At 39.3% G+C, this 69,728-nt stretch overlaps 6 protein-coding genes across 10 annotated transcripts in view; 5 read left to right on the top strand and 1 right to left on the bottom strand.

The window, feature by feature from the left end:
• Nucleotides 1–296: 296 nt before the first annotated feature.
• vps11 (VPS11 core subunit of CORVET and HOPS complexes) lies at nucleotides 297–8,482 on the top strand. Of its 2 annotated transcripts, none has more exons than XM_028031928.1 (16): nucleotides 297–507; nucleotides 1,363–1,511; nucleotides 1,712–1,847; nucleotides 1,930–2,093; nucleotides 2,196–2,443; nucleotides 3,067–3,268; nucleotides 3,357–3,508; nucleotides 3,629–3,815; nucleotides 3,947–4,090; nucleotides 4,378–4,581; nucleotides 4,686–4,847; nucleotides 5,242–5,375; nucleotides 6,723–6,925; nucleotides 7,173–7,344; nucleotides 7,427–7,649; nucleotides 7,812–8,482. In XM_028031928.1, exons 1-16 carry the CDS (start codon nucleotides 366–368, stop codon nucleotides 7,974–7,976), a joined length of 2,787 nt encoding a protein of 928 aa, XP_027887729.1. In that variant the 5' UTR covers nucleotides 297–365; the 3' UTR covers nucleotides 7,977–8,482. The 2 variants fall into 2 exon arrangements, with proteins under 2 accessions (XP_027887729.1, XP_027887731.1); XM_028031930.1 differs by having other exon boundaries at nucleotides 298–507; nucleotides 4,378–4,575.
• A 1,228-nt stretch (nucleotides 8,483–9,710) lies between these two features.
• On the top strand, nucleotides 9,711–22,288 carry hyou1 (hypoxia up-regulated 1). 3 transcript variants are annotated; one of them, XM_028031173.1, is made up of 25 exons: nucleotides 9,711–9,933; nucleotides 10,470–10,525; nucleotides 11,252–11,327; nucleotides 11,485–11,578; nucleotides 11,700–11,778; nucleotides 11,866–12,020; nucleotides 13,223–13,299; nucleotides 13,388–13,569; nucleotides 13,651–13,766; nucleotides 13,849–14,035; nucleotides 14,129–14,263; nucleotides 14,443–14,525; nucleotides 14,612–14,744; nucleotides 14,845–15,032; nucleotides 15,185–15,323; nucleotides 15,531–15,588; nucleotides 16,497–16,573; nucleotides 16,665–16,820; nucleotides 16,926–17,080; nucleotides 17,159–17,246; nucleotides 17,333–17,589; nucleotides 18,122–18,206; nucleotides 18,479–18,734; nucleotides 18,815–18,925; nucleotides 20,499–22,288. In XM_028031173.1, the coding sequence occupies exons 3-25, from the start codon at nucleotides 11,258–11,260 to the stop codon at nucleotides 20,546–20,548; spliced, it is 2,931 nt and encodes a 976-aa protein (XP_027886974.1). In that variant the 5' UTR covers nucleotides 9,711–9,933; nucleotides 10,470–10,525; nucleotides 11,252–11,257; the 3' UTR covers nucleotides 20,549–22,288. The 3 variants fall into 3 exon arrangements, with proteins under 3 accessions (XP_027886974.1, XP_027886976.1, XP_027886975.1); XM_028031175.1 differs by having other exon boundaries at nucleotides 18,818–18,925; XM_028031174.1 differs by lacking the exon at nucleotides 10,470–10,525.
• A 1,276-nt stretch (nucleotides 22,289–23,564) lies between these two features.
• On the top strand, nucleotides 23,565–24,346 carry h2ax1 (H2A.X variant histone family member 1). Its single transcript, XM_028031178.1, has one exon. It carries the CDS (start codon nucleotides 23,722–23,724, stop codon nucleotides 24,106–24,108), a length of 387 nt encoding a protein of 128 aa, XP_027886979.1. The 5' UTR covers nucleotides 23,565–23,721; the 3' UTR covers nucleotides 24,109–24,346.
• A 7,409-nt stretch (nucleotides 24,347–31,755) lies between these two features.
• Nucleotides 31,756–39,118, top strand: crtam (cytotoxic and regulatory T cell molecule). Of its 2 annotated transcripts, none has more exons than XM_028031177.1 (11): nucleotides 31,756–31,816; nucleotides 33,575–33,727; nucleotides 33,819–33,971; nucleotides 34,102–34,221; nucleotides 34,524–34,679; nucleotides 35,079–35,348; nucleotides 36,565–36,648; nucleotides 36,938–36,991; nucleotides 37,081–37,218; nucleotides 37,373–37,459; nucleotides 37,898–39,118. In XM_028031177.1, the coding sequence occupies exons 1-11, from the start codon at nucleotides 31,777–31,779 to the stop codon at nucleotides 38,065–38,067; spliced, it is 1,425 nt and encodes a 474-aa protein (XP_027886978.1). In that variant the 5' UTR covers nucleotides 31,756–31,776; the 3' UTR covers nucleotides 38,068–39,118. The 2 variants fall into 2 exon arrangements, with proteins under 2 accessions (XP_027886978.1, XP_027886977.1); XM_028031176.1 differs by having other exon boundaries at nucleotides 33,575–33,718; nucleotides 37,358–37,459.
• A 109-nt stretch (nucleotides 39,119–39,227) lies between these two features.
• On the top strand, nucleotides 39,228–42,693 carry hspa8 (heat shock protein 8). Its single transcript, XM_028031179.1, has 9 exons — nucleotides 39,228–39,381; nucleotides 39,838–40,047; nucleotides 40,247–40,452; nucleotides 40,534–40,686; nucleotides 40,775–41,330; nucleotides 41,415–41,617; nucleotides 41,717–41,915; nucleotides 41,978–42,210; nucleotides 42,286–42,693. The coding sequence occupies exons 2-9, from the start codon at nucleotides 39,843–39,845 to the stop codon at nucleotides 42,469–42,471; spliced, it is 1,941 nt and encodes a 646-aa protein (XP_027886980.1). The 5' UTR covers nucleotides 39,228–39,381; nucleotides 39,838–39,842; the 3' UTR covers nucleotides 42,472–42,693.
• Nucleotides 42,694–67,582: 24,889 nt separating this feature from the next.
• Nucleotides 67,583–69,728, bottom strand: part of bsx (brain-specific homeobox) — a 2,500-nt gene continuing 354 nt past the window's right edge. Inside the window, exons 2-3 of the mRNA XM_028031914.1 lie at nucleotides 68,935–69,125; nucleotides 67,583–68,213 (exon numbers count right to left, since the gene is read on the bottom strand). Of these exons, the coding sequence (XP_027887715.1) occupies nucleotides 67,959–68,213; nucleotides 68,935–69,125 (446 nt within the window). The 3' untranslated portion in view covers nucleotides 67,583–67,958. The remainder of the gene's footprint in view (nucleotides 68,214–68,934; nucleotides 69,126–69,728) is intronic.

Genomic DNA, 69,728 nt, shown 5'->3' on the forward strand with positions numbered 1-69,728 from the left:
TGATGTTAGTAGGTGTATTTGTGAATGTGTGCTTGATATAGATGGATTGAATACAAAGTTATGTATAAGTATGTAGGGGTGTGTGTTGGTGTGTGTGCGTAGATAGATAGATAGATAGATAGATAGATAGATAGATAGATAGATAGATAGATAGATAGATAGATAGATAGATAGATAGATAGATAGATAGATAGATAGATAGATAGATCACGAACCATACTCCTTACCAGTAAGTGGCGGTAATGCTACTTACAGTTTGTTGCCAACCGCCAGTAAAACCAAGAAGAAGAAGAAGAAAAGTCATGTCACGTGACTGCCATCACATGATGAAGTTCTGCGGTCACTAGCTGGCTAACCTTCTGATAATGGCAGTATTTCTACAGTGGAGAAAATTTGTCTTCTTTGATAAGGACACGGTGAAGGATCCTGCAGATAGCGGAAAAACCTTTATTCTTCCTAAAGGAATCTCGGCGAGTGACTCCGGCCGGGGACATGTTGTTCTGGGAGATATCCTTGCTTAGCCAGACGATGTTACTCCGGTGTTAAGTTTGTTGGTTAAAGGCAGACCTTAGAAATACATTAACATCAGTCACAGAAATCGGTTGTAGTTAATTTAACAGGAAGTCGGGGCTATAATTCTCTGTCTGAATGGTGCAGGCTAACAACGGAGCAGTCCGGCCGGCCAATAGGAGCCAGTCTGCTGATGTGTATTGTTGCTACAGGGAGAATGAGTGAATTGGTTTGTGAGGCAGTCTTTCTTTCCACACGATGCTCCCCAGCGAGCTGTAAAATTCTTCTTTCGGGTAAAAAATATACTTGGCGTGGTGATGAGTGAACAAAACTTACTTTACTTGGATTAAATCCCAGAACTGAATGTCAATTTCAATGAACGTTTATAATACTTGGCATTGGACAACAATTCTTTAGTTTTTTGAGGTCACAAAAATAGGAAAATACTGCTGGAGACTGGCTACCTTGAATGGAGGGTCCGCACTTTCTCCAGACTTGAATCTTATACAATTGCTCTGGGATCAGCAGAGTCACAGTGTTAGGGCTCATAACTCTGAACCCCACAGTTTCAATGACCTGAGGGCAGAGGGATGCTACACACCAGCAGACTTTAAGTCGACTTGTGAACAGCATGAGGCATTATTATCTAGTTCAACTGAAAGCTAAATATGCCTAACGTTTTGTGAGTAGTGTAGGAATACGCCAGGAGGATGTAGGTCACCTCTTACTAAAAGGTTTAGAAAGAGTTCTGAAAGACTGGAATGTTAGCCACTATTAAAGATGTCTAAATAAATTAGATCAGCTCTCTCCTAACATATATTGGCATAAAAATTCTTAACTCTATAATATCACATATGGAAGGACAGATCTGGCTGATGACACGTTCCCTGCAGTTGACGTCGTTCCAGGCGTACAAGCTGCGGGTGACTCACTTGTTCCAGCTGAAACAGCACAGTATCCTGGTATCAGTGGGACAGGATGAACATGGCATTAATCCTCTGGTAGGTGTGACCTTTTACAATCATAACAATAACTTGGATGGTTTCTCAGTTACAATATACAGTAATTGACAAACTATATTGTAACTGTTCTACACTTCTTTACCAGTATACAAAAATGAGCTAGTATATAGTGGACCCACAGACGTGTAGTGTAGGTACAGAATGAGAGCCCACCAGACTAATAATGTCTTATTTTTCAGGTGAAGGTCTGGAACCTTGACAAGAGAGACAGTGGGAATCCACTCTGCACCAGAATCTTTCCTGCAGTTCCCGGCAATAAACCAGCTGAAGTGTCTTGTCTCAGTGTACACGAGAACCTGAACTTCATGGCTATAGGTGAGACAGCTCTCCCTCTGCCTTTAACTTGTGGAAGTCACATGTTCCACTCTCTCTGCTGAGTAACAGCGTTTCTTGGCAGGCTTCACAGATGGCAGCGTGGTTTTAACCAAAGGGGACATCACCAGAGACCGTCACAGTAAAACTCTGACTCTGCATGAGGGGAGCTGCCCCGTCACAGGCCTGGCCTTCCGCCAAATGGCAAAAGTTACACATTTGTTTGTTGCCACTCTGGAAAAAGTATTTGTAAGTCGGCATTTCCCTAAAGCATTGCAGACACTATGTATCTGCCAGTTGATCCAACAAGTTCTGAACAAGTCGGTTGTGTTCCTGTTTTCTGTTGCTTAGTGCTACACTCTGTCTAACAAGGAGTATCCGAAAGTAGAGCTGGATACCCATGGCTGCGCCCTGTGCTGCTCGTCCCTGGCAGATCCATCCCAGGATTCCCAGTTTATTGTGGCTGGGGATGAATGTGTTTACCTGCACCAGCCTGATGAACGAGGGCCCTGCTTTGCTTTCGATGGCCACAAGCTGTTGACCCATTGGCACCGGGGATACTTGTTCCTGCTGATCAAAGATGTGAAGTCTCCCAACAAGTAAGAACCAAAATCTGACTGATTTGTCCAATGTAATGGTACCCTTGATGCATTCAAAGATTTTTATGATAGAATTTATTCATTTTTAGGTTTCTAAAAGCTCAGAGGGGGTAGTAGGGCGCTCTGGAGCCTAGCTCCAGCAGTCATTTTGAGAGAGGCAGGGCAGGGTCTACCCTGCACAGGTTGCATTCATTTATCAATTTATCAGCAAAGACGTTTGCCAAAAACATATGACAAGCAACCAGACACACACTCATATCGGAGGGTTAGAGTTAGATTAGGGTGTGAAGTTTGGATGCAAAAACTCAGTAAGAAATTGCCCAAGTTGGGATTTGAACCCAGGAGATTCTATAAAACAACTGTGTTGTCAAGTTTTTACCAGCTACAAGATTGTTAGGCGGATGTTTCAACTAGTAACACACTCCAAAAGAGACGGTTCAATGTGCTTTGCCAGGATTTATTTTATTGATTTATTTTTACTCAAATGTAAGACTGCATAAATGTCTACAATATTTGGTGTAAGATATTTAAAAGTGTTAGAAGAGATGGTTTAACGTCAGACTTCCATGATTAATAAGCAGTGCACACGAAGGAAGCTGCTGACTGTCTGTTTATATCCCCAGATCAGGGTTTGGCAGCGGCGAGAACTCGCTGTCAGAAAAGCAAGTTTTAACAATCTATGACCTGGACAACAAATTCATCGCCTACAGCGCCTCATTCGATGATGTCATTGATGTGTTGGCAGAATGGGGATCCTTCTACATTCTGACCCGAAACGGGAAAATGTTTGTTCTGCAAGAGAAGGACACGCAGACAAAACTGGAGGTCATTAATTGCTGATCATTAACTTCCTTCGAGAAGTTCAATAAGCTCCTCAAACTTTTTTAACACTAATCATGTCTCGTCTGTCAAGATGCTGTTCAAGAAGAACTTGTTTGTCATGGCCATAAACTTGGCTAAAAGCCAGCATCTGGACAGTGACGGTCTGTCAGAGATCTTTCGACAGTATGGCGATCATCTGTACCTGAAGGGAGATCATGATGGTGCCATCCAGCAGTATATTCGGTAGTTTATCATTGATCTATTTCCAGAGCAAAATCATATATTGCTTTTTGTTGGTGTTTGATGTTTCTTTCAGTCAAGACCTAACTGTCTATCTTCTTGGTTTGCCATGTTTCCAATCAGCACCACTGGGAAGCTGGAGCCTTCGTATGTCATTAGGAAATTCCTGGATGCCCAAAGGATCCACAACCTGACGGCATACCTGCAGGCCCTTCACCGCCAGTCTCTGGCCAATGCGGACCACACTACACTGCTCCTCAACTGCTATACTAAACTCAAAGACAGCTCCAAGCTGGAAGAGTTCATCAAGGTGAGAATTTAATGTCAATAGTGAAAAACAAAGGAAAGAGAGCTCTGACTTGTGTTATTGTTGCTTTATTGTGACTTTTGTGGTAAACAGATTAGTCTTTGAGTAATGTTTGTGTGTCTGCATTTTCACAGAGCAGCGAGAATGAGGTCCACTTTGATGTTGAGATTGCCATCAAGGTTCTTCGCCAAGCTGGATACCACAGTCATGCTGTGTTCCTGGCTGAACGCCACCAGCATCATGAGTGGTACCTGAAGATCCAGCTGGAGGACCTGAAGGTGACGTGTGTGTTTCAGGTTGACCTAATCTTCTGGGGAACATACAGTATGTGTGGTTATGAATTGATTCAAAAGAATCTGCAAAGGTAGCTTCCTAATGTGGGAAAGTTTTTTTCCTCTGATTTTTTTATCAGTTGCTGTTTCTTTAGGAGCATGTTAAACGTGTATGTCACGGTTGCTTTTATAGCAGCTCAGTCTATGCCTATGATTTTCCACTGTTAAAATATAGTCAGTTTCTTGCTCGCTCATAACACTAACTCAATCATCTCTTTCTGTTCCCATTGCAGAACTATCAGGAAGGCTTGCGGTACATTGGCCGTCTGCCTTTTGAACAAACTGAAAGCAACATGAAGCGCTATGGCAAGACGCTCATGCACCATGTTCCTGAAGGCACCACATTGCTCCTGAAGCGCTTATGCACCAACTATCATCCGAATGAAAACTCTATGGAAAAAGTCAGCCTAGACAGTAGTCTGCTTAACAAGGTCTGGGTGTGTTATTTTATTTTTTTTGTTTCCACTGTGAACCAGTCTGGCTAGTCGGCAACATTTATCAGTAATACTCTCATGTGTGACTTTTGTCATTTTAATTCAAGGCAAATTCTGAAGAATTCATCCCAATTTTTGCCAATAACCCTCGTGAGCTGAAAGCCTTCCTGGAGCATATGATTGAGGTGGACCCTCGTTCATCCCAGGGTGTGTACGACACACTGCTGGAGCTCCGACTGCAAGACTGGGCACACGAACAAGATCCTGAGGTTAGTGCCAAACCAACACATGTTCAGGTTTATTTTTTAAAAATAGGACAATATGTATTAATGGACATTTACATGTCAATACCTGAGATTATAGCCAAGTTGCTAATTACCATCTCTAGTCCCATTGGCAGGTTGATGTTAAAGCACAATAATATATACAGGGATAAAAAATTAAAAAAACCCTGCAGAAACACTTTGGAATAAGAAAAGTATAAAACCACCTTAAAATCTATATATCTTTACTCAATGTTGACATTTTTGACTTTCCTAGAGCCAGTTTTTAAGATGTTCTTAAATGAAAACACTGTTCCTTAACATCGATATTTGTATTTTTAAACATTTTGTTAGCTTTGCTATTGCTAATTAGGTTTTCTAATCCACGCATATTTGACAGAAAAAAAAGGTTTGCCAGGGAGAAGCCCTTTCGCTGCTCAGAAGTGACAACACTGTGTTTGATAAGGCCTTGGTCCTTTGCCAGATGCACAACTTTAAAGAAGGTGTCCTCTACCTGTATGAGAAAGGCAAACTGTAAGTAGTTTACTGCAAGTCTTTCTAGAGAGCAGGGCTCATCAATCAGCCATGTGTGCTCAAACCAAAACAGACAGGCAGAATTTTTATTTAAATATTACAAATAACTCAACTTTTTGTTTTAGGAATGCATGTGTACAGTATATCTGGTATACAATAAAAATGATAATAATTTGGCCTGCAGTAGAGATCTGCAGTCTACCCGCCAACCACGGTAATGCTTGTTGATGACGTAATCAGACAGCATCAAAACAGAGAAAGTGCGAAGCAGCATGACTGAACGTGCAAGGGAAAGAGCCTGTTTAAAAGGAAAATGCAAAAACGGAAATAATCTGGACCTGGTTCGGGTTTTACCTCTTGCGTTCTTAGTGTGACGCTCAAGAGGAGCACGGCAGATGTAATGGCCAGACAGTAGGGAAGGGGTAAAAGTGCTCATTTGGATGAACGTGTGATTTTTAGAATTTTTTATTGTAAAAGTTTGAAGGCCAGATGAAGTATTTTTCACATTTTTGTAAATAAGCCTCCCACCCATCAACCAACCATGACGGTATTAAGGTTATGAGGTAAGGCCTATGTAGTGCACAGCTTGGCGAAAATCTGATCAGCAGTTTTTGGGTAACAAATTTTGCAATTTTACAGTGCCACCTACATTGCAGTTATGCAAAAAAAAAAAAAGTCCAAAATCTGGTTTTATTGGCTCAGAGTTGATTGTTTTGGCTAATGCAATTTTCATGGCTCTCTGGGAAATAATATGCTAGTCCAACAACTTTTGCACAGTGGCTAGCACGATAATATGTTGGAGAATCTTTCTAAGAAACTTTGCCCACATGATTTTTTGCTAATGTGACTTGTAGTTGTGGAGTTATAAGCTGAGGCCATATTTTCTAACATAGCACCACCTAGAGGTGAATGTATCAGAGTAGATGTCCATTGGAACACAATGGACTTCTGCAGCATTACCACTTGGCTGTGGGGTGTGAAAGCAGTAATGCCTATGTGAAGCCAACATTCCCTAATACTACACAAATTAGCTATAGCCTTCCTTTGCTGGGTGGCACCATTTCCTAAATATTTTGTACTTGCCCTGCCTTATCAAATTTTCAAGGTCTTTCACACCCTGAATATGGCTGCTGATTAGTGTAATGAGTGAAAGTGACCCTTCACTTGTTACTTGCTCTTCATTGTACAGTGGCTGAGGAAGAGAAATGTAATCTTGTCATTTATAAAATCCATTACTGTCTAATAACCTACGGAATGAACAGTGGTCTGAGTGAGCAGGTGTTTATTACAAAGAACATCTTGATTGTGTTTTCATTTCATAACTTAATGATATATGTGTATGTGCAGTTACCAGCAAATCATGCATTACCACATGCAGAATGAGGAGTATGGTAAAGTTGTAGATGCCTGCAAACGATATGGAGACCAGGAGGGCTGCCTTTGGGAGCAAGCTCTCGGATACTTTGCCAGAAAAGAGGAGGACTGTAAGGCCTATATCAGTGAGGTCCTACATCACATTGACCAGAAGAACCTCATGCCTCCATTACTTGGTGAGCTGCTTAAAGTATTGTTTCATAACACAATGTGCTCTGAAATTGTAATGCGTAACTTGTTGTTGGTTTGGTTTAATGATACGTTGTGTTTAAGATAGGCTAAAAGATTTTGGACTTTGTTTGTGCTTCAGAACCTTACTGTCTCTGTCTGATTTTGTTGCCATGGTAAATTTATGCGGGACGTGGCTTTTTTTTCTCTGAGGGTCGATGCTCAGCAGCGAATAACTAGTTATTGTCTAATCAGTCGTGCAGACACTGGCACACAACTCAACGGCCACTCTGTCGGTTATCAAAGACTACCTCATCAATAAGCTGCAGCGAGAGAGCCAGCAGATAGAAGATGACGAGCGTAAAATTTGCCAGTACCGTGAGGAAACGTCTCATCTCCGCTCTGAAATCCAGGAGCTGAAGGCAAGGTGAGTCAAGTAAAAGTAAAAAACTCATCCCTGCAGCTCTCGTGGGGCCTTTAACAAAAACTCCTGACACGTTTCCACACAGTGCCAAGATATTCCAGAAGACTAAGTGCAACATGTGTAACAGCCCCTTGGAGCTTCCATCTGTACACTTCCTGTGTAGCCACTCCTTTCACCAACACTGCTTTGAAAGTTATGCAGAGAGCGATGCAGAGTGTCCAACATGCACTCCAGAAAACCGCAAAGTCATGGATCTGCTGCGCGCTCAAGACCAGAAACGGGATCTCCATGACCATTTCAGTCGACAGGTAACAAGAAGGAAAACATATTCTAATCACTTATTTCTCTGATGACATGTTTGACCTTTTTTTTGCCTTTAACTTTTTTATAAAGGTACCTTCCTCAGACTTTGAATATTTAATATTCTACGTTGTCTTCTGCACATGTTCTAAAAACTTTTTTTTTTAAAGCTCCGAAGCTCCAATGATGGTTTCTCGGTGGTGGCTGATTATTTTGGTCGAGGAGTGTTTAACAAACTGACGCTGATCACTGACCCTCCAGGGAGCAAAACTGTTGGAAGTCTAGAAGTCAACCTGCAGCGAGACCTGCTAATCCACACCAAGAGAAACTGCTAGACATCTCAGTCTTTAATTGTGTTCTCAATGCTCAGACCAACCACTCAGCCTTACGGCCGCATTGGATGGTCACTCATTTATCAGCCAAGACGCATGCCTGCTTATGAAAACTGCTCTATGAATGCATTATCCTTCAATAAATACATTTCCTGAATCACATTTGGAAAATGCTTCATATGTACTTTGTGCTTGCTTGTAATTCTTTCAAAAGTGATTTAACACTTTCATCAATATGATGCTCTTCATAAACTGTATAGTTAATATTGTGAAAGTCATTAGGTTTTGTGTGTGTGTGTGTTTTTTTGTCTTTGTCATTTCATACAAATTTGTCTAGTAAAATTATCCATGATACTCTTAATCTCTAATATGGAATTAGTTGTAAAGGTAATTGACCTTTATGTCACAATGCTTTATTGCATAGGTTGATCAGAGATTTGTATTTCAATTGGACACGGTTTCTGTTACTTCACAAATAAACCTAACTTGTTTATTTATTTCTTTACATAGCCAATATGGTTTTTCCTTGTTTTTTTTCTTTCTTTTTTTTGGTTTTGGAGGGATTGGAGAGACTTTTTATGAAAACATTGTGTTGCTTTTAAGAATGATGGCAATAGGGCGACACACAGTGTAGAGGAGGCATCACATGTACATGTTCCATGTGTTTAGTTTGCACTGCAGATGGTTTTCTTTCTTGAACTGAGTAATGGGGCAGTTGCTGTGGTTGCTAGATGTTTTCTCCTTCCCCCTCTGCCCATATTATTCTGAAACACTGTAAATGCACTACAAACTGCTAGACCTAAAAATTGACTATTGAACCATAGTTGGTCTACACTACAGGTAAGCCCAACGTTGTTCCTAACCCTGGTTGATTTGATATATACAGTGTATATACAGTATAATTTAATTCCCTTCTCACCCACCGCGGGTGGTTCTTATCCTCTGAGCTCGGGTCCTCTACCAGAGGCCTGGGAGCTTGAGGGTCCTGCGCAGTATCTTGGCTGTGCCAAGGACTGCACATTTCTGGACTGAGATGTCATGTATATATATATATATTAAAAATTGTAAACATGTTTACACTGACAGAAAGTGATATTTGCATTTTGGAGTGGGCCATCTTGAATCCAGACTCCACACTGACAGAAATTAGGGTGATGGCATATGGACATACTTTTCAACGTTACATGTTTTTGTAATTTTTATTAGATGTGATTTTTTTTTCAAAAGTGATTTTTCTTTTATATTTTAATTCTACAAGGGGAGTAATATTAGATTCATCTGTCTCTACTGTATGACATTAATTCATGAGGGAACATTCGGTTTGTCAAATTGTTACCTGGAAATCTCGTCACTTGAACGTGGACCAATAGGGTTTAGCTATATTCTTTTTTTTTCTTTTTTATTTAGCTTCGCTCACGTTTCGTGGACCAATCATTCAACAGTGCGTGGAATAAAGTGGGCGGGACTAGACCTGCCGGTTACGGCAAAACTTCAGAATTTACGAACCGGAAATATAGACTTCTCCTTACACAATAAGGGTACAGTATTTATTTTTGTCATTAGAATAAAGCACTGTGGTATTCATTTACAAAGTCACCACGCTTCTCAACAGAGATTACAGTTGCTACCATCTTAAAAACGACTCCAGGTAAATATACCACAGAGTCATCCTACTCTCTCTTGAGTACTTTAGGGCGAGCCGGAAACGGCGCGTCTGAATCTTATTGGCATGACAGCAGTTGTTCACCGGCTACATCTTCGGTAGATCCAATGAGGTAACGCCGCGTTCTGGGCCCGACTGCAACCAGTAAACCGGTGATAAGGGAAACTAAAACTCCCAAGTGGGACAGCAGAGAGACTGCAAATCAAGGCAATACGTAGTGAACTAGTGTTAGAATCTCCCGCTGAAAGTGCACTGTGTGGAAGCTCCTGTACAGCTTCATCTGATCACCCGAAGAACGTAAGTTCCTGCTCAGCTTCGAGTAGCTAGCTGCTCGTGCGCCTTTACTTTGCTCCTTGTTTCCGCTTCATACCGTTACTGTTTTACTTGTGGAGAATGAGTTTATGTTCATACATTTAGTAGGAACCTAAAGGTTACTTGTTCTCTGCTTCAAAGCTAAACCTGACCGGTACGGTTAAACTTAACTCCACCATTAACTTGCCTTTATTTCAGCAGCACATGCCTCTTTGGCTTTTCGAAAGCCAAACAGCCTGCATGATAAAGTCAAGTGACCATTTCTAAGAGGATGGCTTAAAAGCGTCACTCTTCTCCTCATCTGTAACGTCGTCGTCGTGTTTGATCAGAAGTTATGTGTAGGCTGTTAATTCGGATATGAAACTGAATCTCTCTGGTAAAGGGGGCACTGACATTCTCCTACCTCCCTCTCCTGACATTTGACCTTATACTCGTAGTGCGTTCATTGTTTATTGCTGAAATCCGAGGTTCAGCCAGAACACATCCTGGTGGTGTTTGTAATGCCACGTGTTTTTTTGCAGCTGTGCACAGCTGGGTGGATGCAAGTGGACTGAGACAAGTGCCTGATGTGATAAAGGTGATGTCATCTTACTAACGCCATATTAGTAATATTCAAATAACTGGACTAAAGGTGATTCGAGATCTAAAACCAGAACAGCAGTGTCTGTTTCTCTGAAATAAACCCGTGCATCTGTAACGCTGGGTGATAACAGTTTTAATTGACAAGCTGATCTGAGACTCAGTTGTTGCCATGGTGTTCTTATTTTTTATGTAACAAGACACTGAGCGTCTCCTCATGTTTACAGAAGCATGGATGCATGCAGTCGGAAAATGAATGTTTTATCATGTTCAGTAGGAGGCCCATTTGTTAGTTGTGGGTCTCTTCCTCATTCTATAATTTATCAAGGAAGTGAAATACTACAGTTTCCATGCCATCAGCATTTTCCATCATACTCTCCCTTCAGTTTGCAGACTTTAAATTGACACATCTGTTTCTGCACACTGCCAGTCAGCTGGATGAAACGAGGCTCCCGTAGTTGCTCTCCCTTACAAATAATTTATTCTGGACCATCAGCAGTCAAACTCTAATTATATATATTTCTCTTAACTTGCTGCCTTAAAGTTAAAATAAAACTAAACATTACATGATTATATGTTATGCCATATTATAATTATAATATATGCAATATAATTCCAACTAATTCATATATTTTAGCAGAAAAAAAAGAGTTTTATGTTCCAAATGCAAACTAATGAAATTGTGTTATGCATTTTTAGCTGGAATCTTTTTGTGTCTCCACAGCTCATCATGGGAGTAAGGATCCAGATGTTGGTTGCTCTCACCTCTCTTCTTCTTGCCCTGTTCCCTTCTCTCACAGGTAAGAATCCCTCAGCATGAAAAGAAAAAGAAAATCACTTTTTGATGAGGAGTAATCACAAAATGTTTGATTTGTCATAGACGGAATAATTTGACTAAACTGTTTGACTGATTAAAGCCCTCCCAGCTGAATGTAAGGCTACTCTTTGTGTTTCCAGTGACTGTAGCTGTGATGTCAGTTGACCTTGGGAGTGAGTGGGTGAAGATGGCAATAGTAAAACCTGGTGTGCCAATGGAGATTGTTCTCAACAGGTAAGTAGGAACTAATTGATTGATTTTATTTCATTATGATCAGATGACCCTGGTGAAACATTTAGAAATGTTTTGCAGTCTTTAAACATGTACTTAGCAATATGAAATCCTTCTTCCTCAGGGAGTCGAGAAGGAAAACGCCCACAGTGGTCTGCCTAAAGGAAAATGAGAGATTGTTTGGAGACAGTGCATTAGCAGTGGTATGATGTTCCTTCGGGTTTCAGACAGATTCAGGCCATCATCTTAATTACATCACTATTGTATGCTGTCCTTTGTTTGTTTTTCAGTCTGTGAAAAATCCCAAAACAGTTTATAGACATCTGCAAAGCCTTCTGGGTAAAAAGCATGACAACCTGCAGGTGAAGGTCTATCAGAGATGTTTCCCTGAGCATCAGCTGCAGGGTGACCCAGTGAGAGGAACAGTTTACTTCAACAGCTCCCTGTGAGTTTTCACTTCTCTGTTCTTTTCAGTATCCACATTTATCTATTCCTGCTTCTATTTAATCTTGAAAATAGCAGCTTTATCAGAAGAGTTGATGGAGACCAGCAAGAGAAATAAATGTTGAGTTCCCATTCCAAGGTTTCCATGCATGCTTCAAACCTTGAAATAAAGTGTTGTAAAAGACTTAAAAGTGGTTTAATTTTGAATAAAACTAAACATTACATGATTATATGTTATGTATAATCATTTCAAGAAGTTTTGTTTCATCTGGACCTGCTTATATGTACTTACTTTAATAAGCAGACTCATAGTTTGACATTGGTACATTAGGTTCTCTGAAGTACAAAGATTGACATGCTGAGTCGGTGCAATTTGAACTTTGTAACTTGCGTTTTATTTGGGGCACATTTCTGTGTTAAGTCTTTTTATTGTTGGTGTGATGTAATATTCTAATCTTAAATGTTGTCTTTTGGTCAGCTTTAAGGAGAAAATGATCATAAGTAATCAAAATGCTGTATAGTTATAAAATTGCCACAGAGCTCGTTTCCTTAAACTACTGAAATATATTCACTTTTTAAAACATTAATATAAAACAGTCTTGGTTCATTTAATAAACATGACTGAGGCATCATGTCAGGACATTATCAACAACTTTACTCTCTTACTATATTTGAAGCACTGGCCTGATTGATTTTTTTTTTCATAAATGTTTGGCCTGTCTCCATATTCATTCTAAACTTGAACCTGAATTAATTTATAGTAAAATAATTCTCTCATAACCTTTGTCTTATTACACTTACACTTATAACTATGAGACTGTTGATGAGGAGAAAAATGTAGCCATGGCAAATTTCTGTCATTGTTCAAATGTTCTTTTTGTGGGTCAGAAGGACTCCCTCTGGTGGTTCTGTTGAAGAACTGAAAATGATAGTTTGTGATTGATTAAATGGTCTTTTTTCACTAAGATAAATTAAAAACACATTATTTTCATGTTTAAAAAATATGTCCTTATGTGTTAAGATGCAGCAGGGTGTATGTTTCACAGGGCCTGCCTGAGTTATTACTTTGATTCTCTTGTCAGCTTAATGTCATAAAAACAGACTCAGGACGCTGTTGTAGTTGCCAAGGAGATATCAGATATGATTTTTGTTTTTTAGTAGGGTGTTACTAATTTCTGTCTGTCCTGTCTCTTTCACTGGCAGAGAAATTCATTACTCACCTGAGGAGCTGCTGGGGATGATGTTGAATTATTCACGTGGGTTGGCTCAGGACTTTGCAGGTCAGTTTGCTTGAGAAAGTTGATTGGTTGTTGTCTAACACATGAGAGTAGATCAAGGACACTCTTCCTCTTTCTGTGAAATTCACAGAACAGCCAATCAAAGATGCAGTCATCACCGTACCAGCTTTTTTTAACCAGGCAGAGCGAAGGGCAGTCTTGCATGCTGCACAGATGGCAGGTTTAAAGGTTCTTCAGCTCATCAATGACAATACAGCCGTGGCCTTGAATTATGGTGTTTTCAGAAGGAAAGACATAGACGGCACAGCCCAGGTGACCCCAGCAGTATCTGTTGGTTTATGCCATCTGTATGGCTCAGAGTGGAGTAGTAATGCTTTACCTGTTTCATTACAGAACGTCATGTTTTATGATATGGGCTCAGGCAGCACGACGGCCACCATAGTCTCATACCAGACGGTGAAAACCAAAGAGTCTGGTACCCAGCCACAGCTACAGATCCAGGGAGTTGGGTGAGTGCAGTGATCCCCGATGAATGTGGCTGCTGATGGCTTCACTACTAGACCAAGCTATGCTTCATGTCATTGACTGTAGGTTTGATCGAAGTCTGGGGGGCTTTGAGATGGACCTGCGGCTGCAGGACCACCTGGCCAAGCTGTTCAACGACCAGAAGAAGAGTCCGAAGGACGTGAGACAGAACCACCGAGCCATGGCCAAGCTCCTTAAAGAGGCACAGAGGCTGAAGACGGTGCTGAGTGCAAATGTTGACTTCATGGCCCAGGTGAGTCCTGATGGCTGGGTGAACCCGTATTGCAAATGTTGTAACTCTGCTGACCCAAGTTTAACTGGTTGCCATGGTCCCCTCATCCTACAGGTGGAAGGCTTGATGGATGATATCGATTTCAAAGCGAAAGTGACCAGAGTGGAGTTTGAAGAACTGTGTTCTGATCTGTTTGAAAGGGTCCCTGGGCCGGTGCAGGAGGCCCTCACAGCAGCAGACATGAAGCTGGTCAGTATGTCCTTTGCTGCTTTCTTTATTTACATCACACTCAACTGCTGCTACAGGCACCTTGTTCTGTCCTGTCAGCACCAGTAGACAGGACAGTTGTTTTCTAAATTGTAAATGGTAGATACACAGTGGTTACCTTTTGTTACAGCTGTGACTGTAAGGTGTCTTTCTGTCAACAGGAAGATATTGAGCAAGTGATTTTAGTAGGGGGTGCCACTCGTGTCCCCAAGGTTCAGGAAGTGCTGCTCAAAGCTGTGGGGAAGTAAGTATAACAAAGTCTCCATAATTTCCTGAAGTTCACTGCTTCCGTGGAGGTTTCATTAGAAGGACTGAGTATGTCTGTTACAGAATGGAGCTGGGGAAAAACATCAATGCAGACGAGGCGGCGGCAATGGGAGCTGTATACCAGGCAGCTGCTCTCAGTAAAGCCTTCAAGGTCAAACCCTTCTTGATCCGAGACGCAGCCATCTTCCCCATTCAGGTCAGAGCTGCTCTGGCAGGGGTTCGACCTCCGCTTAGAGACTGGATATTCAGACAGCAGACTTTATCAAAATAGTCCCTGTATACTTTTACTGCTTCAGGTGGAGTTCAACCGGGAGGTGGAGGAAGAGGAGGGAATCAAAACCCTGAAACACAACAAGCGCATCCTGTTCCAGAGGATGGCGCCCTACCCCCAGCGGAAAGTCATCACCTTCAATCGCTACACTGATGACTTCGCCTTCAATATCAACTATGGAGACCTCAGCTTTCTAAGTCAGGAGGACCTCAGGTTTGTTTCAACACCTTCTGCGCTTGGAACCTCCAAAACTTCCAAATATTTTTGTTTTTCTCATCATGAACATGTTTGACATATGTTGATTCTTCTGCTTTATTCCTTTGGGGGTAATATTAGCTATTTCCCGTCATGGTTGTGTTTGGCAGTGTGTTCGGCTCTCTGAACCTGACAACGGTCAAGCTGTCTGGAGTGGGTCACAGCTTCCAGAAGCACGCTGATGCTGAGTCCAAGGGGATCAAAGCTCATTTCAACATGGATGAAAGTGGAGTTCTGCTGCTGGACCGGGTGAGGTCCTCCACAGTCACCAGTCTAAGTTCCAATTGGAAGCATCCTTTAAGTCAACTTTGTGTTTTTACAGGCAAAAATTCTGTAGGGCTTTTCAACTTCCTGGTTGGAAGCAGTGTGTTTTCTTCTCATTGATCTTCATTTGTGAAAGGTGAAGAAAAGGTCTCATTCAATTCATTAAAATAAATTTTAATATTCCTTCTGCAGGTGGAGTCGGTCTTTGAGACAATTGTGGAAGAAAAGGAAGAGGAATCTACTTTAACTAGTAAGCAGTGCAGCTGCAGCAGCAATAGACATGAAGCACTGGAACGGCATCAGAAACACACAACGCTGTGAAGTCACAAACATGCAAATGTTGGACGTTTACTGATTGACGTTATCTGTTCCTCTCAACAGAAACGCATGATGATTATAAAAGTTACTTTAACCAATAATCTGTCGGTTTAGCCAATAATCTGTCCTCCACCCACGTTTTTTTGACAGAGAAAACATCAAGACAATCCAGCCTTGCACTAGATGTCAATCTTTGAACTAGGGCTGAACGATATGACTGAAAAATGTATCATGATATAAGCGTTTCATATCGGTGTACATCAGTAATTGTCGATATCAATAACTATCGATGTTTTCTTCTTTAAATATCTGAAATACTGCCAAACCGGTGGCGTGACCTGCCTGTTTTATCCACAGTTTCCTCTTGTGCTGGTTTTTAAAAAAATTATTATTTAAACTGTTATGAGGCACGGTGGCAAAACCTGAAACTGCTGCTGCTGCTCGAGTTACTAGTAGGTTGTTGTTAGGATAACCAAAAGTGAGTGAGCTAGTTGATGCCACCTGCCTTAGCCGGGGCCGTGAGAGCAGCTAAAGCCTTTTCTCTGTCTACATTCCCCAGAATCCTGTATTATTCTGGATTGGAGTTCAGTGAATAATCTATTTATTGAATATTCTACCAGATGTATTATCTATTAAGATTGATCCCATGTCTATCACGATATATATTATCAATAACAATATCCAGCCCTACTGTGAACGTTATAAGAATTGTTCCAGTGAGCTAAAGGCCTACTGTTGGGTTCATTTATCAACTAAATCACATGTACAAACTGAACTGCGTTTAAACTATCGTGATGACAAATGACTTCTAATTAAAACTAAAGTTTTGCTTTTTGTCAGAACTGGGCAATACCATTTCCACGCTGTTTGGAGGAGGGTCCTCTGAGCCAACTCCAAATGTAACCGAACCCGTCCAGGTAAGTGTCCCTCAGTGATTTGGTCCACCCAAGGCGACAAACATCATAATGTGAGGCCTGGGGGTGAACATGAGTATCTGTCTCTAACCAGGAGGAAGAGGAAGTTCCTCCTGAGTCTGGGAAGGAAAGCAACGGGGCCCAGAAAAATGAGAAGGACAATGAGACTAAAAACGATTCAGGGAAAAGTTCAACAGAAGAGAAAAACGAGGAGAAACCAGAGGACACAGCCAGTAAAACAGAGACTCCGGTAAAATGAGTCACTCTCCACAGTTTTAACCAATTATCTGTAACTCTCATATTGTTGTTTGGATGTCTGCAACAGCTGTTATAAAAACTTTCTGTCGTCATTCAGCAGGAAAAAGGTGACCAGAAATTAGAAAATGCCGAGATGGAAAAAAAGACAAAAACTCAGAAAAGAACCAAGATATCCGAAGATGTCCCCATGGAACTTCTCATCAATGACATTATGGACCCCACCGCTGAGGACCTCATTTCCTCAAAAAAGAAGTAAGTGTTAAACTTCTTATTCCTACATTGCAATATTGTTGGTGCAATCAGAAAAAGCAACGCTTTGGCTCTCTCCAGGCTGCAGGACTTGACAGACAGAGATCTAGCAAAGCAGGAAAGGGAGAAGATCCTGAACAGTCTGGAAGCATTTATCTTTGAGACTCAGGTTAGTGACTGCAGCTCGATGCTGGCCGTTGCTGAAGCTTTTCTCCTGTTTGAATCAGAGCTGCATGTGCCGCCTGATGTCTGCAGGACAAGCTGTACCAGGAGGACCACCAGCAGGTGGCAACGGAGGAAGAGCAGGAGCAGATCTTGAGCAAGCTGAAGGAGGCTTCTGACTGGTTGGACGAGGAGGGCTATGGTGCCACCACCAGGCAGCTGAAGGAGAAGCTGTCTCAGCTCAAAGGGTTGTGTAAGGACGTGTTCTTCAGGGTGGCGGAGCGAAGGAAGTGGCCGGAGCTGCTGACTGACCTTGACAACACACTCAACACATCCAACTTCTTCCTCAGGTCAGTCCAACACCACTAACCTTGCCAGTCACTGTGGGTGCAATGTAACCCATAGCAACTGTAGAAGATAGAAAAGCTATTTGAAGCCGGTTTAGCAGAGACCCAAAACGCTTGAGTTCAGTTCAATGTGACTATCCACTTTATGATGTTGATGTCACAGACAAACATAAACCTCATGGAGTGAAATCCCCAGACCTCAAACTAGTAGAGAACTTATCTCTGAAGGCAAAGCCCAGAAGTGTTGAGAAATTGTAGAAAGTACTTTGATCATCCTTTGCTGGAATACTTGTTAGGGGTGGTGGTGCTTATACACTTGAACAATCACAGGAAACTAAATATTCAAGCATTTTTCACTTCTCTCAGTAAAGACTAGAGCTTGTCAATTTTGACATGACTGTTTTCCTCACATGTGCCTTGTTCTCAATGCATCCGTCTCCACAGAAATAAGAGCTGTACTTAAAGCACTATTTTGAACTCAGCTGTGTGAAAACATTTCTGTGCGGTTTTTGATTGAGCTCTCTTTGTTTCACAGGGGTGCCAAACTGATTCCAGGGGATGACCAAATATTTACAGAAGTTGAGCTAAATATGTTGGAAAAAGTTATCAATGAAACTATGGTAGGTGGTTCATGTCAATCTGTGTTGTTATTGTGACAGATTGAAGGCGTTGTGCTTCAGATCATCAGGAATTCTCATTCCTGCAGTTTTCTCTGCTGGTTTATTTCTGGAAAAGGCTGCATCAATATGAACTGTCTTGCCCCACTGTGGGTTTTGTCTCTTTTTTTGTTCAATGTATTCTATTATTGTCTTAGTTGCAAAGCTAAAACATGTGTATTCCTCTATTTAGTTCTGGTAAACTGGCCTTCATGTTTGGTATTTTTGTGCTGCAGGTTTGGAAAAACGAAACGGTGGCAGAGCAGGAGAAGCGATCTCCGCATGAGCGGCCAGTCCTGCTGTCCAGAGACATCGAGTCTAAGCTGCTCCTGCTGCAGCGGGAAATGAATTACCTGCTGAACAAAGCCAAGTTTGCAAAGCCTAAACCTAAAGCCAAGAATGAGACGAGCACCGATGCAGGCAACAAAGTCAATGCCACAACAGAAGAAAAGGTTATTCCTCCCACAGAGGAAAGCAAGAACCTAAAGACTGGTGGGTTATTAGCAGAGCAGGTCCCACTATTAGTTGTACTTGTTGTGTGTTAGACTTTATAGAGTGATTTTGTCTCACAGCAGAAAGCTTAGAAGAACAGGGGCCAGATGAATCCCCGCCCACTGAAGAGAGCACTCCACATACAGCTACTGACAGCCAATCACAACCCACAGAAGAGACCCTGAGCAAAGGTTAGTCTGTCACAATACTGGAGAGAAATCCACAATAACCAAGGTAACATGGAAAGCAAAGTAATATTCACAGGATCACAAAATAACAGAAACTTTCTGTGTATTGAATGTTTTTCTGAGCATGTGGCTGTATGTACTGTTTAGGTGTTACTCAACTTCTAAGGAAACGCATAAAGAATTCTGAAACATGACATTTCCAAGACTAGGACATGGGTCTGCAACTGTTAGAAAGAGACACTTTTGTCCAGTTTAAAACAGTTTAGAGGCACAAATGCTATGACTTTTTGAAAAACAGACGACTTAATTTCAAAAAATATCAGAATATAGAAAATGTATTTTTGAACAGCTACAAATGTTTTATTATTGTTGTCATTATTTTGAGGTTTTAAAATAAAGATTAGGGAAAAAAGATTTTTAAAAATTGCAAAAAGAGAATGGAAACATTTTTCCTATGGGATGCTGATATTTGAGGAAAATTATTTAAACAAAGCACATAGTTTCCAAACTGGCAAGAAAAATATTACTTTAATACCATTCTTTTGTGAAAACCCATTGTTGTAATTCTGTGGAAAGAAACTGCTAACACCTGCATTTGATATTATCTATATATTTAGTAACATTTGTTGATTCTTGATTATTTTTAGCTGAAGCTATTAGGAGCCATTGTGGAAGGTCCAAAGAGTCACTTAAGGCTCCGGAGCTACAGGTTGCAGACCCTTGTACTAGGACATCGATGAAGGGTAGAATGTAGCTGTTGTAGTAAAATGTTGCATATTATCAAATGGATTAGTTCCAAAAACAGAAAAAATTGCAAACAAAAGTAAATTGATAAGAGTCTATTAAAAGACTTATGAAGCAAAGAGTTCAAACTTTATAGCAAATGAACCACTAACTATAACAGGGGTGGGCAATCCTGGTTCTGGAGGGCCGGTGTCCTGCAACTCTTAGACGTCTCCCTGGTCCAACACACTTGAATCCAACAGCTGAATCTCCTCCTAAGTGCAGTCAAGTTCTCCAGAGCTCATTATTTGACTCAGGTGTGTTGAAGTAGAGACACATCTAAAGGTTGCAGGAGACTGGCCCTCCAGGCCTGGAGTTGCCCCCCCGAACTATAATAAAGTTTACAAAATCAGATCTGAGAAATTGTAAAACCAGATTTTTATGTCACAGTGATCACTGAAACAGAAAGGAGGCATTTGCAATGTAGAATACATTTAACAACATAGCTAAACCTTTAGGATTGCATGAAAAAAACCACTCATCCCCCTGGACTTAATATTTTGTAGAAAACTAAAACAGTTGTGATACAACTTGTGACAGCAGGGGGCACATTTGAGTAGGTTCTTGATTAAAGCCAAGCATTTGCCACTGGATTGTGTGCAGCAGTACTTTCTCCAGTCAGCAACAGCAGTAAGTAGTTGGTCTTGAGGGGCCTCTAAAACCAGAATTGGCATCTGACCAGCTGAGATAACTGACTGCTCTGAGTGAAAATAAGTAAATATACAACAGCAGAGTTCCTCTAAAGCTTAGTAAATCCAGGCCTAACTCTCTCCTCCTGTTTGTTCCTGTTTAGAGTCTGCAGAGAGTGCTGCACATGGAAACCATGTAGAAGATGAATTATAACAACTGGACCTGAGGCGGGAAACAAAAATCACTATTTATTATCACATTTTCAACTTTGTTTGCCTTTTTTTAATTTTTCTTTTTTTATTGCCCTGTTCAGTTCCTGGGCTGATTCTGGTTAAAGACTGGAGGATATTCCTTCCACCTCTTCTCTCCCTACCACTTTGTCCCTTCATATCTTCTGATCTCTTTGGACTTTGTGAGCATTGGACATTTTGAAGAAGTAGGTTATGAATAACTACAGCCTGAGAGACCATTGGTGCCCTGAAATACAATACAAAATATGTCAAGTTTAAAATCTAAGTCTCTGTTTTTCAAAACGGTTAAATATGTAAATCATTTTGAAATGTTTGAATGATTTAACCTTGGCTCACCAGTTGGTCTGGAATGGTTTGAAATTCCTCGGGCATCACCCACAGCAGCTACGGTTCCAATGGAGACACTGGCACTTAATAAAATAACCTTTTAATTTTGTTTTATTTGGCACAAAATTGAAAATTTTAAATCTCTAGAGTAATATTTGCAAAACAAAAAACAATAAACAGAGATGAAGCAAACTTTATATTTTAGTATATCAGCAGTAATTACCATGTTTGTTCTAAATCTGACATTTGCCGAGACCAGCTTGAATGAACAGGCCAAGTTTAAATGCATCAACAAACTGGAATAGTTGAAGCAGCGTCTCCAGACGTCTGGCAGCATTTTCACTGAATCATATGAATATTGGAGACATCGATGCCTAGTGGACTCCACATTAGCGGAGCTCAATCGGTATGCTAGCATCCGTTTTTTTGGTTCAAATTACCAGCGTAGATACGATTGAGCTTTATTAAAAGAAAAAATACTTGACCAGGTGTGGTCTGTTATGTAGCTATGAAGCTGTAAGTATTGCAAATGATTGGTCCAGTCATTTAGGTCTGCTCATCAGTCAGTCTTTCTCTTACTTAAATGTGTGAATGGTAAATATATCTGTGAAGAAGTGTCATTGGTTTTCACTGTTAAACACCCAGAGTGGGTTTTTGGTTGTTTTTATTTCTCTTTAAACTGGTTCTTGTGCTAAATCTGAGCTGTTACCAGTTGTTGTCTCATGAAATGAAAAGACCAATCTCAGCACTGTAAAACTGGTTCTGTCTCAGTCTGGTCAGAGGCAGGAGAGATGCTCATATAGAACCCACTAGAAAATAAAATTTGAGTTCTACGTTTAAAACTCCGGAGTTAGTTTCAGTTATAGACTAATCAAAACACTGACGTAACATCAGGCCCCTCCTGTAATGTTGGGAATTTAGACCGATGTGTCACATTGAGCTTCTACAGTCCCATTTTTCACTTCATGTCTGTAGTGTGTGGGTGTGTGTGTGTTCACATGGACTCACTGTTGGTGCATAATAGAAATAATGGGATCTGTTAAGATAAAGTGTCTCTCTATGAGAAGTGAAAAATTATGATCTAAAGTAGGTTGAAACAGATGTTAGAAATGATGATGTGGCAAACTAAGTAATTCAACTTGATGGTTTTATAGAACCAGTTCAGAACCTGGTTAGTGTCGGTCCTTCTTTACCACTTTAGTTCAAGAAACGCATATGTGATGCACATTGTTACCACATTGGCTTCACCAGAACAGCCTTGGAAGAGAGGGGCCTTTAGGTTTAATTTGTGGTTCTTTGGAGGGAATAAATAAAGGCAGCAAAAAGAGATGAAATGTTTGTTTCTAAAAAATAAAGTTTTTTCTTTTTAAATTATTATATTTTTTTGAGTATGAACCCATGTTTGATTTTACTTTGGAGTAACTGAAAAAGTTGACAATGTCCCTGAGTCCATAGCAACATCTGATTAGATTCAGTTCTAAGATATTTTTAAAAGCCTAGCAACTTTCTAATGCCATCTGTGGTGCAGGTGGTCAACACAGCTGTATCTGTGCTATATTTTGGGTGGAAACATATCAGACCTATTGCATATTGAATTACTTCCTTAGACCAACTCATAACTTGGTTGGGAATCCCTTTGGATATTTTTTAAGTGTACCTTTTAAACATCAGAACATTTTTGATCAGGGCAACCATATGGAAGAGTGTTCTGTTTATTGGCACATACACACCCACCTCCATCACTGTTGTTTTTTTTCCAACTGGAATAAATCCGTCATTTATTTATGAAAAAATAAATGATAGATTTAAAGGGAAAGTGGTATGAATTGCTTGAAAGTTTTCCTGAAGCTAAATGTTTTTAAACATGTAGTTCTGCTTATGGTATTTTATAGAAGAGTAGGTTAACATCCAAATCACTCAGCAAAAGGCTTGAGATCAGGAGCAGAACTCAGCACAGCCACGTGGGAACCTACCCGCCATCATGATCTCATGAGACATTTTAACTTTTAAACAAGTGGTCTACCTAGTTCCAAAATAAGTGACATAAATTCCATTCACAAGCAAATAAATGGAATTCAGACATTCTGATGGTAGTATTTTGCAGGTTGAAAGGTTTTTTGGATATTTCTAATTCTTGGATGATCAGCAAAGACTGTGGAGCTGGGAGTTTAGTAATAGTGCTGAAAATCCAGATAAAGTTATTCATGTAATGAACAACAGATGGGACCTTCCAGTTCACATCTGTCTGCAAGTCACTAAAAAATATTTACACTTCATGGTTGCCATGGCACAGTAAGACCAGATTCAGTGCAGTCTGCTATTAGCACAGATGGAGCTGTCTGAGAATCCAGCTAAAATCGTTTGATCATTCAATTCTAGGTTCCTGGAGCTGGGCTCCAGCAGAGGACACTTTTAAATATTTCAATTCAAATGTAGAACTGAAGAAAAAAGCTGTTTTAGTCTTGGTAGCTACTGTGATCTACTGGTTATAACCGTAGAGTGAATCGATACTGTAGACTCGATCAGATTTATCTTTAAAACATCTTGGTAAGACTCACTTCATTTTTAGGGTTAGTTTAGAAGAAGTAAACCATGTGAAAACTGCAGCTCCTCGCTCACAAGACCGCCCTGTGTTCCTCTCCCAATATGGCGGAGGGGTTAACGTATTGCTGCAACGAATTTACAGTCGTGCGTCGCACTGATACGTAAGGACACCGGGACAGGAGCTAGCATCAGTCACCAAGCTACGCCACATAAAGGTTGAGGCGTTGCCCCGCACCGCTCTGGGATAAACCGCCATCTGTAGCCATGTCTGGCAGAGGGAAGACCGGAGGCAAAGCCAGGGCCAAGGCCAAGTCTCGGTCCTCTCGAGCCGGGCTCCAGTTCCCGGTTGGTCGAGTCCACAGGCTGCTCCGCAAAGGGAACTACGCGGAGCGCGTCGGCGCCGGAGCCCCGGTGTATCTGGCGGCAGTGCTGGAGTATTTGACCGCCGAGATCCTGGAGCTGGCAGGCAACGCGGCGAGGGACAACAAGAAGACCCGGATCATCCCCCGCCACCTGCAACTTGCCGTGCGCAACGACGAGGAGCTTAACAAGCTGCTGGGAGGCGTGACCATCGCTCAAGGGGGGGTCCTGCCCAACATCCAGGCTGTCCTCCTCCCGAAGAAAACCGAGAAACCGGCCAAGAGCAAGTGAAGAAAGCCGCTGTAGTGGAGCTACCGCTTTTATATCACTGTCTTTCTAACTCGAGGCGGCGCTTCGGTTTCTGCTGTTTTCTATAATAAACTGCTTCATGCTTGAGATGCTGGAAACAAACCTTTCTTTCTTTAGAAGCAGTCCTGAACGGTGATTTTTGAACAGCTCTGATGTAAGCTCATTTTTTGTGTATTGTTTTTTTGTGGTGCTTTCATTAAAGGGTGTTTGAACTGCTTTATTTTTTGGCTGTTTTTATCTTACGGGTATTTACAGAATGAGGCAGCGGGCTCCCATAAATCCATAGCCGGTGCTCTCTTCCTTTTTTCCACCTTGACACATTTCCAGAAGCCTTGTCAGTTCTGCCATTTCATCTGTATGCCTCTCAGGTTGTGTTTCAATATAAAAAACATAAGTGCCAACTGTATCATACTGACCACTTATGTTTATAAATATTTCAATTGTTCTTTCAAAACAATTATAAGGTATCTGATTGTTCTAAAGTAGCAGACCAATATAAATGCACAGAGCTTGGAGTATGGCACTCTGCAAATATACTTGTCTAAACTTTTCATATTTAGCATAGCTATTTTATGAAGATCACACATCACCATAATTTACAATAATAAACAGTAAAATCTGACTACTTCGTGTAGTGCCATTAAACACATTTATATTTACATGAAGGTTTTACCCTTTTGTCTCCAAATCCATCCAGCCAGGATATTTATCACTGCAGAGGCTGCTGGTACATCTCCATCAGAAACTGAGACAACCAGCTGACATCCCAGCAAGGGACAATGTTGAATTTTGATGTTTCTGATTTAGCATTATTATAGTAACTGTATATTACTGTAAATTGAATTACAGTAAATTAACGATAAAATAACAGTAACTGTTAGACAAGACATTTTATTGTTATTTTACAGTTCATGTTATTAACCTGATGTTATGATTCTGCTCTGCGCTGTTTCCCTCCTCAGCTCTCACTGCTGCAATCAGGTTCATACCATCCACCTGCTCACCAGCAGTTACATTCAGCCTCAGACAGGCAGACAGTGTCAGATACACTGCCTGGCCAAAAAAAAGTCGCCACCTGGATTTAACTAAGCAAATAGGTACAAGCCTCCTATTGGATAAGTACTGCATATGCGATTATCTTTCAGCTGGCAACAAGTTATTTAACCCCAGCTGATGTAATGAGTAACTCCTCTTTTCTTAAACAACCATGGCAAAAGACACATCCTGTGGTCGTGGAAAAGACGTTAGTCTGTTTAAGAAGGGTCAAATCATTGGCATGCATCAAGCAGAGAAAACATCTAAGGAGATTACAGAAACTACTAGAATTGGGTTAAGAACTGTCCAACGCATCATTAAAAACTGGAAGGATGGTGGGGAACCATCGTCTTCCAGGAAGAAATGTGGTCGGAAAGAAATCCTGAATGATCGTGATCGGCGATTACTTAAACGTTTGGTCAAATCAAATCGGAGAAAAACAACATCAGAACTCAGGAGTAATTGTGAACGCAAAAGCATTTCCACACGCACAATGCGAAGGGAACTCAAGGGGTTGGGATTGAACAGCTGTGTAGCCGTAAGAAAACCTCTAATCAGTAAGGCTAACCAGAAAAAAAGGCTTCAGTTTGCTAGGGAGCATAAAGATTGGACTCTGGAGGAATGGAAGAGGGTCATGTGGTCTGATGAGTCCAGATTTACCCTGTTCCAGAGTGATGGGCGCATCAGGGTAAGAAGAGAGGCAGGTGAAGTGATGCACCCATCATGCCTAGTGCCTACTGTACAAGCCTGTGGGGGCAGTGCTATGATCTGGGGTTGCTGCAGTTGGTCAGGTCTAGGTTCAGCAACATTGTCTGCCCAAAGAATGAGGTCAGCTGACTACCTGAATATACTGAATGACCAGGTTATTCCATCAATGGATTTTGTCTTCCCAAATGGAACGGGCATATTCCAAGACGACAATGCCAGGATTCATCGGGCTCACATTGTGAAAGAGTGGTTCAGGGAGCATGAGACATCTTTTTCACACATGGATTGGCCACCACAGAGTCCAGACCTTAACCCCATTGAGAATCTTTGGGATGTGCTGGAGAAGGCTTAGCGCAGTGGTCAGACTCTCCCATCATCAATACAAGATCTTGGTGAAAGATTAATGCAACACTGGATGGAAATAAATCTTGTGACACTGCAGAAGCTTATTGAAACAATGCCACAGCGAATGCGGGCTGTAATCAAAGCTAAAGGCGGTCCAACAAAATATTAGAGAGTGTGACCATTTTTTGGTGGCGACCTTTTTTTTGGCCAGGCAGTGTATTTTGAAAGCCCTTTGGTGTGAGTAGATATCCAGCGTTACCTCCTTTCCTGACCATGATCTTGACCACGTTTTGCCTCTCGGATTTCTCTGCCCTGCCCAGCCCATGTCGGACACGCTACTGGTTTCTGTTTCCCCCAGATAAGTTTATCTGCCTGTCTGATTCTGAACTTGCCTTGGTTTTTGACATCTGAGCTCATTTTTTCCCTGAGTTTATTTCCCCTGCGATCAATACCCCTGGAGGCGATTTGTCATCACAGCTTCCCTGAAGAACCAAGGACCTACCTGAGCTTCCTACAACTTTCTGAGAAGTTTAGTGGCTTTCCCGTTTGAGCATTCCACACCTGTTGACACTAACCTGTTTCTCCATTCTCAGTGGTTCCTAGTCCGGCTGCTGGTCGTCCCATACCCCCATTCTCAATAAACCATTCATTGCTTCCATTTGTGTGCTGGCTGAAATTTCGGGTCTTCTGTAGTGTTGCACCTGAACAGTATATTACTGTATATTTAATAACGGTAAACTGTTTTTATTGTAATTTTATAGAATGTGCATATCTGTTTACAAAATATAATAAAATCTGCATATTCCCATAAATCCTTTAAAATTTACAACAACAATACAGATTCACTAAATATTTTTTTTTGTTCATAGAACACAAGGGTAAATTTCTTAATGTTAGGTTTTAGTGAAATGACAATCTCAGTTGCTGAATAAAAATGGTCATCAATAACAAAGTTGAGGTACAATAGCAGCAACAATATGTTAAAGTGTCATGGCAGCGCTAAAGGGGTAATACAGAAGGAAAACGGCTGCGATAACACAGATTCAACAGTATAAGAGAATGTGCTCCAGTTTTGACTACAATCTGTTACAGTTCAGTTTTGTGAGTGCTCTTGCTATAGAGCAGGGGTCTCAAACTCCAGTCCTCGAGGGCCGCTGTCCTGCAACTTTTAGATGTGCCTCTGCTGCACCACACCTGAATAGAATAATTAGGTCATTAGCAAGGCTCTGGAGAACTGATCTACACAAGGAGGAGGTAATTAAGCCATTTCATTCCAGGGTTTTGGAATGAAATGGCTAAAAACTGCAGGACAGCGGCCCTCAAGGACTGGAGTTTGAGAACCCTGCTATAGAGGATCTTCGTGGGAGAGTTCTGGCAGACTGGCACACCTGCAGCTGATTCCAGCAATCGACTGCTGGACTCTTAAGAAGCGGAGGAGCAGTCATTCATCGTTTGATGGTCCCACTTTTTGGTCAGAGCCAAACCTCAAGTTCATGTTCCTGTTTTTGAGTCATCAAATTAATCCTGTTTTGCCGTCTCTCAGATCCTGATGAGCTGTTTGGCTCAAGCCAGGAACCACATCCAGCCAAGATCGCATCTGCAACTGCTCCTTGCCCATCAGGACACCACAGTCTGCCGCTCTTCCCCCGTTACCATCTCAGAGCCTCAGCACTTTCCTGGATCCTTGCCTCTTCCTCAGCGTCCATCTTTGTCTAAGGCAGTAAGCCTTTCCCTCCATTCCTCCCATCCCTCAACCCCTGTCACTACTAACTTCTCCCTTCTCCAAGCAGAACCTGAGCCGCCCAGCCTTTCCCGATTCCCAGAGGGCAAATCTGAAAAATATCATTGTCAAGATTTACTGTTAATAAATCATCACTGAATCAATAATCCTCTGGCTTTATGTGTGAACCTACATGTGGGTAAAGAAACTCAAATCCAACATGACAAAGTCTTTTGCAAATGCAATGACAAGGAAAAGGAAATAGAGAAAGTGAGAGATAACACACAAATTGCTTGACTGCAGTATTTGATTGGCATCCTCTACACAAATGTAAAGCAAAAAAAGAGAAGCTGCACAACATCACTAGCAAAGAATAAAAATGGAGCTGAATCAGCAATTGAGTTATTTGAATTTGTAGGTACAGCACAAGAATTAGTACTTTCAGTACTGTAACCACCTTTTGCGCTTAAATTGCACCAATAGTACAGCCTACTTTTAACCAAAAGTAAAATGATTCTGTGTCTTCTTTCTAGTGTTTGCTCACATGCACACGGTTGCATGCTTACATAACTATAACATATAAAACTGGTAAGTCACACCAACAAAACTGATTAAGACAGGTCAACTCCCATTAGAGAAGGACTGTGCAGAATGAGAAGCTAAAAGCAGAGATCATGCTATTATCTTTGCTTCACTTGGTATCACCCCTAAGGTGAGCTAAGTGGACCCCAGTGCTGGATGGAGAATGTCACTCTGTATCTGTTCCATTTGTATGACTCTTCTGACTTCCAACATTTGATCACTTTCAGCATTAAACCCTGTTTTATACTTAAAATCTCATTATTTCTCAAGGTAATGACACGGAGGGGTTTTGGTCAGGTCCTGAAATTGGTAAACGGACCTGGGTGGTGCACAGAGGGGGAAATGGGTGAACTACAACACCAATGAACTGAAAAAAGTAAGACCGTAATACCATAATAGTCATATAAATATAAAAGCAGCAGTGTTTTCCATTTTTTGGTTGCTCCTTTGAAGGGTCAACGCTGCAGATCATCTGCTTCCATCGCAACCTGTCCCATCATTAAACTACATTGTTACACCAACCAGTTGGTTGATGTAGTGAAGAAAGACATGTAGTTACATGTCTTTCTTCACTACATCAATGCATCTTCTCCAAGGTCTTTCTCTTTTACCTGTCAGCTCTATCTTCAATATTCTTTGTCCACTATCACTCTTGTCCAAACCATCTCAACCTGGCCTCTCTGTAGCTTAATCTCTAAACTGCCCCACCTTCACAGTTCCTATTTATTTTTTTTATTCCAATTTCTAACCTTGTCCATCTTATCACTTCCCACAAAAATAATTATTTTTGACAATCTATTTAGACTTTCCTTTGTGTTTGTAAAAGAAAACTGATTTAGACTCTAAAGAACATCATCTATATGGTATCAATAATAAATAGCTGTCTATTAAAAGCAGACATGTTTACAACTTGCAAAATTTGAGGTGAAAAAGCAACATGGTTTCCACGTAACTTTAAGATAATCTGTTTCATATTTACTGTCCTCTGTATCTCAGAACAACTCAGCAGAGGGCAGACATTTCATTTATTTTACTTCACACACTGATATTGTTGTTCATGGTGTTGCTACCTTGTTGCATGTTGCATAAGGACCATGCAGCATAGGCCCCTTGAAACAGAAGCTAATTAATCCAGGTAGTGGAATTAGCCACATTACTGACATTACTCCAAGCTGACAGTGATGTGCCATTCTGAATGCAAGTGTGTGTGAATGGAATCATTTGGCCTGTTGTGCCGTAAGTGATAAATAATACTAAACAAATTAAACTTAAAGGTAATTCATCAAACTGGAAGACGGTTGTCCCTGGAGATGGGGGAAAATCAGTCCACTTCAGTTTGATTATTTAGCATCTATTAACAATAGATGTCGTCTCAAGACAAGTTACAGGAAAACTCTCTTTTAATGTCCAATGTTGTCTTACTTACTGACCAAGAAATCATTTACAGCCAGATTCCAGAGATTTTATTTTTAATAGAATAAACTCTATTTATAAAGAATTCTATGAAGTCATTACTGATGAGAGCTGCGGAATTGGATGGCTCAACCATGACTCTGTTTAAGTTTGGTAGCTGTACTGAAGAGTAACCTAGGATTGTTCTTATTTTCCTCTTTCAATGATGATAAATTTGCTGTTCTAGCTCAGCAAAGGGTCTTTTTTTATAGCAGCAGACTTTATTTCCAGGTCCAGGAGAACTCTTCTAGATGTGTAAAGCTCTTTTTCCTTCCGATTTTCTAGTATTGTGCTTTGATATACATAGTTTTTAATTAAAGCAGGGAGTCCAATGCCTAGTTACTTTCTTTTTCAAGAGGGCTACATTGTCTAATGCAACATGCAATGAGGAAGTAACATTATGTAGTTTGTGAAAGACCAGAAATGAGATGGCTGCCCTCTACTGTGGTTTTCTATGATACAGAGGAAAGTAAAAATGGAAAAGATTCATTTAAAGTTGTAACAGCATTGTCGGAAAATGTCATTTTGCCTCAGGACCAGAGTAGATTAAACTCAAAGGTCATTTTAAAAATAGTCAAACAGGAAAAGGTTCCATTATTCACACTTTATATGATATGTCAGCACAAAGTCCAGACTATGAAAAGAGGAGTGAATGGGTCTGTGGACATTTTGAGCAAAGCCAAATAAACCTTAGCTAGCATTAAAGACTAGGTACATTTAGGTTATCTCTTTAAGTGTTAATGTGGATGACAAAATCCCCCATTACAATAACTTTATCAGTATTTAACACTAAGTCAGCAAAGAAATCTGATAATTGGTCTACAATTTAAAAGTAAGGGCCTGGTGTATGACTACAAACAGAAGTGGTTTTAGTGGTCATGTAGCTATTAAATGGCCCAATAAATATGACTGAAAGATGGTGGTTGCTCTTCATCCTCATCCAGTATTTCGAGGAATGTGAACATTAAAATAATAAGGTCCCAGCAAGTCAATCTGACTATCACTAATTAGGTCATTCACTTGAAAAGAGAGATTGTCTATTAAAGAAATCACACATAATTTTTTTTTTGTTTGTTCATTTGGAGTGGTATTTAATTGTATAAGATTTGCATGATTTGCTGTTTTTAGATTATTTTTGTATCTATTTGAGGTAAAATCTCTGCCTTGCAGGGATAATAATAGAAAATGGAACTACATTAACTTAATGTCCAGGGTATACCCTGCCTCTCTCCCCATGGAGACAGGCACCAGTCTCCCTGCAGTCCTGCAAGGATAAGCGAGTGTAAGCAATGGATGGATGTCCATTAGATGAATGTCTATAATCTTTACTTAGCAAAGTGTTCGGCACACATTCCCACCTAATGAAGGTTTTTTTTTTTTAATTGCTACCAAACTGAAGGCAGTTATTGTCTGAATCGATCTTCTACCATCTTATTATTACAGTGCAAATTGGGTTCTCCCTCAATAGGTTTACCCCAGATTTAAGAATAATAAGTTAAATAAGGTAATAGTTTGCTAGTTGACTGACAAAAGACAAAGTTGTCAAAGTAAGTAAAATAAACGACAATGTATTTCTGTCACAGATCTATACAACAAAATCTAGATATTATCTAGCTACAAAATAAAAACTATGTATGATTCCTGAACTATTGACCTGGACTTTTCATCTTAGAATCACATGAAAATGTCTTGAAATAAAAAGTCAGGGGAAACCACAGTTGTGTGATGTCATGGAAGGTCCCTGTGTGAAGTACATATAGAGCGAGTGCAGAGGAAGCGCAGTAAAGTGGAAGAACGAAAGAGTGAAGATGAAGCTCCAGCTTATTGTCTTCTTGGTGCTTGTACAAGGTGAGTTTACTTTCAATACTTTTTCACCGCTAAAGTTAGTCCTGAAAATTATTTGTTCAATCTATTTCTTTTTGGTACTTGTGAGAGAAATCTTCAGTAAACTTATATATTTGGATTTGTGATTAAATGGTTTTTGGTTTCACTTTTGCTTATTTTAAGGCAATCAGTATGGTCACTTATGTGACACTATTTTCTTATAAAATGTCCTTATTAGAGAACATACAGAAGCTGCTTTGACTATACAGAACCGACCTGTGCTTGCAGAACAGGAACACATCTGTACTTCTTCAAAACAAATACTCTCCTGTAGAGAAACTGAGTGCACAAACAGTTTAGGTACAGCTTGAAAAATATTAGGACAAGTTTAAACTATACAATTGTGCACATACAAATATTGTGTTGGCATTAACAAATTGTTTTAATTATTTACATTGTATTTAAGTTTATTAAAAAAGTTGTCAGTTGATTCACAGGCAAGATGAAGCACAAAACGATCATTAAGACGTAATCAAACATTAGATATTTATCAAATTTAAACTCCGTATAAGAACTCAGTTCAAGTTTCCTGGAAAAAGGTCAGTAGATATCTAGGCCAGAAGTCGTGACATACTAATTTAAAGAATTAGACTCTAAAAATAAAATGAATCATTCCTTGATGCTGTTTAGGTTGAAGAAATGTTCTATGAAGATTTGTTAATGTTTCAAATGATTCAGTAGATGGTCCAGTTGTGACTGCTGGCTTGAGTAGGGAGATAAATCGCAAGATTGCTAACAAAGCAACAATCTGTCTAAAAAATGAACCACAAGGCAAGCCTACAAAGCAAGAATACAATTAGCCCAAATACAGTGCATTGAGGTATCTCACTAGTAAGATATGTTTTGCAAAATGGAAAGAAAATAATACATTTGTCATGTATGACTGGATTCATTCAAGAGCTGTACCTTTAGTTGACTCCAATCAAATTAACACTCCTTAGCAACAAATAAAACTGAAAATTAACCACAGGTAATAAATTAAAAACTGCTTATGTCAACAATCTAAAGATCTTGTCTTAAAGCTCAAATGTGTCAAACACATTAACAAGTTGATTTATTGTTAGATTGTGTCTTTCTTTTATTAGCAGTTGTATAATTGTCTGATCTATGTATTTCTATTCGACTAAAAACATGAACTGCTTTTTTTTTTTGCCTTGCATGAGAATTGATAATGAACCTGAAATATTACAAAGAGAAACAAGGTCTTGATAGCCTTTGAAGCCCACTGTCCTGAGTAACGGTGTCAGTATGCCCCCACAAACTTATTTTCCAGATGTGTGTTTCAGCCTGTAAGAAAGAAAAAAACACTCAAGGCCCCCTTCAGCAGCCTACATCGAATCTATATTTTCTCTCACACCCGCCCCACTTTCTCTCTCAGCTAAGAGAATTGACCACATTACTTCCTGTCACAGCAGAAAAGCAACAGGGGGGCTGCTTGTTTGTAATGTTTCTTTTAAGGTCACACCACCTCCACACACACATAAGCAGAGGCAGAGCAATGACAAACAGGGGAACAGATGAGTCAAGGTGTGAGAAGTAGATTTAGCTATGGACAGCTGTGAGTAGGAAAGATTATTTTGTTCCACACTTTTATTGAAATTGTTCCAGTGGATAGGTGTATGTTGTTTCTGCTGGTTCAAACTTCTCTGTCAGAAGTGCTGTAGCCACAGTTACAAGTTTAGACTTTCAAGGAACTCATACTTCTCCTTTATTTTGTCACAGTTTCACTTGCAGAAAAGATGCAAAATGTGACTGCACTTAAGGGCTCCACTGTGGATCTACGCTGTCCTATTAGCAAATCTGATAAAGGCATCGTTGAATGGAGGGACCCAGACAACAATATTATGTTCTTCAACGATATTTCAGGTGAATATTGTACGTAGTATGTGTTAGTGAAACATTTTAGAAAATGACAATATGTCACAATGATGACTAAGAGGCATGGAACTGTTGTTTTTTTTTCTAGCAATAAAGGACAAACGATACAGCATCACCAAGCTGACCAACTCACAGTTCTCCATCAGTATCACCAATGTCACCTTTACAGATGGGGGTGTTTACACATGCACACAATATAAACCCAAACTGTCAGTGAAGACAGTGAGGGTGACAGTATTGGGTGAGTAAAATAAAGTAATCAAATAACAAAATATTTCTTGCAGCCACCTTTTAATCCACATTTGTACAATAGCGTTTGAATTAATGGTTTTTTTGTTGTTGTTTTGTTTTGTTTTTCCATTTATTTAAAGATCTTCCAAGAATGTCAGTGACGAGGGAAGGAGAGAAGTCTGCTGTAAAATGCACCGCTAAGGGAAACAACCAACCTCCCAAGATCACTTGGAAACTTAAAAATGAACCTGAATTTCAATGTATGTTGAAAAAGAAAAATGCAAACTTCAATATGAAAAAGTATCTTTGAATTGAGATTTAAAAAGGAACAAAGATAGAAGGAAAAGCACATGACAAAGTATAATAAACAAGAGGAGTTGATGGAGTTTTTGTAATCTGCCAGGAAAATGTCTCTAAGGGGACAATGATAAAGTGATACTGATACTGATCTTTACCCACAATATTGGGAACAGATGACTGGAGTTAAATAAATATTTTCTGTTGTAAGGTATTTCCTCTGCTCAGTGGCTGTTGTTAATGAACACTGTTTTTTTCCTCACAGTTCAAGGAACTACATATGAAGAACCCAAAACTTTTGCCACAGCAGCAATCTTATATGTTTATCCTGAGAATAGCAGAGTCACTGTGAAGTGCCTTGTTCACCACCCAGATCTGCATGCAGGGCCTTTGATGCAGTTTGTGAAAGTTGGAAAACAGAGTGAGTTCCTGACATCTCTTGCTATCTTTGTCAATTATCTCCAGGCAGTGAAAATATTCCCCCTGACAGGAGGTTTTATTGAAACCTGTTTACAGGAAAGTACTTCTCCAATAAATTGGAATATTTGTGGAACAGTGAAAGTGTGGTTGTATCGTCATAAAACAAAAAACCCAAAAGGTTTTTTCCCATCAGTTGCTCCGTCTCACTGGCTTAAGTTCTGAACTTCTGACCAAAATAACAGACCAAAATCATTTCCTCTTTCTGTGCACCCTAAATAGTTTGGTTTCCTCTATTAAGTTGGACAACATACGTCATTTGAAAATTGTCCAGATGACAACGCACATCTTCCTCTTACTTGTTTCTGATCTTTGTGATGTAAATGTTTTTTTTCTCTCACAGAAACAAAACTTGTCCTTGAATCCACCTCCAGTCCTTCCACAGCACAGCCTCAGAGTTCTGTGAGGGCGCTGAGGACAACTTCAAGATCCTTTATAAGCAATAACCCAGCAGTCCGCTTTTCAACCACAAACACAAATGGTCCCTCAGTAGAGTGGTCATCTGCGCCCAATGAGATGCTTACTGCCAGTGACCCCAAGACTTTCACCGTGACCCCTGCAGGACCTTCTGTGGAGCCAGCTACATCTGTTCACTTACATTTCAACACCACTGGTAGGTGAAATTGCTGTCATTATAGAGCTTTCATACTGCAAGTGCTCTGAATAATATTTCCACTACTTATGAGTATTAGAGCAGAGAGACAAAGAGGAAATAGTAACAGCAGAAAAAGAAACCGGACCTCAGAAGCTACTGCAGATAACGTGTTAATATATTAACACAAGTTTCATATCAGTAGAGATGAATTTCCACTCATGCAATGAGAGTGTGCTTTTATGCTCTTTAATAGTGAAGTTGAGTTGTTCAAGTTTTACCCAGAAAAACTCCTCAAAACAAACAGAAGACCCATAAACTCAGACGTTTATAGTGTTTTGTGATAAGTCAGTGCTCTTTTGTGCTACCAGTAGCCACTGGCTTTCTAGCCAGCAAAGATGGGTTTAGTGTTCTTTGACAGCCCTCACCCAATTGGGTACCAGTGCTTACTCCTGTGAGTTCGCTGCTGATGGATAGAATCCAACTATTTGTCTCCATTCACTGTGAAAAAAGAAAGAAAGACAATGTCATTAAGGAAATACTTTAAATAATGGATAGAGCGAAGCCTGCTAGTAGCTAGCATTTATTGACTCAGCCAAACAGAGCATTGGTTTCCAGACCAGAACCAGTGAAAGCAGGTTGAGATACCACTAACCCTAAGCAAACGATATCATGGGAGCTGGTGTAGTATGTTTTTTAACCTGTTTCTGATCGTACATGAAATTTAACGACCCACATCCTGAGTGTTTTTCTGTCTGTCTGAATTTACGTAAATACTGTCTGGTGTGCTTTGCTAAGCTCAATTAATCTAAATTTTATCAAATGGTTCTTAAAAAGAAACTTTGTACATGAAGGTCAATAGAGGAAAAGAGGGCTAAATGGTGCATGTACAACACGTGGTGGGTTTTTGAGATGGAAAGGACAGATATCTCTCTTTTCTAATGCAGACTGTCATCTAACCTCAGCTGTGGGTTGTGATATCACACAATCTGTTTCCGATGAGGAGAGCTCAGAGTGTGTGGTTAGCACTGTTAGTGCAGATCTTCTCAGTGTAATGGTGGAACACTGAGTTTCAGCATAGGGTTTGTGTGCTAATTTGATACCTGCACATGTTCATCCTTTTTTTTCTAATATCTTTAATATAACCCCATATACCGAACAAAGTCTGTTTGCATTCTATAACTGCAATAAGTTAATTTGAACGTCAATGTTGAACCATTTATATGCTTGCTTACAGTACTATCTACAGAGGACTCGCTCAACTCTACAACACCAGACCTAATTTGGAATGACACCACCTCTGAAACAACGAACACTACAGGTACCTGCGTCATCTTAGTACTTAGCGTAAAAGATGAGTTGAGGAAAATGCGTTTGCTGACATCTAGTGGTGAAACCAGATATTCTCATTTAACACACTGTGGCTGCATTAGCTAAATTATTCATTCTCACTTTACATTATTTAGTCTTTCAGTATGCCACACAGAAACATACAACCATACACACGCTCTACATAAGATATGCCATCTATGGAAAGTGGAAGATGTATTAAAATTGAAAGGAGGAACAACTAATCTGCCACTAACTAAATGTGTCTTATGTCTTTAAAGGTGATTTACAAGAGGACATAAACCTGTATAATACTACAAAGACAAACATGACAGGTAAACACCAGATGCTGTTAAATGTAGGGTCTTGACATGGCTGAATCATTGGTGGGCCTTTAGTGAGCTGTGCTATATCTTTTTCCTAGACCCTGATAAGAGAACAGAAAGGAAACAAAGCTCTTCCTTATTAGTACTTCTGGTGACATGCCTCATATTTGCCCTTCTGGTTGTGGTTATTTTCTTTGCTATCAAGCTGAGGAGAGCACACATTGCCTGGAAGAAAGGTGAGCAGGCTAAGTTCTTATTTTCTGTGCAGAAACACACCAACATCAGATTTCTGCTGGAGTTGCTTTAAATGCTGTGAACATAGTATATAATAGTGCTTTCATTTGAATGTGCTTATCATTCACAAACATCTTACAGTTTTCATTGTTACAGAGAATGAAGACTGCGACCCATCAGAAACTAGCAGTAAGTCAAAATCAAGCCAAGAAGAAAAGAACTCCCAAGGGCAAAGGCGAAGAGGTATGGCAGTGAATTGTGATTCCTTTCATTTTGTAGTCAAACTTAGACAGCAGAGATCATAATCTCATTCGTCAAATAGAGTTGGAACCCAAACACTGAATATTTTATTATTTTAGAAATGAGGGCTGATTTTTTTTCTGAAAATGACACTGAATCCCATTTGAAGAAGATGACTGGCGTAGGGATGATGTGCAGCAGAAACAATCTGTTTACTTGCCAGCCAGGAAATATTTTAAACATAATTCATGCCCACATTTAGCTATATGGAGAGAAAATGAGTCAGACATTTAGATTATACTGTTCTTGTAAGTTTATATTATATTTCTTATTCCTTACAGTTACTGTTTCCACTCTCTCTTATAAGCATGGTTTTGAGTTTGTCTTTGTTTTTAATTTTAAAAAAGTCCCTCATTGTAAAATTCTCTGTTTATTTCACAGGACTCTTCAACACGGTATTTGCACAGTATGTTGTTGAGGATCCAGCAGCAATAACTTCAGTAACAAACCCAAATGCAATGACTCGAAAAGAAAGCGCCACCATAGAGCAGACCTCTCAAAGTCAGACGCAAGCCGCAGTCAGAAGCAACATAAAGGAGACTTCACTTTAATAACTTCAGACGACGGAACCTCGTGGTCAAGTTTGTCATCAAATGATGAACCTGACCAGTAAAGTCAGATTCCCTGACTTTACTAAACCTGTAATTGTGTTTCCAGAGTCAAGAGTCTACAAGGAGCAGCACAATAAAAGGAGGCATTACCTACCTTTGCACTCAGAAACTTTACTATTATAGTTATGAACCATCCTGGGATAGTCATTAAAAGATTATAAACTACTGATATGCATGTGTGTTAACCTCAAATACTCAAATGCAAACAGTTTTGGTGTGTTGTTTGTGAATGCAATATATAAAAATGCCAAAATCTGAAAATTACAACAAATCATGATACAGTACAAAGACAGTTTGTTGTTAAAAGTCATGTATTTATTAGGAAATTGTCCTTTCTTAGATTTGAAATGTTTTTTAGATTTTTAACTAAAGACCAACTGTCATACCATGGAAAATAGATATTTTTCTTTCCTATGCAATATGTGAAAATGAAGTGAAGCGGAGGAGTCTGCTGGTGTTTATGTCTAATAACTACACAACTGCACGTGTTCTTGATAAAATGCTTGTTTACACTGTTTACATGGAAAAGAATGTATTTTTTTTTTACACAGAAATGTAAATATATGTATGCATTTTGTACCAATAAATATTATTTTGCTACAAAATATTGTATGAGAGAGGATGAGTATCAATATGGATAAATTATATTGATCAGTTTTTATCATCCTTATTAATTAGGTGAATAACTAACTACAGACGGTTCCCTATGAAACAGACTTTCTGAGTCTCATCAAGGCAATAATGAACAACTGGAAGGTTACAAACACTTGAACCAAACAATAAGCATGGCACGTTGTGAATAAGTAGAAAAATTAACAATATAAAAGGAAAGACATGTTTTCACTCAGCTGTTTTCATCTAAATATTAGATTAAAACAAAAAGATGTACTTTAATAATGTGGTTAAACTCGTTATCAGCATCAGCACAATCCTTGTAAAAGTATGCGCTTCAGCCAATGACCTTTTATTTTAATAAAGGATGCCATGCTCACGCACGTGTTCTCTCAAAGTGATTATGAAAGACTTCAGTCGAAAGAACAGGAAGTGATGAGCATCGTCATTAGCGTCATCAGATATCACCAATGTCATTGGTGCTGTAACAACGACTGGACACTGATTGGCCGGTATGCCGGTGATATATAACGTTCTGAGAAGCAGAACGTTCCTTATCCTTCACATCCCAGAGAGGTCTCACGTCTGTCGCTGGTTCCATTCCATCCTAGCACATTCTGTCAACCCCGGCCGAACGATTTGGTAAGATTCTTTTTGTTACTCGTTTTGTTAGCAAGTCGATCTTCTTGTTTGGGGGTGTGATTACTGCTTTTGTTAACGTTTTATTTTATACCTACAGCTCTAAAATAAGACGTAATTGAGCTCCTATCAAATTTAATATTGTTAATTATTTAAGCCTGGGTGAAAGATAACTCTAAAATTAAACGGTTTATATGCCAGGATTATGAATATACGTTTGTGTTAGTCAGCAGCGTGTTCTCACTGCGGTAGGGGGAGGGGCTTCTGGAACATTCTCGAATGTTCTCTAATGGCGGTTAAGCTTCCTGCAGTCTTTCCGGGTATTTGTTCCTGGGGTGAAGAGATATATTATATAATTGTCTGTATTCCTACATATGTATATTTGAAATATGTACTTGTTGTTCATTATTATGTAGACTTTCAGTGTTTATTTATTTTTTTTGTTATTCCCTCTCTCAGTAAACATGTCTAAGGGACCAGCAGTTGGAATCGATCTTGGAACCACCTATTCCTGTGTTGGTGTGTTCCAGCATGGCAAAGTTGAAATCATTGCCAATGACCAAGGCAACAGGACCACACCCAGCTATGTGGCTTTCACAGATACAGAGAGGCTGATTGGAGATGCAGCCAAGAATCAGGTTGCCATGAACCCTACCAATACAGTTTTTGGTATGAAAGTCTATTTCAATTCTACATTTCCCATTTTGCCAGTTTTCATGACTGATTATGCTGAAAGTACATTTGAACAAATTTCACTCAAGTGGTTCATCTTTAAGGTGCAGATTCCTGCTATTTACATTTTCTACTTCCCAGGAAGGCGAGGCTGATCCCTTACTCTGGTTACATTCTTGGCTCTTTGTCTTTACAGATGCCAAACGATTGATTGGCCGGAGGTTTGACGATGCCGTTGTACAGTCAGACATGAAGCACTGGCCATTTACTGTAATCAATGACAGCAGCCGCCCCAAGGTTCAGGTTGAATACAAGGGTGAAACTAAATCCTTCTACCCAGAGGAAATCTCCTCCATGGTGTTGACAAAGATGAAGGAAATTGCTGAGGCCTACCTTGGAAAAGTAAGGCTCAATTTTTATTTTTTATATATATTTTTCCTGATTTTATAAATTAAATGTTAACGACTGTCTTTATTCTTTCAGACTGTCAACAATGCTGTGATCACAGTACCTGCTTACTTCAATGACTCCCAGCGTCAGGCCACGAAGGATGCTGGCACCATCTCTGGCCTCAATGTTTTGCGTATAATCAATGAACCGACTGCAGCTGCTATCGCCTATGGGCTGGACAAGAAGGTAGGCAGAAATCAGTTTCACACTTTAACTTGAGACTGAATCACTGCAGTTCACTAATAATTAGCCTTGTTGCCTGCTGAACTTTTAGGTTGGTTCAGAGAGGAACGTGCTCATCTTTGATCTCGGTGGTGGCACTTTTGATGTTTCCATCTTGACCATCGAGGATGGTATCTTTGAAGTGAAATCCACTGCTGGAGATACTCATCTTGGTGGGGAAGACTTTGACAACCGTATGGTTAACCACTTCATTGCTGAGTTCAAACGCAAGTACAAGAAGGACATCAGCGACAACAAGAGGGCAGTCCGCCGTCTGCGTACTGCTTGTGAGCGGGCAAAGCGCACCCTGTCTTCCAGCACCCAGGCCAGCATTGAGATCGACTCTCTGTATGAGGGAGTTGACTTCTACACCTCTATCACCAGAGCTCGTTTTGAGGAGCTCAATGCTGATCTCTTCCGTGGAACCCTTGACCCCGTGGAGAAGTCTCTCCGTGATGCCAAGATGGATAAAGGCCAGATCCATGACATTGTCTTGGTAGGCGGCTCTACCCGTATCCCCAAGATCCAGAAGCTGCTTCAGGATTTCTTCAACGGAAAAGAGCTAAACAAGAGCATCAACCCAGATGAAGCTGTGGCTTACGGAGCTGGTAAGAATACAATCAGGTCATTTACCATGGTGATCCTCAGTCCAGTGTGCTAACAGATTTGGGATGTTCCTTTCGTCTCTACAGCTGTCCAGGCTGCCATTCTGTCTGGAGACAAGTCTGAGAACGTACAGGACCTGCTCCTTCTGGATGTTACTCCTCTGTCCCTGGGTATCGAGACGGCTGGAGGTGTCATGACTGTCCTGATTAAACGCAACACCACTATTCCAACAAAGCAGACCCAGACCTTCACCACATACTCTGACAACCAGCCTGGTGTGCTTATCCAGGTCAGGATGCTCTGGTCATCTTCTCCTAAGGAGCTTGGCCTGACTTTGCCATGTTAAGGTGAACATGTCAATCTTATTCTCTTAAATGGGTCTCAACAGGTCTATGAGGGAGAGCGTGCTATGACAAAGGACAACAACCTTCTGGGGAAGTTTGAATTGACAGGAATTCCTCCTGCTCCTCGTGGTGTTCCACAGATTGAGGTGACTTTCGATATTGATGCTAATGGTATCATGAATGTCTCTGCTGTCGACAAAAGCACTGGCAAGGAGAACAAGATCACCATCACAAACGACAAAGGTAAATTTTGGGCTGATCTTCCAAACGTTTCTTGGCAGTTTCTTAATGCCCTCTGCTTTCAGGTCGCCTCAGTAAGGAGGACATCGAGCGCATGGTTCAGGAAGCAGAGAAATACAAGGCAGAGGATGATGTGCAGCGCGACAAGGTGTCTGCAAAGAACGGCCTGGAGTCTTATGCTTTCAACATGAAGTCAACTGTGGAGGATGAGAAGCTTGCTGGAAAGATCAGTGACGATGACAAGCAGAAGATCTTGGATAAGTGCAACGAAGTTATCAGCTGGCTAGATAAGAACCAGGTAAATGGGGGGGAGGGAAACCTTCTGTTGAGCACTCCTAAACTACCCTAATTCCTAATTTCATTTTTATTTCAGACTGCCGAAAAGGATGAGTATGAACACCAACAGAAGGAGCTGGAGAAGGTGTGCAACCCTATCATCACAAAGCTGTACCAGAGTGCTGGTGGGATGCCAGAAGGCATGCCTGGTGGCTTCCCAGGAGCAGGCGGTGCTGCTCCCGGTGGCGGATCCTCTGGCCCAACCATCGAGGAGGTCGACTAAACATTCCATCCCCTCAAACCTACCTCCTGGGATGTAAAGATCGAAGCCCTCTTACAGCAGAAGTTGCCACAAGCTTAAGAGTGTATTGAATAGGTCCATAACTGCATTGACACATGGGGGGTGGGGGGAAAAATAAAAAAACTTGTCTGCATAGCAAACACTGATTTGACATGTCTTGTTTTATAGAGTGTCACTTCCTTAAAAATAAAATTTGCAACTGTTGACTCTTGTTTGGTTTAATTAATTCTCTGCAAATAATTTAGCACTCTGCTACATTGGGGAAAAATGAAATAAAACAGGAAGAGCTTATAAATATGTGAAATTATGATTCTACATGGTGCTTAAACTGAATTCAATGCTAGCTACCTTTTTACTACACATTAAAAATGCTATAGGGTTGGGATAAAAAAATGGCTTATTAAATTTTTTTTTTTTGTTACTAAACCTGTTTGGTACAAACATGTAATATTGTGTACATTTGGTTTCATCTGTACTGATGAGGATTCTTGACTGGATTCAAGTTCCATGTGATCCAACTGCCTGTAGGGGGCGCTCTTGCCTTTTCATACTCAGGTTCTCAACTGTACATCAAACTCAGAAAAATGTGAGTTAAATATCCAAGTGTTTTAAAAAGTTTGTTCTAAGATTTGGTGTCCTGTTTACAGCAAAATCCTTGTCCCACTGTGGGGAAATGTGTGTATCAGCAGTGGTACTGATCAGGTATGCAGGTCCATACAGTGTTCAAATTTAAACTGGCCTAATTTTTAAATATGTCCTATAATTGCAGCACTGGCACCTAACAGGACAAGTGTACATTTTCAGGAATGTACAGAATTCTTCAGTACCTTGGGTTCTGGTGTTTGGCACCTTAAGTGTCACTAATAGATAGAAAGCCCAAAATACTGAACAGCTAAACCTTGGCCAGAGCAATGAACACCAGCTAGTTTGAACTGAATTCATGCAATCTTTGTAAAGGGGTTTGTTTCCAGATGAACAGTATCTAAGTTAATATTAAATTATGTGGTAAAGACAAAACTGATTACATCAGATTTGGATTAGCACCTTTCTTTAAGAAGTGACTTGTTGATGACTTTAGCCATATTTAGAGGCTACTGAGGCGATTGGTTCATCAAAAGCTCGTCCATGACCTGACACTCCTACCGCTGATCAAAATGTCTGCCACTTCAAACTAGCTCACAAATATGAGTCGAGTGAAGAGATCTGTAAATATTTGGGGTTAAGCCAACTAACAGCATCAAAGCTATCAATTCAGTTTCGTTTAATTCAAATCAGGTTATTTATTTGGTACCAAATGACAAAAAATGGCCATTTATAAATGATCCACCCATACTCCAAATGATTAGACAGTACAATTGGTTGGTAACAAAACTTTGTATAAAGCTAAGGGATTTCAACTGTAACTACCAATATTAACATTAATTCAAATATTTGTTTTACAGGACACATGATCAGAATGAAGATTGTGTTTGTGTTTTTCAGCCATTACATTTGTTTTTAAAGTCACAAGTCCAGAATATCAAGGCTGCTTACTGCTATTTTGAATATCGTAAATGTTCTCTGTATCATGGAGTTAGAAAGAGCACATTTGCAAGTTAGATTTTAGATGAATGAAAACAGAATATCCTACAGCTGTTGCCTGAGTCAGTTGGCAAATCTTTTACTCGACGGTTACACCATATGGCCAGTAGGTGGGAGTATTTTTATTATGATTGAGAGTGAGAATATTACTAAAGCAAATGTAGCAACAATAAAATTCATGAAAGCCAAAGAGGCGTGTCCGGTAATTTGGACTCCAGTATCGATGCCTTTTTTTTAGTTTAGTTTATTAGTTATTTAATGAACCAGTTAAAGCTGAAATACAAGCAGAATGACAAGATTAGTTAATGTTCTGGTTTTGAAAGAATATGTAATGTCTACTTCATTCAATTTAATGAGAACAGATGTGCAACAAGAAGAAAGAATTACTGGTAAAACCGAACCTTTACATTAAAGTTACAAATGTCTTCTATCTGCATTGATGTGTTACTATTCCTTTGTTTTTTGTAGCACACAAAGATATTATTACTTTTGCTGTTATTGTTATTAACATATATTTAGTGAGAATGACCTTTGAGATGTAAGATATTTAGGTTCAACGTAATGCATCTCATTCTGGTTTGTTGTTGACTCATTTTTCTTCAGACCCTAATGGTCTTTCATCCCTGAATTAAGAAGCTTATTCTCAACTTTTTTGTCATTAACTCAAAAGTAATTACTTAGTGTAAGTGAAAGTTAACTTTTAAAGTATATTGTTTTAGATGAATATTGCCTTCATTCTTTCCATCAAAAGATTCATTTGCTTCAGTGAGACAGCAGACACGATTCTCTTCCCATCAGAGTTCTCTGTATGGCCTATTCAAGACAAGTACGCCTTCTCAAACAATGGCACTACATAGTTTTTCAATCTATTGGGGATCCCTCACCCCTGCCAGAAAAAAAAATCTGTTTAAGCAACTGTATTCTGTTGCTACACTATCATTCAAACCTATCTCACTAGAAATGTTGCAGTAGGACCGTAGAGTATGAACACTTTTTCGTTTCCCATTCATTGTTGGTCTTGATATTTTCCTAGCTTTGTATTTAGGCACGTTCATCTTTGTAAGAAATAATAGGCTGTGGTGCTTTGCCAGTGTTGGGGGTATCACACCTAGCTGCATGTTGTCCATAATGCATTCTCCTACTTGTTTGAGGCTGAGTCATTAGAGAAACATCCCTTACCCTTTTAGCCTCATTGGAGTGAAGGGCCCTACACCACAGCAACTCTACCCCTAACGCACAACAACATGGCAGGAGAATTAGGCTCCCCTCGTCAGCACAGTAAGCACAACAAAGAGGCTCTCTGCTATTTATTTTAATGAGATCTTTTCATCGCCATCAGAAAGAGCATTTTAGTCTGCAATTTTCAAGCCATTTCATAAGCTGAAAATTGCCATTTGTGAACCATTCCCTCGCTAGTAGCTCTCAAATACTCTCTCATTAGTGAGCCTGAGGTGAAAATAGAAAAAAATTATCTGTAAATACAGGCTCATAATCCCCTTCATGTGTTTCAATTTCAGAAGTCTTTGCTCTTTGTTCGAGCACATCATTATTTTAATAATGGTTTAATGCCCCTTGTTCCTTTGACCTTCCCCTCTAGACCTATGTGGCATTCAGCTCTATGGAAAAGTTCATTTGGACTTAAAATGTCGTTAAAATGTCAATTACCAACAACAAACTATGCTTAGTGTAGTCATGGACAAACTGAAATGTCCTCTTGAATACAACTCAGACTGCTGGACCAGTGGCAGAAAACAGAGGTTGGAGGGAAGACAAAAAGAATCTTATTACATTCAAATATCTAAGTAGCAGCAAGGCTCTACTTTCAAAATTCACTGATTGTCAAGCAAGTGTATGCAGATCTACAAAGTTAGATAGCTATGGCAATATGCTGGTCTGTAGCATCTAGGTATGCAATAACTCAATGTCATGGTGGAAAAACATCAGCAATAACTTTAGAGTACGGTACTAATTGTTGCTGGACAACAGTCTGGGAAAGAGTTAAGGGACCATTTCTAAACTTTATAGTTTTACTGACAAAAATATAATAATGTGGGAATCTCACAAGTCCTCTCTAGGATTGTAATTAAGTCTAAAATCCAAATACAAGATGACCAGTTTATTATTCTCATGATTATTTATGTCAAACACGAAAAACAAGACCAAAGAAGATAGATGTACTTTTTTCACTTCCATAGACCTTTATAATTGTCATAACATAATAATATTGCAATGGCTCAATTATAGCAACAGTTTTACAGTAGTAAGCACACCTTCTTTATCATATGCACTTTCTGAAATTATTTACAGGGTTTATTGGTTTCTGAAACTGCTTCCTTTGATTTCAGCTACAAAAACAAAAGACAAACTTGTAGTATGCTGACTGCTTCAGTGAAATCCAAAGATTTCAGAACCTTACTAATTCTTCAAAAGCCATTTAGTCAGTAGTACAGCTGGAAGTAAAATGGTGGCTGGGGCACAAAGTCGGTGCAGGGTTAAGACATGTGACCCATGTACAGGGGCCTCAGTCCTTGAAGAGACTGTCACAGGTTCAAGTCCCAGCCCCTTCATCTTCACCCTTTTCTCACAATCCGCTTTATTAGCTAACAAATTAAGGTCTCTAAAGCCAAAAAATCTTTTAAAATAAAAATAAAAAATAAAAGTAGACTGCAGATACAAGTCACAAACTGGCATCAATTTCAATTCAGCTTGCCAGGCAAGAAGACAAACTCTTTAATGTGTACATGCAGTGCCTGTTTTTTATGTTGCTGAAATCACCTAGGATGTTTAAGTGTAATTTACTAATTTAACTACAGTTACAATTCAGTTTGTGGACTTGGTTTACTTTGAAAAGGGAAGCAGTGATGGTGAAAAGGTAACAAAGAATATCTAAGCTGTGCATATCCAAAACTGTAACCCCAGAAGCAAATGAAAAACAAGAGGGAGACTTATTTAAAGCATCAATATTATATAAAATTCATAGAGTAATATATGGGTGGAAAAGGGAAAATGAGAGATATAAAAACAAGATTGAGTAAAAAAACCAAAAACACTATGATGTAACAATACACTAGCATGGTCTCCATGTGGAAACACTTGCACTTATACAACGTCACCTTCCTAAAATATAGGACTATGTAATGTTTTTTTTTGGTTGTTGACAAAAGCGATTTTGGCAACAAAGAAAGGAAACTACTTCCTTTTTGCAAAAAAGATAGATGAAACAGAAAAAAAAATACACTTTTGACAAAACATAATTTAGGCCAATATTTTAAGGGTCTTTGTCCACAATTGGAAAAAGATGTGTATCTTTCTTAAAAGCTCTGTGAGAACTATAGTTAGATTATATTTCTGTTTCCACATTCCCATAAACAGCAGTATTACACTGTTGCCTTTTTTAGACACGTTGCAGTTATATAAAACAGACACCAGGAGCTGCACTATCAATGTCAATCCAGCTTGCAAAAACAAGCTATTGTTACTATAAGATTTGTTACAGATTAGATATTCAACAGGCTTCTAAATTTTACCATGACAAAATATCAATTATCAATTAAATACTAAATCTTAAACACAGTATAAAACCATAGTCTCTTATGTAGTGAATTTGTATAATTGGCTACATTGTTTCCAGATGCATTACAGGTCAATCTATAAAATATTCAGAGTGAAGGACTAAATACAACCCAGACTAAATTTCAATTTGAACTTTTTAACTATCTGTATTCACTTATGAGTAAGAGCTGAAGGGTCTATATTTACATTAAAATCTGGTTCTAAATTGAAGGAACCATTAAAGTGCAGCCATTCGTCAGGCAGAGTGCAAGTCTAAATTGCTTCCTGCTGACTTTCTTTCCCCCTTTGCATCCACAGTCAGTCTGCTCATTTAGTCATATTTCTTGTGTTCCTACAGTTTATAGATTTTGTTGTTGTCTCAGACGATTGCCTCTAAAATATTTCTATGTATGACCGACCTAGACTGGAAAATTAGCCTGGCCAAAGAGCCTAGCTGTTCTTCTCTGCATTCTCTTCCACTATATAAAAAAAGCCATGTCTGGTTATGCAGTGCCTATTAGGAGTTGATGTGTACAACAAGAACATCAGAGACGCGTGGTTACCAATGGGCTCTTAGCTGTCCCTGCACCTGGCACAGTGGCATAATTGGTCAGGATGGGCTACATGGCCCATTTGTGGGGCCACAGTATTGTTTGTTGGATATAATACCCCCAGCCTTGTTCACCCATCTGAGCCCCAGCACTCCACAATGTCTCATATCATCACCATTTACATAGTCAAGAGCCGTTAGCCGTCTGCAGTGGTAAACAGAGCCAGAGCCTTTTTCTCTCTTTAACTCGTGTTTTTTTCATCTTCCCTCTGAATTTGCCCGTCAGCTCACAATTGCCTTATCTACCCAAAGGCATGTCTTATTTAGTGGAGCACCTAGGGAATAAAAATAGGAGCAGTCATTTGGGTGTAGCCTATTCTAGTCTGTTCTAAGCATATTCTTTCATTGGAATAGTCTTTTAATTGGCTGTGTTATAAGTAGCCGTGAATGGATCAAAATTAATCTGAATTAGTCATATTGAGTTTGTTGCTGTAGTGTAATTAGTTCATGCAATACTGTAAGTTTATTCAGAACAAATGTGATTTTTCTTGAGGTTTTTTCTTTTATGATTTGCTAATCAGTAGTATCTATATATTTCCCACAGTAAGTGCTTTGTACTAAATATAGCGTATTAATACAATAGTGGAGCATCTAGCTATTTAGGTGATATGTAAATACAGAATATCAATGTTTTAGGGTCAAATCTGAGCTCATCCTGTGGATTAAGAGTTGTAATACACATTGGTGTAAAAAAATAAAGATATAACGGGATCTAAAAATGATCCATCTTACTTGAACCCATGTTTTTCCTCTTTTTTCCCCCAGTGTGCATCAGAATCTTTCTGAATAAGACCACAGTGTTAAATGTACAAATAGCACCAGTTTTCTAAATCAGTAGGGGTCTAGAGAAGCTTACTGTTAGACCTTTGTAAGGCACCCCATTTAGTCTTTGACGAGAGTTTCAATTCGAAGGCAACTTGTGACAATTAGACGTGTCATTAAATGTACACAATTTTCTAATGCTACAAATGTTTAGCCCAGCTAAGTGGGAGAGTAGCAGTAGAAATGATTGGCTTCCGGAGCCTGGGCCTCCTTTGATATAAGACAGAAGTAGCAGATCAATCTTCTGCTATTGCACTCGGCCCTCAGAGTCCCTTCTTCTCTTGCAGGCCCTTACTTCAAAGCCAGGGGAACATAATGTACAATCTTTTAATAGCTTTAGACCAAAGCTCTTGGAAGCTCTCCGACACTGTATACCCTGCCTCAGTCTAAACACCTAATCAAGATTACCTGAGCTGGCCACAATAGCAGCTAAATGCAATTCAAGATCCACAGTTCCTTTGAAGTCTTCATTGCAAAAAGCAGATGTTTTCTGGGTACAGGAGGTAATACAGCTAGCTGCAATTGGCAGACTTTGTTGTGATATCCTCCTGCAGAAAAGCAATTATTGGCCTATTTTAGTAGAGAAGATATTACACAACTTACAGTGCTCATAATGCTTTCCGTACTGGACAACTTCTTCCAGCTGATTGAGATTTTTGTAATGGCTGTTAAACAACAGTGGTCTGGATAATAGTTCAAGTGAGAGGAATGTTTGTGTATTTGTTGTGTGAGGACGTTTGTATTCAGCTAACTTGTATTCTAGTCAGATCTACGTGGCTCTGATCTACTTTGCACTGAAGAAGTATACCTCGCTACACTAATGTTTTTGCTTTTTTCTCCCATTTAATATTTCAGATGATAACCAAATTTTAATATTAGACAAAGACAACCTGAATAACCCCCACCACCATTGTTGATTTAAGAATTTATGAATTGTGGAGAACAAAATTTTTCAACAGATTTTGCAGTCAAATTCAGATCTGATTACTAACACACTTGTAGTGCCAATTAATTCCTTTAGCAGAACTTGTCTGACAACATATGTATGTCAAAAAGCAATATATTTTGGTCTTATCTAAAGAAAATTTAGGAACCAATGACAGTGTAATGGCAAATGATGTCTATTAATCTTTAAAACGTTACATTATTCACGAAGGGCTAGGGACACCAATGAACTGCAATGAGAGTCATTATCCACATAGAGAGAGAAAACAGGTAACTATGTTGAACCTCCCTAGGTGTGACAGGCCTTCCAGAATGACTTCAGGAGTTCATAAACAACTCATCCAGGAGGTAACAACAAAACCTAGATTGACATCTAAAGCAGGTCTCTTTCACCTAAGTCAAGATCAGGGTCCATAAACCTTTCATGAAAGGTGTCTACCATGACATATGGTGTAAAATTAACACATGATTTCAGAAAAAGTTTTGTAACAACAGTCCAGCACGATGTAAGGCTCCTTTGATGCTTCAGGATTAGCTGAAATTGATTTCAGGATTTTCTCTCTCCTTGAAAATCCAGAAGGATAATACTTTGTCATAAGTTTGTGACCTTAAACTCAAATGCACACCAGCTAAAAATTAAAATAGAGGTTTTGGGGTTAAATGGTCAAAGTCCAGACTTGAATTCAATTGTGATGCTGTGAATCACTCCTTTTTTGTACAAGATGTAGCATTACAGTATTTCCAACACTTAAGATGCTTTTGTATTCATAGATGTTAAGAATGTAATATGTAATGGTGTCATTTTATTGTTTCAGTAGAAGTAAAAATAAATCTTTTAAAAAAAAATTTCATTAGACTAGAAATTACGTAAATATGAAAAACAAATTTCATGTCTGACATTTTTAGTGTGAGTAACATCTTAACTCTGGCTTCTTGCCAAACAGAGCATTCACATTGACCTTCACCTTTTCAGTCTCAGAGAATTAGTGACATTGAGTGAAAAAGTCTTCAGTCTGTCAATGCCATCGATCTACTCAGATGGTCCGTTGCCACTGAGGGGAGCCTTAAAGTTGACTAAATGATTTTCATTACACTGTTAACAGACCATTTTCATTTCTCTGCTGTAAACGGAAACATCAGCAACAACTGAAAGGGTAAATTGATGTAATCTGATGTAGTGGAAAAAGGCAGACATGGGTGGAAGTGCTTCAGTATTGATACTTCTCAAGTGGTGCTGGTTTTAATGCGTTGCAGAGTTTCGATGATAAAAAACATAAAATATGTTTGTGTTTGTTCTTTTCTTCATCTGGAAGTTGATTTTTCTCTGTATATGTTTTAAGTTGTGTGTTCAGCTTTAAGAGGATTATAACCTTACATAGCCTTGAGTCCAGGAACAGCTGCTTTGAACACACACTGACTGCTTTTTCTTTGTTGTGTTTTGCTTAGTTGCTGAAAGTGTCCAAATGATGCAAATCCAGTTTCTATCGAAGGGTTGTGCATATGGAAGCCTAATCTCAGCTGTATCAGTGCTACCAGACTGTTGCCAAAATAGAGATGCTATCCCCATGCATTCAATTACCTTCTTGGAATGTGGAGGTAATCACTGATAGAATTGTAGTAGTGGTGCTTGCCAGATGCTATTTAAATAAATAAAAGGTGGTGTTGGGAATGAAAATGGAATGACTGGAAAAAACATTATTACCTTGAGCTCTTGAGCAGCTCTCTTAATGTTGCCAACAGGAGCAGAATAAATATTTTCTCTCTGAAATGGGCAAAGATGGTTCTTTCTAAATCAGTCACATTAGATGCATAAGAAACACACTCACAGTCCCCCAGCTAAATAATTTGGTCAGATCATGCAAAGAAGCACCTCAGCCCTTCTTACCCTTGGGAAAGAATTGTGCCTCTTAGTACAGAGATTATCTTGGTTTATTTATTTTATTGTGGTCTAAATGGCTGATTAAGAGCAGAAGCCCGATCCTCTACATCCCCATTTTTGTAGGACTCCAACCAACTACTCCTTAACAATCTTGCATGTCTTTCTGATAAATTGAGGCACAGAACTACTCTACATGTTTCTGAAAATATGTTTAATATGTTTAACAATTTATCTGTATCAGCTGTTATAAAAAACAGCAGATGAACCCAAATGTTCTAATTCTGCATTTATTTTTGGCTATGCTGGGTTTTGGTTTTGGACTGTGTGTGCGTGCGTGTGTGTTTGGGTGTGCATGCTCCACATATCCTGTTGTTTCAGACACTTTATGGGCAGCTGGTTGTCTTTATGTGCCAGGGCAGTTTTGGATTAGAAGGATTTGTTGACCATATATAGCCGTTTCTGTCTAGAAGTTTATGTTATTGTCCTACTTACTGAAACTGTGAGGGACCAGGCTCAAACGAGGACAAAAAAGTGTTCAAAGTAGAAAAAGTTTCAATTTAATTGTTCCACAAAAAGTTAACAAAGCATAAAGATTTAATCAGCAGCACCTCAAACAAAAGAATAAGTGTAAGTAAACCATTCAGACAGATATTAACTAAAGTGTGCACCCATCAGAAAATATATGTCTAAATGAAATAACTAAATAACTAAATTAAATAACTTAACAGACTATAAGCTATAACTAATATAAAAACAAAATAATACCAACAAGATGTGGTGGTGGTATGAGCATGCACCACAGAAACCCATTTTGTTTTGATTTTCATGTTGTTGGCTCGTCCTGCATATCGCATCAATTTGTGTGCATGTTTTATTTTTTAAGCATTAAGAAATTTTAAGGATTTTAGATATGCTTAGATCTTCTTTAGCAGGAAAGCTTAAGCATTGTAGAATTTGTTTGTGAACAAAGTTAAAATAGGGAAAGATGGACCTTTGTCTTTGGGAGGAAAGTCGAAACAGTGAGAACCTGATCTTGATCTGATTGATCTTATTTCCTAAATAAGATTAATCAGGATTTGTTTTGTCTGTATGCCTTTGTTCAATATGAAGCTTTTCTTTGCCTCATTCTGTTGGCTCTTGAGGAGTGTCGGCATTAGTTGGAAGACGCAGAACATTCAGTGCTGGTATGGGTTGACCATAAAAACCTGTCTTCCCTCCAGTTAGACTTAGACTTAGACTGACTTTATTGTCATTTTGCATGCACAGGGTGTGTACAGAACGAAATTTCGTTGCATACGGCTCAGGACAGTGTTTTGAGGTTCCAATGTTGTGAGGTTAGTCCAGAATAAAATAAAATACAGTATAAAATATGAATATAAATATGAATATAAAATATAAAGTGCAGGACTGACAGTAAAATAAAAGTTATTTAGCTCTGTACATGTGCAAGGTATGAAGTGGAGACCAGATTTTGAGTGCAGTCCAGTTAAGAGTTCAGCAGTCTGATAGCAAGTGGGAAAAAGCTGTTTCAGAACCTGGTGGACCTGCACCGGATGCTGCGGAACCTCTTTCCAGAGGGCAGCAGGGAGAACAGTCCATGGTGGGGGTGTGAGGGGTCACTGACGATGTTTTGGCCTCGGGACACGCAGCGCTGGGATGAAATGTCCTGGATGGAGGGAAGGGAGGCCCCGATGATCCTCTCCGCTGTCCGCACCACTCTCCTCACGTTCTTCCAGTCAGAGGCGCTGCAGCCTCCACACCACGCAGAGAGGCAGCTGGTCAGAATGCTCTCTATGGTGCTTCTGTAGAACGTCTTGAGGATGGGCGGGGGCAGGTGTGCTCTTCTCATCCTCCGCAGGAAGTACAAGCGTTTCTGTGCCCTCTTGACCAGAGACGTGGTGTTCACAGTCCAGGTGAGGTCGTTTGTGATGTGCACCCCCAGGAATTTGGTGCTGCTGACCACCTCCACAGCCGAGCTGTTGATGAGCAGTGGAGCGTGGCTGGGCCGGTTCTTCCTGAAGTCGACGATCATCTCCTTCGTCTTATCTTCAGGATCAGGCTGTTGTCTCTGCACCAGTCCACCAGCTGCTCCATCTCCTCTCTGTAGTCCAGGTCGTTGTCGTCTCTGATGAGGCCCACCACCGTTGTGTCGTCCGCGAACTTCACGATGTGGTTGGTGGCGAACCGGGGGACGCAGTTGTGTGTCATCAGAGTGAACAGCAGAGGGCTCAGGACGCAGCCCTGAGGGGAGCCTGTGCTGAGGGTGATGACGTCGGAGGTGTGTTGTCCGATCCGGACTGACTGAGGTCTGTCGGTGAGGAAGTCTAGCAGCCAGTTGTGCAGGGGGGTGCCGAAGCCCAGGTGTCCCAGTTTTTCTGCCAGATGCTGTGGGATGATTGTGTTGAACGCTGAGCTGAAGTCCAGGAACAACATCCGCACATGAGTGTTCTTCTCCTCCAGGTGAGCCGGGCTCAGGTGTAGGGCGGAGGAGATGGCGTCATCAGTGGAGCAGTTTCGGCGGTAGGCAAACTGGAACGGGTCGAATGTGGGGGGGAGTCTGGAGACGATGTGTTCTTTTACCAGCCTTTTAAAGCACTTCATCATGATGGGAGTCAGTGCCACAGGCCAGTTCATCAAATGCCTCCATTTTTGCCACTCCAGTTGGTCCCTGTTTTTTCTCCTGTTTTAACCTCTCTATTTCTTACAATCTTGGCTCTAAGAATGTCAAATCAGATGTCCTGTCCTGTCAGTTTTCCCTTGACCACACTGACAAATCCCCTTCAACCATTCTTCCTCCCAATTATCATCAGATCTCTGACTTAGGAGATGGAAGACATTGTCAAACAAACTCAAAAGTCAGAGCCAGAACCTCACACCAGCCCTAACAACCACAACTATGTCCCCACTTCAGTCAGGTTTTGTCTCATCTATTGGTTTTGCATGGCAAAGTTCTCATGTCATCCTGAATCAGTCACACTATTTCCCTCATCACAAGCATGTTTTAGTGGTCCAGCATTCATGAAGACATTAGACAGTACCAGTGTTGTATAGTAACGAAGTAAAAATACTTTACTACTTTACTTAAGTATATTTTGGAGTACTTCATACTTTCCTGGAGTATGAAAATTTTTGATGACTTTCACTTTTACTTCACTATATTTCCGAACTTAATTGCGTACTTTTACTCCGATACATTTTCAATGTGTGGTTTAGTTACTCGTTACAAAAAAGCGAGAGAGAGAAACAAAGTGTTTTGACCCCACCTACTGATTAGCAAGTAGCAAGCAGGCTACCGAACAAAGTCCGTAGCCTACTTGTCTGGGCTTGTTCATCACCTCCAATAGAATACACCTGTTTAGCTTCTCCCATTAAACACAAAGCAAGTCTCGCAATCAGCAGCAGCCACATGGAGGAGGAGACGGAGACCACAACGACTGCAACTACGTCGGACACGGCTCCAGGGGAACCACCAGCTGGTGATGAGAGCCCATGGCCTTATTTAAACACAATATACTCTTTCGTGGGTGTTAAAGATTCGTCGTACCGCATGCAGTTTATGTTATTCCTGCCCGAAGATGTGGAAATTCTATCTTACAAAAACTCCCCGTCCAACTTGAAGAAACACATCGAGGTAACGTCTTATGAAATGGTTATAATCCTCCTGTTTCAGTAACTATAGCTTGGTCACTAGACACTACTGTATTGTGAAACGTTGACCATAAATGAACTTTGTTTGGCATTGTTTCAGTTCCATACATGGTGTATTTAGCTTAGGCCTAATGTTGACTGTAGCAGGCTACCTAGACTCCTCTGTTCAAGGGGGGACAGAAGCCATAGCGATAGCAATTTAGACTAAATTTAACGAATATAGGAAAGGCATGCAAGTTCAAAACCAGGTTTACAGATGCCAATAAGCTGCATTTCCCTCCCAATTCTTTTTTTCTTTTGCATAATGACCAGTTGTGTGCACCACCTACTGACTGTAGCATTGACTGATTCACTGATTTGTGAAGTAGAGTAATCATAACAGCTCTTTTTCTTCATGTTAGCCGCATTTTCTGTACAATTAATTTTTCTCATTTTCAGCACTGATCTTACTTGAAGGGAAAACTTAAGGCTTACAAAAACTTTGTATTTTCTGTCCTGGAGGGTTTACTAAGAAACTGGTTCAGTTGTAAAGCAGGTTAAGTTAACCTTGTGCTATAGGTAAAGCACCTAATTTTCTTAACTAAATGATGCCTGCAGGTATATCTATTAGCAGGTTTAATTTTGCCTGCACTTGGTTGGGTACATTATTTTAAGTGTATTTGACAAGTTTACCAAAATATAAAAAATGTCATTCAAACTGCATTTGCTTTGTTTTACTTTTTACTTGTACTTTTCATTACATTACTTGAGTACATCCATTTTTACAGTAATTTCCATACTTAAGTACAAGAAGTTTCAGATACTTTAAGACTTTTACTCAAGTAACATTTCAGTCAGTGACTTCGACTTTTACCAAAGTCATATTTTGGAGAGGTACTTGTACTTTTACTTGACTCTGAGATTTCAGTACTTTATACAACACTGGACAGTACATCCAAATCTGTTCCACCTGTGGGAGAAACAAGACCGATAAACCTCCCGCCGGTTTGCTTCAGTCACCTTTGAGTCTCTCCAGATCTTGGCCTTACATTGCTATAGACTTTAGGTCATACCTTTGGAGACCCCATCTCCAAAGATTTCCACCATCATTGATCATGCTTTAAAAATTTCCTCTCAGATGAATGCGCCCATATCCTTTCAGTCCACCCAACTCCTCATCAAACACGTTTTCCGTCTGCTTGGCATACCTCATGAGATCCTCTCAGACTGTAGTCCACAATTTTCTTCTCGGGTTTGGGAATCTTTTTGCACTGCTTTAAATGCCAAACTGTGACTCATTTCTGGCTTTCACCCAAAGTCCAATGGCCAAACTGAACGTTGTGTGAGCGACAACCACACATCTGTGCCAAATGGTGTCCAACCCACACTTGGAGAAACTTTGACTGTGTTCTGAGAAGGTAGACATTGTTTTGGTTCTGTCTGCTCTACAAAGGACATGGTGAGTCAATTAAAGGAATACACAAAAAGCTACTTCTACCACCCAATGGAATACCACCCCCACCCAGAATCTGACACAGCTTGTTATGATCCCTCTTTGACTATTCTGAGATACTGAACTATGAGGCAGATGAGCTAGTTTTGCATTTTGATCATTTCAGCAGACATGTTGAATGAAGAGGTCAGCAAGGGTAAAAACTCAATATTCCAGAGTAAAAATGTTTTTGCAAAAGATTTTTTTCTTTTGCTCTTAGAAATTTTTTTTTCTAAGAGCAAAATGTGTAGACAGAAGTTTTGGATCCTTTCTACACATTTTGTTTCTGTCCAGAGAAGAGTAAATATCCTGAAGGAAACAGAGCACTCAGAAAATTGGTTATTATTAATTGGTGAAGCAGTTGAGTAATGTCTACAAAAAAAAAGGACATGTCCGTAAAGATATAAGAGAGGTTACACAAATAACTGGTCCTTTGAAATCCTAAATCCTCTTTTCAGCTGTCTCCGTATGGGGACTTCTTAATCCAGTCAGAGTTCTGGTCACTGAGGGCACAAAGCATCAAGTTAATTGTCTAGCTCCCAAAAATGCCTAATCACTATAAGATAATCAGTATATAAATCTACAAGTTGCAGAGTTTGAAAAGCCACTTGAAGTTGTGTTAGAAAATGAAGTGATTAGGAAAGATGGAACAGCGAAGCCTGGGGCCACAAAAGATTACAGATTTGCATTTAATGATTTAGAATTACTTGTTGCCCTGGTTTAGCTGAGCTGTTCAGGTGGGTCCTCACAAGAAAGTGACTCAGCAATGTTGCTATTAGTTAGCGTTAACAACGTTCTTAATTCAAAGTGGTTTTATGTCAGTACTGAAACAACCTTTAATCTCCTACAACAGACACAACACAAGTAAAGAGGGTGTGTTCTATGTTTAAACCTTTAGGCTAATTTTCTGGTGAAAGCTTCTGGTAGAAAAAGAGAAAATAATTGATCTAGAAAAACAATTCTAAAAGTATGGCTCTCTTCTTGGTGTTAGAGGCCTTTCATAGCCTCTCATTCATCAACCTTAACCTCTCATGTTTCCCACCCTGCTAGCATCGTGTCTGACAAGATTATGGGCTCAGTTTGAAAAGCAATCTGCTTGTGGTGCCTAAGAATAAAAGCAGATGAGGATGACTTGATGGAGAGGGGAAAGCTTTGAAAGAAAGGCATCCCATTGTGCCAATTTCCAATGCCTGATGGAAACTACAATCCTCCCTCTGAAGAGCATCCAGTTCAGTCTAGAGTGATTAGCTCCCCTTTGTCTGGGACAACTTGGTTAATTCGTGCACCCATCTATCTAGAATCTTACACACAGACAAAAGCACATACACACTGTGGTGCTCATATTATTCACTCAGTGTGTTCCAATGTAGCTATTTGCTCAGATGTTGTGTCATAAAATTGTGAATTTTGTAACTATGTACAAAGCATTGGACCTAGTATGAACACACGCTAAAGCCACATCAACAGAACATTAGCTGGATAACAGAAGAAATGTTGCACCACTTTGTGGTTTGTGAGAGCAGAGAGGTCCTGCTTAGAGAGTCAGGCAGCTGCTGGGAGGAATGACTTGGACTCTGGGGCTTTTTACTCAGGGTATAGCTGACTGAAACTGGGAGACAAGGCCTACAGGTCCAGCATGTGAACCTGCCTGTGTGAGAGCGAGGGCACAGAATGAGTGGAAGCAGCATGACATGAGCAAAGCAAAAGAGGCAAGGGATATTTCTGTAGTGACATTTTACACATGAAATGTTGCTAAACAAAAAACAATAGACTAATGAAGTCTTTTCCCAAATTTTCATTTTCATTTAGGTTTGCACTTTGACTGGGCCCTTCAAGCACATTAATATACTTTAATATAAACCACTATATTATTGTTGTATGTTGAGTGTTGGTGTCCTGATGGAAGGTGAACATCTGCCTTATTCTCGAGTTATTCATCCTTTATTTAGCTGTGTTCATCTTCCCATCAGCTCTGATCAGCTGCCCTGCCCTCTACTGAAGGGAAGCATGCCCTCAGTCATGTTTCACACAGCATGGTGGTTTTCTGTCCCACATAATGTTTTTGCACATTCTTCAACCTGAATGTTGTAATCCTTTCTTCAAATAATTCCTTTTTTTTCTTTCAACCTTCCATACAAGTCAGATTTGTGGTGTAGGTTTTTAAAAAAAATCTTTAAGTACATGGACTGGAGTATGTACAAGAGCAGACAAGTTTGAAGAGAAGCAGATAAAATTTGCAATCACCAATTTCTAAGTACAGTACCAGCGCTTTAGCTTCCAGCAGTATAATATCTCAGTAATAAATGAGAGAAAGTTTGTTACAGACCCTTATAATCATTATCCCAGACTTAGCTTTTATAAAACAGCTTTTCAAAACTTTGTAGCTCAAATTTGTAACATGTTGTATCTTTGAATCAGTAATAACATTTCACTTATTACTTTATTCAATTTCCTCCCTCTTTCTTAGCCCCAGTCACAATTGTTAATGTTCAGGGACACAATTAAAAAAGGAAGGAGCTGTGCTGGCAAATCAGATCACCAATCAAAACACTCAATTCCTCAGTGACTTCTTATGTCTGGTTTGGAGTGTTCCACTGCATTTGACATGACTGTTTAATACCATAACTAATATGCATAAAAATAACTTTTAATAATTAACTAATGTCATCACAGCAACCAATATAATCTCCAGTTTTATAAATACGACATCTACAGCTTTATTCTACAATTCTTAAATCTTCTCAAACATAAAATATCCTTAAAATACACTAGGATTTGTTGGACATAATGTACCTGTTCTTCCTGAAGAAGCAGAAAATAAAGAACATTAGTGCTCATTTCAGCACAGTAACAAACATATGTTGCTGGGATCAGGCATAGATGACGTCCAGAGTTGTCTTTGCGAAGAAAAAAAGGTTTTATATTTGTATTTTATTTACCTTAACACAAAAACTCAGCTTGTCATACTCGGTGCCTAACACTCCTCAGCAGAACGAAACAGTGTACTGCCTCGCAAAAAGGCATGTTCCAGGAACAATTCAATGAAATATAGGAAATGTCAGTACCAAGGATCAAGACAGGAGACAGACAAAACCAAGTTCTGAAGGAAGGAACAAACTACAATGAAGAATGAACTTATTATAATAAACAAAACAAATGGGGACGGTACCTGTGAACTATAATTCACATAAACAGTAAAAGCATGTTCAAGTGTATTCTGACTAATAAATGTTGTGCCTCTCACGCATGGACTTATTGAACTGCAGATGTTTGTGCACAAAAGCATTAAGGACACATTGATTTCTATGGTTAACTAGCTCAGTCACAGTGCTGTAATTAAATATCCTGACCAACTAGTTTGGTTTTCACAGACTATAGAATGATGCATGTGATAAGTGGTGGTAACAGCACACACCGTAGCATACACTGGATTATGGTGTCACAATCCAAGCGATTGTCTACTGTTGCTACATCATCCAGAAGGAGTGAATGCTGCAAGTCCATGACTCCATGCAATCTGACAGGTTTATTAGATAGAGATCTTTTTGATTTATTGAGATAAAAAATGTAACTTGACTGCATTGTTTGACAACTGGGATTAATTGGAATGTATGCATGATTGGCTTGAATTGACTTTTTTTGTGAATTGTCTTAAGATGACAAGTGTTGTAAATTGGTCCTATATGAGTAAACTAATTTGAACTGAATGTTTGAAAAGAAAAAATAAGACTACAGACTTGGGCTGCAAGAAAACTAGCTCAGAAGAAAAATGCAGTGCAATTAGTTGTCAACCAAAGTGATATTTTTTTACATTTTCTCCAGAAACCTGGTGGTGATGACTGAGCTCTGGTTGATTTGTGGGACAGAGATGACAGAACTGAACAAACACGCATATAGGGCTTGTCCTTTGTGTTTTTAAATAAGTACAGTCAGTTTTAAAAAGCATTAGTCACTGGTGGGAGGTGGAGTAAGAGCTACTGAGGAAACGTTGTTCAGTTTGATTGTTTTACATCTAAAAACAGAGAAATGAAGATATGTTGAGGAACAGTTATCAGAATGGTTTTCTTTCATCTAAATCCAAATTTGTATTCATTTAATAATATCCAGGCTCCACACCGGCTAAGCATAAAGAAACTGAGACTATTATGTTGGCAATGAAAATTTAAGGTGCCATGTTAAAGATTACATTTTTCATCAAGACACATTCCCATAGCCATGTCTAGTCTTGGTTTTATCTATTTCTTGAAGAATAAAAAGGATTTAACCAAAGATAAAAACCAAAATGCCTTACTTTTTTTTCTTACAAAAATATATATTGTGCATGTAGTGGCCACTATTATTCCCTTTTACTTCTTCATCATCTGTTAGCATTAGACGTCAGTCTGAGCTGCTTCTCCTTTGAGATGTTTGAGGTCTGTTGGATGCTTAGCCCAATACACTTGCATGCAAATGACTGATTTCAAATTCTTTCCATTCAACATAAAATTTATTACACCCAGCTTTAAACAGTGAGCATGTTTGACCAATTTAGTCTAGACTGAACTGGGAATCATGCTGATGGGCTAACTGACTGCAGGCATCGGTTTTGTTGAGCTTGGTGTAGAAGCTCTGCTGAACAGGATAACAAGAGAAGACTCAAGTCTAATTAAAGCCTCTTTTATAATCAGCTCACATTGCTCTTTCATCAGCATCATACTGAGAAAATGAAACCACAAAGAGTGCATTCAAAGGTGATCAGTGAGAAGGACAATAAGATAAGTGTGTTTTCCTTTCCTCCAGCCAAATAACCAGAAGGCAGAGACAGTAACGTTCCCAGCATGAAGATGTGTGTTTGTGTTTCTATATAAGCAATGTATTTCTGTGTGCACTTAAGTATACAATCATATTCATTAAATTAGAATATTACTGAAAAGTCCATTTATTTCAGGAACTTTATCACTAAGCAAAACACAGATTGTTTATAGACAGCAGTGAGGTGCAGTCAGGGGACGCTAGTGAGGCAGAGCCTCACCTGTCATCATGGAAAAATAATGTAAGATAATATATATTGCTATTTTCACCCTGTGGTTTGTACTATAAAGTATTTAGTTTTCATTTATATTAAACAATTTTTATTATTTTTTCTTCAAAATCGCTGAATTTTCAATTTCTCATTCAAATGCTTGGAAGCAAAGCCGGTGAGGCAGCAGCAAGCTGAACCTCACCTGGGATTGATCAACCTCTCGCTAACTTCACTGGCTGTAGTAATTTATAGTAATTAATAAATTACTAAAATGTATTAACTACTTGTGTGTATTAATAGTGTGGTACACTACTGTCTGGAAAACTCTAAATAGGACTTTATCTTCAGTCGCATTGATCACTGCAGCAGAGTCTTCACAGGTCTGCCCAACAAATCAATCCTCCAGCTGCAGCTGATCCAGAACGCTGCAGCTGAAGTTCTGACTAAAACCAGATAGAGTCCATAACACCAGTTTTAAACTCCTTCCATGGCTCCCTGCAGCTCAGAGAATAGACTTTAAAATACTGTTGTTAGTTTATAAATCACTGAACGGCTCAGCACCACAATACATTAAAGCTCTGCTGTTGTTGTATCAACCTTCGAGGTCTTCTGGTTCTGGTTCAACTCTGCATCCCCAGAACCAGAACCAAACGAGGAGAAGCAGCATTCAGCTTCTATGCACCACAAATCTGGAACAAACTTCCAGAAAACTATAAAACAGCTGAAACACTGACTTCCTTTAAATCTCGACTAAAAACCCACCTGTTTAGAATTGGATTTGAAACTTAGTCAATTATGAATTTAATGATGGCACTTGACTTAATTTAATGTTTTGATTGTTGATTCTATATTGCATGACTTTGTATTTTTGTGTTTGTTTTTGTGCAAGGTATTTGCTGCTGAAATGTGCTATACAAATAAAATTTGATTGATTGATGGAGCCCCACTCGGTGCCCCAACGTCCAAGTTCTTTGTTACGGCCCTGCTTGCTGTCAAAGCCCAGTGCACAGCACTCCTCCTGCGGCTCCAAGGGCCCGCTGCACAGATTTGTGACACTAAATTTTAATGATTATAATACCGTTTAGTTGTGAAACTTTATGGACACGTTCATTCGTGGCTGTTTTCACGTTTATTGTGTTCATATTAGTCTTGATGTTTGCAGTTTTCTGGTGTTGCAACACGAAGCTCGACATCAGTCACAGCAAATATATTAACTTGACATTAACAAAGACACAGCGAGACAGATCATCCAGGAAATGATGAACAGGGAGAGTCTGACTAAAACTAACTGGTGGTCAGACAAATTCTGGGGCTTATTATGTGTTTTTGCTTATATCCAAGCCCAAATAAGCAACTTCATGTTCATAAACGAGCCGAAAATATGCCATCTGCGACTCATTAACTTTGGAAGTGAATTCAGAAATACAATAAATAAATAAATAAATAAGTAAAAAGACCAAACCCTCTTATAATAATTGGACTTGGTGACAAAAACTCAAAATAGATCCTGTTTTTTCCAGCAAGAAAATATGCATCTCTCACTTTCCTCCATCGTTTACATTTCTGTTGCTAACTGTCGCATAGAAACGGCGGTCGCTCCCCAAGATGTACAATACAATTAATAATTACAAAAGAAAATAGTAACAGCCAGTGATTTGGATAAGTAGCTTTAATCTGATTCCTAGATGTGAAATAGCAACGCATTAGATTACTTGTTACTGAAAAAAGTGGCCCACATTACAAAGTTACTGACATCACTGTCCCCAACTATTACCAAAAGACTAGAAGGTGGAGTTTAACATACATTTTTTTATTGAACCTTTGTACTAAATTGAGTTGACCTTAATTAAATTGAGTCAGCAATTTCACGCTATATTCTTTGTTTGATGAGACAAAGAACATGGCAGTGATCTCAAACAAAACATATTGGGGTTCATAGAACTACACAGAAAAACGGTTGTGATTCTGAAATACCAAATGTAGTATGTCAGAACAAGCAAAAACAAACATTACTGTGGTGATTGTTGCCACAGTAACTATTTTAACAAAGAAAACATAGAGTGGATGACCAATTGCATTTTTAAGGTGTTTTGATCATCCTTCCCTGCTTCACACAAGCCTAAATCATTTAGGCTGAAAGGTAAAGGTATAGCTTAATGTAAAGATTTAGAGGTATAATAGAATTTTCAAACTACCACATGTCCTGTGGGTCAGCAGTCACCTGTTCATCAGTCTGAGTCTGGTTGGATCCTATAGGACACCCGGTTGGACCCCAGGCATTGGCACTGCGTGCTCCTTTGACTCTTTACTTGTTCTCTATTTATTTGTTTTCATTTCTTTATCAGATGAAAACTCAAACACTGATGATCACTGGATTAAGTCCCTAGATTTTGCAGCCGTATAATAAGCAATAATTCCTCTCACACACAAAACACCCATTTTACTAATTGAACCCTCAGATCATTATCAAAGCACTATTTACCTGTGTGCAATATTTTAATTAGATTATAGTCTCTATTTAACCCATCACGGACTCTTTGAAGTTCTGTGTTTTTAGTGTTAAGTCCTTAGATGCACAGTTGAAAACAAATGGTCTCGGCCTTTTTAATTTAATGAGGATTGCTGCCTATCCCAGCTGTGTCTCTTTGCATCTTTTTCCACCCAGCTACTCATTTTTGGCCATTGAAATCCAGTTAATTGAAGGAGTCTTTCACCACTAAACATGAAGGAGACCAAATTAGCATCTCTCTCTGTTCATCAGGAAGCTAAGGCAGACATGGATGCTTTGATGTGAGAAGTATGCTTTCAGTTGGCGGCAGGACCCCTGAAAATGAGCTGATGGCCCTGCTATTAGGCCCAAATGCAGATGCGTCCATGTGTTGCAAAACACTTAATCCTTTAATTGATCACCTTCTGCCTGGCCTATTCTGTATGTGTGCGTGTGTGTATGTGTGTGGAGAGTTTGTTTCCCCCTCACCGCCTGCTTATCAGAATCCCATTTTGTAGATGAGATGAATTGCTTTTCAAAAAGTAGAAAAATATGGTGAATGCTGCACAAAGACCAATGAGGACTTACATGTTATCCTGCAGCCCTACATATGAAGCCTTTTAAAAATCAGGTTTCCAGACTTAAGATCTGGTGGAGTTAGTGGCTTATACACACATTACAGTCACATTAATAAATCATAGAAAGTTCCTCTCACAGAAATGTGGAACTAATTTCCCAGGCTTCATTTTACTGGTTAATGTTTTGGAAATGCAAAAATGAAAATATACTATAGCAAAACTAATACATTCAACATAGTGTACATAACAAACATGTGTGTGTCATAAACTCTGAAATCAAATTAAAATAATGAACAGCAATATTTGAAGCACTAGTTTGAGGGTTAAAATGAAAACCATAAATCAAGAGAAAATTATCTTTGGATTTTTTGACTGTTTGAACTTTTCTAATGGAAACTAAAGTTTGTCATGAACTAAGTTAAACATTGGTGCTTTTTGTGGGACTTTTTTTCCTTTCCTTTTTTAAATTTTCACCATGAATTCTGGTCAAATAAGCATCTAGATTTTCTGCAACTCTCTCGTAAGATCTTGTAAGAAAATGGCTTCATCATCAAGAAACTTTCTGCGAACTGTAATAAGGACTGTGTGCGAAATCCTTGTGTTCCATTGGACTGGAACCAAACTAATGATTCTCTAATAATTACTAATGGGGATTCCTGATTCATCAGTAAACAACTTTTTTCAGACACAAGAAGTGTTTTTTTCTTTTTCTTTCTTTTATTGTCCATTTCATACTTTCAGGACATTATGTTTTCAGTTCACTCTTCTCAGCCTTGGCCCGCCTGACGGTTCTTTTGCCACAAGCCTGCTAAATGTTAGACCCAACTGTCTGGGAATAAATGTTGTCAAACCCTGTGTTGACTGTGCTTCTTGACAGACTTAATTTTTTTTTTATTTTCACCTGACAGGATGTTTCCTACTTTTTGTTGCTTTTATTTTTGAACTACTGGTCATTAGCACACTTGGGATTGTGCATGTAATTGTTCTACACATGCATTTAATAAATCTCATTGGGTGATCTCATCACTTTTTAATTTACTTGGTCTAAAGATGATTTGTACATTTTGGAGTGCAGATTTTTAAGTGAAATAATCTGTGAACGACACACATTTTTTTAAATGTGCAATTCTTTGTTTTTAACAGCTGAATCAATCTTTAATTAAAATGCATTGTGGAGGTGAAGAAGCAACTAGCTTAGAATCAAGTAGCTAGAAAAAAATCTGTGTTGGGAATACATGAAAAACATGGTTTGTTAATGGACATTTAAGCTGTATTAATGAATTATCTATCCTGCAAAATTGAAGATTTAATTGATACTGATGTTAATTATATTTAAATAGCACTACAAGTATGATCATAAATTTCTCAGTCTTTATTTAAATATCTATATATTTTTTTATTCCCATCCCATAAAATGCCTTCATTAGTCAACAATAAAATACAGAGCTTTGTAAGAAATTTGATTTAGGACTATGAATTAGTTCTACTATTTGCAAAAGTGAACAGGAGTCAGCTGTTTCAGAATAATGTAAGGGCTAGACTTGAATTTACTATGTGAGATCAGAATCTTTCTGGTCCTGTTGGAATCATGACAAGTAAATGGTTTCCAGTGTGTTGATTGTACTAGTGGATTCATAAAAATTAAACGTTTCTCTCTGTTGACTACCTTTTTCTCAAAGAACTATTATATTTATCAGGCAAAAAAAATAAATTAATTTATTATTGCTTCTTTGTGTATTTTCTACAGAGGTAATCTGCAATGATTCCAGAGTGGAAAAAAAACTAGCGTAAAAATTTCAACAATGGTGTTCTATTTTTAGACTCCCAAAAATGGATTTAAATTAACAAGTATCCCAAGGTACTTTACAAAACAAGTGATCCACTGTATATACGGAATGATATAATCAATCCACTCATAAGGAAAGATTCAAACTCCGTTGTATTCAATTCAGTCCAGAGCGTCAAGTTCAGTTTAATATCCTAATTGGTTAAATGGTACGTGTTTAAGGAAACCCAGCGGATTACACTGGGTCTCTGATGTTGCAGCAATCCCTCACAATGAACATGCAATGTAGACAACACGCTGTCAACAAACAAACAGAAAACAATGAAGCCGTTCCAGCAGCCCTCTGCTGGTGATCACTGAACTGAATTTTACCTCTCAACTATGAGCACCGCTAGTAAAAAATCGTTGTGTTGTTTGTTGAAAAACGCACAAATGACTTAGAAAAAAACAAATCGAATATCATTTCATTCATTTGTTGCTGTGGTTCTTTAGGGTTTTTATCTTATTTTAGTTTTTAACCTCAAACAGCGGCGCCCACGTGACAGGGATGGAGGGAAACAATCAGCATCACACGACCTGACCTAAAGCGCGTGAGTGGATTTTTCATTGTCTAAAAACCTGATTGTTAAAAAAAAAAAAAAAAAAACACGGATCGATGTTGAAGTATACCTTAACGGTAAAAACAGAGATTCCACACTTGAAATAAAAACAGCCGAATAAAGGGAGCCCAGTGCTGTTTCAATATATTTTGTATGTGTATATTTACAGACATTTTCCAACAAAATGGACAAACTGCAAAAGACATTTAAACATGAGATAAAAAGAGAGAAAGATATCTTGTTTGGGATGAAAGTGCAAATGTATGAGAGGGGCGGGGTTGCACAATGCGTTTATATGACGGAGCTAGACTTATGTACAGGAATTTACAGAAATACGAAATAACACGAATTTACCAGGTTTAGACTCTGTAGAAGGAAATAATAATAATAATAATAATAATAATAATAATAATAATAATAATAATGAGCTCACATTGAACTCTTTATCTCTGGAGAAAAGTCAGAGTTTGTGTTTCATTAGCAGAGGCCGATGCTTACAGGTGTGCTCCTATAGTAGATGATCTGTGGAGCAAATATCGTCCTCGATGTCCACGTCGTCGTCGTCGTCGTCGTTCTCCTCCAGCATGTATGAGTCCGCCTCCAGGCCGCGTCTCAGCTCCTCCGCGCTCTTCTCGTTCAGGTCGCTCTCCGCGCTGGAGTTCTCTGCGCAGCGCTCCATCTCTGCTGGGGTCTTCCGCTCATCCTGCGCCTTCCTCAGCTGCTTCTTGTGTTTCATTCGCCGGTTCTGAAACCACGTTTTAACCTGCAGCGGAGAGAAGAGGGCGTTCAAATATGAATCTCTGATACCGGAATATATCCAATAATAATAGTAATAATAAATTAAAATTAAAGATGACAACTTTAAAAAAAAAAATTAAGGCTACATTTTAGCTCGCCGCTTACGCACCAATCGTTTAAGCTCGCAAACGCAATTCTCTTTTACGCATACAAATCTCGCTTTGATCAAGCAGCTAGTCTTAAAATTAAAAAGTCAAATAGACAAGATGCAAAATGTAGTTCTTGTATTATAACAAAAATGGAATCTGCTGTTTATATTTATATATGCCGTTCTGGTGATTCAATAAAATCTAACAAATCATTACTGAACGCTTGGTTTCTTGGTTACAGATCTTCTTTCTGTTAAAGCGAATTAAAAATGAGACAGCAGTAAAATAAAAATTAAATTAAACAGTGAATAAATAAAATAAAAATATTAATTGGCCCCAGCAATCTCAACAACTTACATAAACTGCACCGTTTTGTCTGAATGAACACATCACAATTAAATGGAGTGTATTTCCATTGTCACACGGTCAGTGTATTTAAAACTGTAGAATTAAAATGTTCTGTGTATACCTGCAGAGCTTCATTTCTTAGACAGGTTCACTATCACGTTGTAAATATTATATTTTTTTAAAAAGGATCGGTGGAAAATGATTATCCTGCAGTGTTTGGATAGAAGTGTAAGGTGTGTTTGCGTGCACCTGTGTCTCGGAGAGGCTGAGCGCCGTGGCCAGCTCCACTCTCTCCGGTGTGGACAGGTACCGCTGGATCTCGAAGCGCTTCTCCAGTCCGGACAGCTGGGAGTCAGAAAACACGGTTCGGGCCTTCCTGCGCCGGCAGTGTTTCCCTGGTAACTCTGCGTGGTGCTGGAACAGAGCCGGCATCTGCATCCCTGTTGAACATCAAGACAAGTCACATCTATCTGCGGAGTCCCAAGATCGGAAAGAACATTCGCTCAAAAGAAAGAAAATTGGATTTGCGGTGCAAATCATATATGTAACTATTATATGTAAACTATTCAAGACTAACAAGATTTTTTTAGAGGAAAATAAAAATAACCTAACTTGATGCAAAAAACAAACTACATAAATGAATGCCATATCAGTTTAGCCCCATTGCACAGTTCTATAATATTCTATAATTCTGTTATTTTTTAATAGTTGAGAAAACATCGATAATATTTAAATTTCAGAAACGGTAATAATAAGTACTTATTCAAAGTATGTTTAAATAATAGTTAAATAACTGCTGGTGTTTTTTTTAAGTAAAGTTAATTTCCAATTTTGTCACTTTAGCAGCTGGAGAAAAAAAAAAATCTAAACTTTAAAACCCTAACATAAAAAGTAGCAGTCACAATTTAATCGGATAAAATATTTTGCTATTCCCTCCTGGAAAAAAAAAGTCTAACAGGCTCCAAAAGCATTTTTATTCAGGAGTTGGTGACAATTTTCTCTTCCAGGCCTTAACTTGAACCTCCGGCGCCCTCCCAGTTCTT

Source organism: Xiphophorus couchianus, chromosome 11 (assembly GCF_001444195.1).
Source record: "Xiphophorus couchianus chromosome 11, X_couchianus-1.0, whole genome shotgun sequence".
NCBI classification, from domain to species: domain Eukaryota; kingdom Metazoa; phylum Chordata; class Actinopteri; order Cyprinodontiformes; family Poeciliidae; genus Xiphophorus; species Xiphophorus couchianus.

Excerpts from the sequence above, each read along its gene's own strand:
- vps11 (XM_028031928.1), top strand. The coding sequence starts at position 366 with ATGGCAGTATTTCTACAGTGGAGAAAATTTGTCTTCTTTGATAAGGAC. Across the intron at positions 1,512-1,711 it reads AACATGGCATTAATCCTCTG|GTGAAGGTCTGGAACCTTGA; the intron begins GTAGGTGTGACC and ends CTTATTTTTCAG. Across the intron at positions 2,094-2,195 it reads CCACTCTGGAAAAAGTATTT|TGCTACACTCTGTCTAACAA; the intron begins GTAAGTCGGCAT and ends TCTGTTGCTTAG.
- hyou1 (XM_028031173.1), top strand. The coding sequence starts at position 11,258 with ATGGGAGTAAGGATCCAGATGTTGGTTGCTCTCACCTCTCTTCTTCTT. Across the intron at positions 14,036-14,128 it reads ATGTTGACTTCATGGCCCAG|GTGGAAGGCTTGATGGATGA; the intron begins GTGAGTCCTGAT and ends CTCATCCTACAG. Across the intron at positions 15,324-15,530 it reads GAGTTCTGCTGCTGGACCGG|GTGGAGTCGGTCTTTGAGAC; the intron begins GTGAGGTCCTCC and ends TTCCTTCTGCAG.
- h2ax1 (XM_028031178.1), top strand. The coding sequence starts at position 23,722 with ATGTCTGGCAGAGGGAAGACCGGAGGCAAAGCCAGGGCCAAGGCCAAG.
- crtam (XM_028031176.1), top strand. The coding sequence starts at position 31,777 with ATGAAGCTCCAGCTTATTGTCTTCTTGGTGCTTGTACAAG. Across the intron at positions 31,817-33,574 it reads CTTCTTGGTGCTTGTACAAG|TTTCACTTGCAGAAAAGATG; the intron begins GTGAGTTTACTT and ends ATTTTGTCACAG. Across the intron at positions 36,992-37,080 it reads TACAAAGACAAACATGACAG|ACCCTGATAAGAGAACAGAA; the intron begins GTAAACACCAGA and ends TCTTTTTCCTAG.
- hspa8 (XM_028031179.1), top strand. The coding sequence starts at position 39,843 with ATGTCTAAGGGACCAGCAGTTGGAATCGATCTTGGAACCACCTATTCC. Across the intron at positions 41,618-41,716 it reads AGCCTGGTGTGCTTATCCAG|GTCTATGAGGGAGAGCGTGC; the intron begins GTCAGGATGCTC and ends GGGTCTCAACAG. Across the intron at positions 42,211-42,285 it reads GCTGGCTAGATAAGAACCAG|ACTGCCGAAAAGGATGAGTA; the intron begins GTAAATGGGGGG and ends TTTTTATTTCAG.